Source organism: Nicotiana tomentosiformis, chromosome 2 (genome assembly GCF_000390325.3).
Source record: "Nicotiana tomentosiformis chromosome 2, ASM39032v3, whole genome shotgun sequence".
Lineage (NCBI taxonomy): Eukaryota > Viridiplantae > Streptophyta > Magnoliopsida > Solanales > Solanaceae > Nicotiana > Nicotiana tomentosiformis.
Genome location: NC_090813.1, coordinates 19834162 through 19906250, shown reverse-complemented (window position 1 = coordinate 19906250; position 72089 = coordinate 19834162). Strand labels below are relative to the sequence as shown.

The following is a 72089-nucleotide window of genomic DNA, read 5'->3' as shown; positions in this document are numbered from 1 at the left end:
ACCTTACTTGAGGGAATAGAACCCTTAAATTATTTGTTATGTGAATTGCATATGAACGATGTATAGGCGAGGTGACGAGTGTCTATACGTCGTCAAATTAATTGTTTGCCTGCTTACTTGAAAAATCATAAATTATTTTAAATAATAAATTAATTATTATAATAATTGTTTCTCTCATATTCTTTGTCAAATATTAATTCTTGAATTCCTTCATTAATTGTTACATGTTATTTGAATTATGTGCCTTAATTGTTATTTGACATTTTAACATAATAAATATTAAACTACATATTTTCTCTCTGATTTCCATAATAATTTGCTATTTGCCTTTGTTTGTTTCATAATTATAGTATGCTTGTTGTCTTATAATTTTATATTAATTGTTGCATTTATTGGGGAAATTTCTTCTATAAGAATTGGTAAATGAATATCTTGGAGGAGCGAGTTGCACGCCGCAACAGAGTTGACTATAATGAATATATTGGAGGATCGGGTTACACGCCGCAATAAACTTATTAAAAGTCCATATTGGAGGATCGACTTGCACACCGCAACAGCCTTGATTAAAATGAATATATTGGAAGCGGGTTGCACGCCGCAACAGAAGCGAATGTGAATATATTGTGAGAGTGGGTTGCATGTTGCAACAGAATTGAATGTGAATATATTGTGAGAGCGAGATGCACGCTGCAACAGAATTGATGGAAATGATAATTGGTTATAACTGCTGAGTTGGCTTCAATTATTATAAATGAGTTACCTGATTTATTTCTATTATTGTTGTTGTTACTAATATTGCGTACAGGTAATGTAAGTGACCCGCCTTATCCTCGTCACTACTTCGTCGAGGTTAGGCTCAACACTTATCAGTACATGGGATTGGTTGTACTAATACTACACTCTGCACTTCTTGTGCAGATTTTGGAGTTGGTCCCAACGGCGGACCATAGACTTGCACGGCGTTCGCAGTTCTGAAGTCCCTGTCTACTTTACTTTAGTTGTGTGTTTGTTTTCAGACAGCTTTGTTTTATTCAAACCTTTATTTGTATTTATTCTAGAAGCTCGTGCACTTATGACACCAATTCTGGGATGGTATTTAGACACCGTTATTTTTATGGATTATTTCACTATATTTCAAACTCTGCTTCCGCTTTTGTTTCCTTGATTATTAATAATTTAAAAATTGTTTAAAAATTGGTTAATATGATTCTAACGTTGGCTTGCCTAGCAAGTGAAATGCTAGGTGCCATCACGGTCTGAAGGAGGGAATTTTGAGTCCTGACAGTTAGTATCAGATCACTAGGTTACATAGGTCTCACGAGTCACGAGCAAGCTTAATAGAGTCTGAAGGATCGGTACGGGGACGTCTGTACTTATCTCTCAGAGGCTATGAAGTTTAGGAACAATATCACTTCTTTCTTATTCTGTCGTGCGATTTTATTCTATCATCGATGATTGAACCATTCTACTTTTATTCTCTCGCAGATGGTGAGAACACGTAATACCTCTACCGATGGACATGGACCAGAACCCCCGACGGCAACTATGGCCAGGGGTAGAGGTCGAGGCCGAGGTCATGCTAGAGGCCGAGGCTGAGGTCGATGTAGAGCTCAGTCCAGAGCTCGAGCAGCTGCACCTGTTGATGAACCTCAGGTGGACCTTCAGGAGGAGGTTCCAGTTCAGAATGTACCAGTTGGACCAGTTCAGGTCCCGGAAGGATTCATAGCCACTCTAGTACTTCAGGTCGCTCTAGTCCGTTTGGTAAGTCTTATGGAGGGCGTGATCCAAAATGGTACATTTCCAGTGGCACTAACTGTCTCACAGGCTGGGGAAGGAGCACAAACTCCCACTACTCCTGCTACGGAGCAGATGGCTCCCCAGAATCAGGGTCCAGCAGCCCCGCCAGTTGGGGTAGTTCAACCAGTTGTTACGGCACAGATCGGTGATAGGCCCGCCATGTCTTTTGAGGCCTTATTGAGACTGGATAAGTTCACTAAGATCTTTCCAGTTCACTTCAGTGGTACACCTTCTGAGGACCCACATGATTATCTTGAACGCTGCCACGAGGTGTTGCGGAACATGGGTATAGTTGAGACCAATGGGGTTGATTTTGCTGTATTTTAGATGACGGGTTCTGCCAAGAGGTGGTGGAGATATTATACATTGACCCGACCAGTCAGATCGCCTGCACTTACCTGGGAGCAGCTCTCTCAGCTATTTCTGGAAAAGTTCCTCCCTATCACACTAAGAGAGGAATTTTGCAAGCAATTTGAGCATCTACAATAGGGCAGTATGACTGTTGCTCAGTATGAGTCCCATTTTGTGGATTTGGCCCGTCATGCTCTCCTTTTACTACCTACGGAGGGAGAGGGAGTGAGGAGGTTCATTGAGGAGGAGGTTCATTGAGGGACTCACTCACCCTATCAGACTTCAGATGGCCAAGGAGACCGGAAGTGAGATTTATTTTCAGGCGACTGCTAATGTCGCAAGGAGGATCGAGATGGTTCTTACACAGGAGAGAGGGCATAGGTCCGATAAGAGGCCTCGTCAGTTCGGTGGTTTCAGTGGTGCCTCGTCTGGAGGCAGGGGTAATTTTGGTAGGGTTCATCCTCCCAGACCGTTTCATTCAGCACTTCATGCATCTCCCGATGCTTCAGGGAGTCACGGTCCTATTATGCCTTACTCTGGGCAGCCGACATTCAGTGCACATTCAGCTCCTATCAGTGCTTCACAACTCCAGAGTTACTACAGTGGTTATCCGGCCCATTTAGGTCAGCTTCAGCTTCAGCATCCACGACATCATGATGGGTGTTATGAATGTGGAAACATTGGTCACATCAGGAGGTATTGCCCTAGATTTACGAGTAATAGATCTCGGCAAGATTCTCGTGCCATCATACCAACACCGGTTGCTTCACCGCCTGCTCAGCCAGCTAGAGGTAGGGGTCAGGTAGCTAGAGGTGGAGGTCGGGCCATTAGAGGTGGAGGTCAGACCATTAGAGGTGGAGGCCAGCCAGTAAGAGGCCGTCCTAGGGATGCAGTTCAGAGTGGTGGGGCCCAACCCCGATTTTATGCTTTTCCAGCTAGGCTTGAGGCCGAGTCATCTGATGTTGTGATCACATGTATTATTCCAGTTTGCCATAGAAATGCTTCAGTTCTATTTGATCCAGGATTTACCTATTCCTATGTGTCCTCCTATTTTGCTTCATATTTGGTTGTGCCTTGTGATTCTCTGAGTGCTTCTGTGTGTGTATCTACACCGATGGGAGACTCTGTTATAGTAGATCATGTCTATCGTTCGTGTGTGGTTACTATTGGTAATCTTGAAACTAGTGTGGATCTTCTACTTCTTGATATGGTAGATTTTGATGTCATCTTGGGTATGGATTGGCTGTCCCCTTATCATGCTATATGGATTGTCATGCCAAGTCAGTGACCCTAGCTATGCCGGGGTTACCTCGGTTAGAGTGGAAAGGAACTCCTGGTCATTCTGCCAGCAGGGTTATTTCTTATATGAAAGCTCGGTGTATGGTAGAGAAAGAGTGTCTAGCCTATTTGGCTTATATTCGTGATCCCAGTGTGGATGTCCCTTCTATGGACTCAGTACTAGTTGTTCGTGAATTTCCAGAAGTATTTCCTACAGATCTAGTGGGGATGCCACCCGACAGAGATATTGACTTTTGTATTGATTTGGCTCCGGGCACTCAGCCCATTTCTATTCCACCATACTGTATGACCCCGCCAGAATTGAAAGAATTGAAAGAGCAGTTACAAGACTTTCTTGATCAGGGATTCATTAGACCCAGTGTCTCGCCCTAGGGTGTACCAGTATTATTTGTAAAGAAGAAATATGGCTCTATGCGGATGTGTATAGACTATCGGCAGTTGAACAAGGCCAGTATCAAAAACAAATATCCGCTGCCAAGAATTGATGACTTATTTGATCAGCTTCAGGGTGCCAAGGTATTTTCGAAGATCGATTTGAGGTCTGGTTACCATCAGTTGAAGATTATGGCATCTGATGTCCCTAAAACAGCTTTTCGGACTCGGTGTGGGCATTACAAATTCCTAGTGATGTCATTTGGGTTGACCAATGCCCCAACAACATTTATGGATTTGATGAATTAGGTGTTCAAGCCTTATTTGGTTTCTTTTGTGGTTGTATTCATTGATGATATCTTGATTTACTCCAGCAGTCGAGAAGACCATGAGCAGCATCTTCGAAGTGTGCTTCACACCTTGAAGAATAATCAGTTATATGCCAAGTTTTTAAAATGTGAGTTTTGGTTAGACTCAATTGCCTTTTTGGGGCATGTTGTATCGGCAGAAGGCATAAAAGTGGATCCTAAGAAGATTGAGGCTGTTCAGAATTGGCCTAGACCTACTTTAGTTACAGAGATCCAGAGTTTCCTGGGTTTAGCAGGTTATTATCATCGGTTCGTGGAAGGGTTTTCATCTATAGCAAACCCATTGACCAGATTGACTCAGAAAGGTGTCCCATTCAGATGGTGATGAGCTTTCAGAAGCTCAAGACCGCTTTGACTACGACGCAAGTATTGGTATTATCCATAGGTTCAGGATCGTATACGTATATTGTGACGCATCTCACATTGGGCTTGGTACAGTATTAATGCAAGATGGAAAGGTAATTGCATATGCGTCGCGAAAGTTGAAAGTTTACGAGAAGAATTATCATGTTCATGACTTAGAATTGGCAGCCATTGTTCATGCGCTGAAGATTTGGAGGCATTACCTCTATGGTGTCTCGTGTGAGGTATTTACTAATCATCGTAGCCTTCAGTATCTATTCAAACAAAAGAATCTTAATTTGAGGCAGAGAAGATGGTTGGAGTTGTTGAAAGACTATGATAGCACCATTTTGTATCACCCCGGAAAGGCCAATGTGGTGGCCGATGCTTTGAGTAAAAAAGCTGTGAGTATGGTAAGTCTTGCATATATTCCGACTGGTGAGAGGCCATTAGCTGCAGATGTTCAGACTTTGGCTAATTAGTTCGTGAGGTTAGATGTTTCAGAACCCAGTCGAGTTCTAGCTTGCACAGTCTCTCGGTCTTCTTTATATGAGCGCATCAGAGAGAGGCAGTATGGTGATCCTCATTTACTTGTCCTTAAGGACACGGTGCGACACGATGATGCCAAACAGGTTGTTGTAGGGGAAGATGGGGTTCTGCGAATACAGGGTCGTATTTGTGTGCCTAATGTGGATGGGCTTCGTGAATTAATTCTTGAAGAAGCACACAGTTTCAGGTATTCTATTCATCCAGGTACCGCCAAAATGTATCAAGATTTGCGGCAACATTATTGGTAGAGGAGAATGAAAAAGGATATAGTTGCACATGTAACTCAGTGTCTGAATTGTCAGCAAGTTAAGTACGAGCATCAGAGACCTGGTGGTTTGCTTCGGAAGTTAGAAATTCCTGAGTGAAAGTGGGAGCGTATCACTATGGATTTTTTTGTTGGGCTCCCACGGACTCAGAGAAAATTTGACGCAGTTTGGGTCATTGTGGACAGGTTGACCAAGTCAGCACATTTCATTCCAGTGGCAGTTACCTATTCTTCAGAGAGGTTAGCTGAAATTTACATTCGTGAGATTGTCCGCCTACACGTTGTACTGTGTCTATTATTTCAGATCGAGGTACACAGTTTACCTCATATTTCTGGAGGACTGTATGTGAGTTAGGCATGCGGGTGGAGTTGAGTACACCATTTCATCCACAGATAGACGGACAGTCAGAGCGCACTATTCAGATATTGGAAGATATGCTCCGCGTTTGTGTTATAGACTTTGGAGGTTCTTAGGATCATTTCTTGCCACTTGCGGAGTTTGCTTATAATAATAACTACCAGTCGAGCATTCAGATGGCTCCATATGAGGCATTATATGGAAGGCGATGCCGATCGCCAGTTGGTTGGTTTGAACCGGGAGAGGCTCGGTTGTTGGGTACCGATTTGGTACAGGATGCCTTGGATAAGGTCAGGATTATTCAGGATCGACTTTGCACAGCTCAGTCTAGGCAAAAGAGTTATGCCGACCGTAAAGTTCGTGATATTGCATTCATGGTTGGAGAAAGAATATTGCTCCGGGTTTCACCTATGAAAGGTGTAATGAGGTTCGGAAAGAAGGGCAAGTTGAACCCTAGGTATATCGGACCCTTTGAAATTCTTGAAAGGGTGGGTGAAGTAGCCTACAGGCTTGCATTACCACCTAGTTTATCAGCGGTTCATCCGGTGTTCCATGTGTCTATGCTCCGAAAATATCATGGTGATCCGTCCAATGTGTTAGATTTCAGCTCAGTCCAATTGGACAAAGATTTGACTTACGAGGAGGAGCCGTGGCTATTCTAGCCCGGCAGGTCTGACAGTTGAGGTCTAAGAGTTATCCTTCAGTTCGGGTGCAATGGAGAGGTCAGCCGGTAGAGGCATCTACCTGAGAGTCCGAGTCGGACATGAGGAGTAAATAATCACACCTTTTCTCCAGCTCAGGTACTTTTTCTAACTCCGTTCGAGGACGAACGTTTGTTTTAGAGGTGGAGAATGTGATGACCCAAAATATCATCTTTAAATTTAATAAGTAATTTTGTGTTCCAAGACAGTGAAAAGCACCATGTATCATTCCTCGACTTGCGTGTACAGTCCGTACAATTATCCAAAAAGTTTTTATGTGAAAAATAGATTAAAATGTGAAATAGAGCTTTAAAACTCAACTGAGTTGACTTTGGTCAACATTTTGAGCAAACGGATCCGGATTAGTATTTTGACAATTCCGGTAGGTCCATATCATGATTTGGGACTTGGGCGTATGCCCAGAATCGAATTTCGAGGTCCCTAGCCCAAGATATGAAATTTTGATGAAAAATTAAAAGCTTGAAAGCTTAATGGTTTTTAAGAAATTACTGATGTTAGATTTATTGACCTCGGGTTCGTATTTTGGTTCCGGATCCCGGTGTAGGTCCATTATAATATTTATGACTTGTCTGCCGAATTTGGTGAGAATCGGAGTGGCTTTGATGTGATTCAGACGTCCGGTTGTAAAAGTAAAGGTTTTAAAGTTTTCTTGAAAATGTTCTTTGATTTGGTGTCCGATTCGTAGTTCTAGGTGTTAGTTTGGCGATTTGATCGTGCGAGCAAGTTCGTATGATGTTTTAGGACTTGTGTGCAGGTTTGGTTTGGAGCCCCGAGGGCTCGGGTGAGTTTCGGATGGGCTACGGGACGATTTCGGACTTAGGAAATTTGGTTTTCTGCAGACTTCAGGCTTCTAGTGTGTTCTTCTTCGCGTTCGCGAAGGTACTCTCGCGAACGCGAAGAGCAAATTGGGACTGGCACATTTTGTGCTTCGCGTTCGCGATATAATGACCGCATTTGCGAAGGCTTGAGGTTCAAAGCTTCGCGTTCGCGAAGGGAAAGAGGCTGGCCAGGAAAAATTAGCCTTCGCGTTCGCGAAGGGCATCTCGCGTTCGCGAAGACCAAGCCAGGCAAGCATCGCGTTTGCAAAGTAGCTCTCGCGTTCACGAAGAGTAAAATTGGACAGCACAAATTTGTGCTTTGCGAACACGAGGCACTGACCGCGTTCGCGAATGGTAAAAATTCCAGAAACAGAACTTAAGTTCTGGAAATGGGGTTTCGACCCATTTTCAACTCTTTCCCATTTTTGAGCTCGGGTAAGGCGATTTTTGGGTGATTTTCACGAAAAATATTGGGGGTAAGTGTTCCTTATCCTATATTGTTTATATTTCACGATTTCATACTCATTTATATCATGAATCCGTGAATTTATAGAAGAAAAATCAGATTTTTATAAAATCTTCCAAAAACGAAAATTTAAGATTTGAAGGTCCATTTGACATCGGAACTGGATAATTTTTGTATGGTTGGACTCGTCTCGGAATGGGTGTTCAAATTTCGTAATTTTTTTCGGGATTTGAGATGTGGGTCCCACTGCCGAATATTTTAATGAATTTCGGATTTTTATCCGGAAAATTTGTAAATTCATATGGAATTAGTTCCTATGATTCGTATTGAGTATATCGAATTATTTGTGAATAGATTTGAAGCTTTTGGAAACAAATTTAAAAGGAAAAGCTGTGGTCGAGTAATTGATTGAAATTTGCAAAGCGAGGTAAGTGTCGTGGTTAACCTTGACTTGAGGGAATAGAACCCTTAAATTATTTGTTATGTGAATTGCATGTGAACGACGTATAGGCAAGGTGGCGAGTGTCTATACGTCGTCAAATTAATTGTTTGCTTGCCTACTTGAAAAATCATAAATTATTTTAAATAATGAATTAATTATTATAATAATTATTTCTCTCATATTCTTTGTCAAATATTAATTCTTGAATTCCTGCATTAATTGTTACATACTATTTGAATTATGTGCCTTAATTGTTATTTGACATTTAACATATTAAATATTAAACTGCATATTTTCTCTCTGATTTTCATAATAATTTGCTATTTGCCTTTGTTTGTTTCATAATTATTGTATGCTTGTTGTCTTATAATTTTATATTAATTATTGTATTTATTGAGAAAATTTCTTCTATAAGAATTGGTAAATGAATATGTTGGAGGAGCGGGTTGCACGCCGCAACAGAGTTGACTATAATGAATATATTGGAGGATCGGGTTGCACGCCGCAACAGACTTATTAAAAGTCCATATTGGAGGATCGGGTTGCACGCCACAACAGACTTATTAAAAGTCCATATTGGAGGATCGGGTTGCACGCCGCAACAGCCTTGATTAAAATGAATATATTGGGAGCGGGTTGCACGCCGCAACAGAACCGAATGTGAATATATTGTGAGAGCAGGTTGCACGCTGCAACAGAATTGAATGTGAATATATTGTGAGAGCGGGTTGCACGCTGCAATAGAATTGATGAAAATGATAATTGGTTATAACTGCTGAGTTGGCTTCAATTATTATAAATTAGTTACCTGATTTATTTCTATTATTGTTGTTGTTATTAATATTGCGTACAGGTAATGTAAGTGACCCACCTTAGCCTCGTTACTACTTCGTCGAGGTTAGGCTCAGCACTTACCAGTACATGGGGTCGGTTGTACTGATACTACACTCTGCACTTCTTGTGCAGATTTTGGAGTTGGTCCCAGTGGCGTACCATAGACTTGCTCGGATTTCAGCTACTCAGAGAAGACTGAGGTATAACTGTACGACGTTCGCAGTTCTGAAGTCCCCGTCTACTTTACTTTAGCTGTATATTTATTTCCAGACAGCTTTATTTTATTCAGACCTTTATTTGTATTTATTCTAGAAGCTCGTGCACTTGTGACACCAATTCTGGGATGGTATTTAGACACCGTTATTTTTATGAATTATTTCACTATATTTTAAACTTTTCTTCCGCTTTTATTTCCTTGATTATTAATAATTTAAAAATTATTTAAAAATTAGTTAATATTATTCTAATGTTGGCTTGCCTAGCAAGTAAAATATTAGGTACCATCACGGTCCGAAGGAGGGAATTTCGGATCGTGATAGTCTGACATGCAGTAAATACCTTAAAAAACTAAATCGACGGGACAACTATCACGTGTGTCATGGTTGAGCCCAATATAAACGTCAGCTTGTAATCTGATCGAACCGTTAAAAAGTCATATCGTTTCTCACCACATTCTTCCTAAGAAATGAGGGGACTGTTTGTATACGGTCGAAATAGATTTCGGCCTTCGTACTATCGATCAAGTTCGAAACATAATCGATCGAAACGAGACTTCAAGACGGGTTCCGAAGATGGTACAAATAAGCTTCGAGTCCGAGGGGCTGATATCATTATCGAGCCCGAATTCAAATCAAACTGTGATGCAAAGTGAAGTTATCGAGCTTATGATCCAGAGACCGACCAACATTGACCCCGAATTATTTCAAGGGTCCGAGTCAGAATCGAGCTCGAGCCAAGATCGAGAGCTCGAGTCAAGACCGAAAACTCAAGTCAATATCGAGCTCATAGACAGGAGCCGTTGCAATCCCACTAGAGGAGAGAATCTCTGCAGGAATTGTGAAAAAGCTGATTTATCATGGGTCTCCCACTATGTATTTTTAATTACACATAAAGTAAGACCCCTCTACTATAAAAGAGATGGTTATCATTTCTGTAGAGTTGTTCTTTCAAGCTTCTTAAATTGATTTCACTTGTTTAGTCCTAAATTTTATCTTCTTTGCAACCTTATCTATTTAGCATTCTTTTCGACCCATATTGAGTATTTCTATTTATCTCTATAATTTGCATTAAGTTACACCACATATCCTTAGAACTACGTATAAATTCAACTCTATCCGTTTTTCGGGTAAACAGAATGTTACACTTTAGGCTTGAAAATGTGATCTAAAACACTTTTTCAAATCTTGTTACCGCTTCATTGGCCTTTACCCTTTGCAGTTTGCACTTCGGGACTCAATAGTTTATACTATATAACAAAAGAAATTTATTTTTACTTTATTACATAATATAATTTCTCAAACTCTTTTTAAATATTTTAAATTATTAACTTTGCTGACTCATAGTACTTTTCACATTCAAATATATAAATTTTAATTCAAAAAACTTGAAGATTGTACGTAAATTCACACTAAAGATTAGGTTTGATCCTTATTGTATAAACCCCTAAGCATAAAATTGGAGGAAGAGTACTATACTTAACTATATTATCTCAATGGGAAAAATATGTACTTAGTTGACGGACAATTGAAGTTTGAGCATGAGAACTTAATTATTTGGAAGCAAGATGGGTTCAGTATTTGAGCGCGACGGGACCATTAGTATCTTTTAAGATGTCAATTACTAGTGACAAAATTTGGCACGAAACTCTTTGAAAATGTGATGCTTATGATAACTTAACATTAAACCAATTCAATATTATCGAATATCATTAATTTGATACTAATAACAAAAGTATATCATCCACTCATACTTGAACTCGACACGTTTTTATATTTTAAAAACAATCAATAATAGTATTATTGCTTATATTTGCAAGTAATTCATTCTTAAAATAACAAATTAAACATTTTAAAAATGTATCACTAATACTCTATGCAATTCATCTTTAATGTAATGGATAAGAATGCTCTTTCTACCATTGCAATCGTTAAATAAAATCAAAGTTATTTTACATCACCCACTTGTGATTTTCATCTCGAAGAATGGCACAGAAAATCGTCCAAGTTATTTTACATTTTACAATCTACAAAAGGTGAACTTTATTTTGGCCTATGACTTTGGCCTTATTCTGATTGTGTCTAGTATTACATAGTTGACTGACGGTCGAAGTTTGAGCATGAGAACTTAATTGTTTGGAAGCAACATGGATTCAGGAGTAGAGTGTGATGGGGCATTAGTATCTTTAAATATGTCAATTACTAGTGACAAAATTTGGTACGAAACTCTATGAAAATGTGATGCTTATGATAACTTAACATTAAACTAATTCAATATTATCGAATATCATTAATTTGGTACTAATGACAAATGTATATCATCCACTCATGAACTCGGCACGTTTTTATATTTTAAAAAGGAACAATAATAGTATTATTGCTTATATTTGCAAGTAATTCATTCTTAAAATAACAAAGTAAACATTTTTAAAAATGTATCACTAATGCTACTACGCAATTCATCTTTAATATAATGGATAAGAATGCTCTTTCTACCATTGCAATCGATAAGTAAAATCGAAGTTATTTTACATTACCCACTTGTGATTTTCATCTGGAAGAATGGCACCGAAAATCGTCCAAATTATTTTACATTTTACAATTTACAAAAGGTGAACTTTATTTTGGCCTATGATGACTTTGGCCTTACTCTGATTGTGTCTAGTATTACTTAGTTGACAGACAATCGAAGTTTGAGCATGAGAAATTAATTATTTGGAAGCAAGATGGATTCAGGATTTGAGCGTGACATGACCATTAGTATCTTTAAATATGTCAATTACTAGTGACAAAATTTGACACGGAACTCTTTGAAAACATGATTCTTATGATAACTTAACATTAAACCAAGTCAATATTATCGAATATTATTAATTTGGTACTAATAACAAAAGTACATCATCCACTCATACTCATACTTGAACTCGACACGTTTTTATATTTTAAAAATAATCAATAATATTATTATTGCTTATATTTGCAAGTAATTCATTCTTAAAATAACAAACTAAACATTTTTAAAAATGTATCACTAATACTACTACGCAATTCATCTTTAATGTAATGGCTAAGAATACTCTTTCTACCATTACAATCGTAAAATAAAACTAAAGTTATTTTACATCACCTACTTATGATTTTCATATGGAAGAATGGCACATAAAATCGTCCTATTTATTTTATATTGTACAATCTACAAAAGGTGAACTTTATTGGTCATTATGTGGATCCAACTCCACTCCTATTCCTGTAAAAACTAATACTATCTTTTTACTTCCCCGCCATACTTAATTCTTTAATTTACCTTTTCCAAATTTTTCTCCTTGTGGAATGGGAGATAAAACTTTTAAAGAAAGAGAAAGTTCAAAGCAAAAAGTGAGATTTAAACTTATTTCAAATTTCATGATTTCTAATTTTTTTCAACAAAAAAAAAAAGGAAAAGAAAAACAAGATCAAAAGGGTGTTCAAACTTTAAAAATATCAAAAACTTATTCAAATAAAATTAAGATCAATGGTATACAACAGTCGAGGAATTTAAGAAGAGTCTCAAATTCTCAGTCACCTTTGCCGAGTCGGAGTCGACGAATACATCTATTTTGTCGAAGTGATTTTTGCTCGAATATTTAGGGCCTGTGCGGAAGGGTTTGTAATTTTCTATTTCACATGAGCTGCGTTTTGGGCTCTTGATTTTGAGGGAGGGATTTGTACAAAAAAAAATAAAAAATTGACTATTATGTACCGAAATTGACTATTATGTACCGAAACTAAACTAATTCAGAAAGGATAAAAGAAAAAAAAAACTAGTTGACTACTAATGAAGTATAGTTTGATCCTTTGGGGGGTGGGGTGGGGGGGGTCGTCAAGGAAAATACTTAAGGTTCCTCACTATATATACAAATACAAATATATAATGATATATACATGATTTTTGCTAAGGCTAACGGATTCGGTGACCCGGTCCGCATGTGGAAGTGCATGAGAATGTGGAAGATAGGCAATGAACTTTGATAATTAGTGGTACAATCAATCATCTCTTCAAAATTTCCTGGGAACTAGAAAACCAAAGGGACATCAAAGTGCTGCATTCTACTATCAATATGTTTAGACTGCAAAAACAAGTGCAATAAGCATTATACGTTACGTACTTACATTGGCGGAAGCAGCTTTTAAGTGTCCCATTCCAATTTGTACAACCTACAGTAGTTAAGTTATGAATTCACAAAGTAGCTCTGAATTCTGATTCTCTTTTCTATACTAATCTAAATGAGCAAACCACCTAGCCCTAATATTTCAAGAGCCAAACCGAGCTTCTTTTCGGCTTGTAACCATTAGTTCGCACTCAAAACAAGAAATATTATTCCCCTTAATTCAGCTCATATCCTTGTGCGAGCTGTAATCAAAGCTAAAAACCTTTAGAATACGGTTACGAAAACGGACCTAACTACAAGAGAAAAACCTAAGCTAATCCAAATATTGATTATGCATTAGAGAACCTGAATATATGTTTGGAAGAGGAAATATAGCCATCACTTAGAGTACAATTGTATCATCTAACTGCAAGACCATCAAAGCTAGTGGTAGAATGAGAATCAGATATTAAAACAACGTTATTTTTAAACCACATTCTGTGTTTTCTTGGATCTATTCGCAACTTATGCTCATTTTTTATGGTATAGCTAGCTACATGACATGTTGTGGGATACAAAAACTGATCTGTTCTTGTGGGTGTTTCTCAAGATGTTAGTAGTACTCTCTCCGTTTCAGTTGATGTGAACATTTTTTTTTTTTTGGTTTGTTCCAAAAAGAATTACCCCTCTCTTAATTTGGAATGAATTTAATTACCTTAAACTTTCAGTTCTACCTTAACCGAGAAATTTATACCCACACAAATATATACCCTAGGATATTGAACATAATTTTTAACAGAATTATAGCCACACAAATATTATGACTTATTTAGGATCACAAATTTTAAAATATTCATTTCTTACTTAAACTTTGTACATAGTCAAATATGTTTACATAAATTGGAACGGAGTATATAGTATCTAATACTCCCTATGTCCCAGTTGATGTGACATACTTTTCTTTTTTAGTCTATCACATACTTTCTTATTTACAAATAATTTAACTTTAAACTTCTCATTTTACCTTTAATGAGAAATTTATAGCCACACAAATGTCTATGACTTGTTTTAGACCATAGGTTTCAAAACTATTCCGTTCTTTATTAAACTCATGCTCAATCAAATACCATCACATTAATTGAGACGGAAAGTATTTTCTTTTAATTACAAAGATTGAAATATCTACTAAAAGACTAGAATGCAGGTGTTTGCTTCACCTGCCAGTCTTGATTGGGAAGTCATTTCCTTTGGAAATTGATGTCAACCTGATGAAGTGATAACGTACTGGAATTGCTCTAGCTGTTAATATTAAACTACTCCATTTTCACTTGTTAATTGGTTTTGGGACATTTAGTTCTGGTTATAATGCGCCAGTCATTGTTTAGAGGAACCCTTTTCACTTATCTTATTGAATGTAGAGATCTTATTCATTTTTTATTTTACTAATGAACGTTCATAATTTTCAGAAATGCTGTTTGTTAATTCATAACAGCAAAATAGCTATTGTGGTCCAAAGAATTGATTACATTTCTGAAGAAACACTCTAAGATAGTCAAATTGTTCAAACAAAAGCTCATATTAGACCACGTAGTGAATGGAAGAGAATAAATGGGAACATTCCAAAAATGGAGTGGAATTGAGGAACAGAAGAGGCTGGGATAAGGGGCCAGCTATGAATACAGCAAATATGTTCTTATCATAGCAACTTAGCAATGAACATAATATCTATCCCAATTCCCAGGTGCATTGTACTAAGCTAATTTTTTTTTATATATCTGAACTTGTAAATGCCCCGTTTCTAGTGTGCTTACCATTCAAATTCTTTACTAGCCAATAAGGAAACATCTTTGGTGAACAGTACTTCAACAGTCATTTTCTACTTCATAACTTTCTGTGGTTGCTTCCTTAGCCACGGTTTGCATACACATTGTATGGTTGTATTTGTATACAATAAAATTCAAGAAACATAGCTCCAACACAAGTTCCTAATTATTCAAAGTGAGATATCAGTATTTCCATTAAATTATGTGTGTGAGGGAGGGTAGGGAGAATGGATAAGGTAGGTGAAATTTACCCACACTTGTGTTTACAAGACCAACGAATGTACACTTGTCTTTTTTTATTCACACATTCTAACTTAATCGTGCTTAAATAATATGTATTCGCAATTTAATTTGTAACCACTAAGATTTGATCTCTTGAAATTTTTGCATAAACACTGTGGGTGAGCGTTTATTAGGTGAGGACTAGAAAATGAGGGGTTTGGTTCAGTAGTAAAAGTGCAACCGCATGATGTGTTGGTTAAGTGCACATCACGAATTCGAATTATGCAACAAATGAAAGATTAATATTTAAGTAAAGAATAGTAGATGATGGACCCATTATCCATTGAAATTAGACATCATGCGCCCAACTTGCTTTCGAGAATTTCTAAGTGACAAGAAATAACAAACAAAAGAAGAAAGAAAAAGACAAAAAGAATTTATGAGAGAAATCAATTTTCATTACAAATGGTGTCAAAATGAAAATATAAAGTGGATAAAGTAGGAATGTTTACTGGCAAGTGGCAATCCATGTTACCCAAAACCCCTTCAACAGTGACATCTCTGGTGTGTCCCTTTGTGGGGAGGACAAATTGGATAACCCTAAAATGGCTTGTCAAAAGAGAAAATAAATAAGGCTGCCATAGTAGTCAGACACTATATATATGAGATTCCAATTCCGCTGAAAATGTCACCTAAAACTTTCTCAAAAGAGAAACAAGAACTTGAACTTTTTCAGCACATTAGAAGAATAAGAATGAACAAGAAAAGCCAAAAAACAAAAGCGATATGTGGGGGCTATTTTCCCAGGGTTAAGCAGATCATAAAGCTTTTTGACAATATGTTTCTCCACAACATCAGCAACTGGAAGAAAAGGAAAGCTCAAGTTACAACTATCATAAAGAAAGGGCACTTCTCGGTGCTCGCTCTCGGGGTGAATGCAGCGCCAAGGAAATTTTCGCTGGCGTTAGATTTTCTTTCTCATCCTGCTTTTATCAAGTTACTAGAAGAAGCAGAAAGAGAATTTGGATATTACCAGCAAGGTGTGATAGCCATACCATGTGAAGCTAGTGAGATCCAAAGACTTCTTTTACGCTGAGATCAACATATAATGCTGCAGTACATCAGAGTTTAAAAAAAAGTGCAACTAATGAAAAATAGTTTTCAAAAAAAGGTACACAACAGTTGTTGGTTTCAGGCAACCAAAATGTAAATATCATGACTATAGTGCACATTGATGTCTGTGAGTTTCTGTCACGTAGTTGTTTCAAATAAACGAAATGCAAACACTGGCTAATACTTGGATGAAGCCAAATCATCAAATCAAAATTTGCAAATTTAATCCTCAGCCATATTAGCTATAAATCGAAATAAGGCTGCCACACCCTGTTATTTCAGTAAGATGTGGTGGAAGCAAAATATTCATAGGAAAACGATATAGCTAACAGTAGATTACAGGAAATGAACACAGCTCTCTACCCTTCTGGCTTTACGAGAAAGAAGCTTGGTATTTCATGTGTTGTGACTGCACAGCTGAATTTAGCCAATCCAACGGCTTTGGCAGATTAGTTGCTTTGAGTTTTACAAATCAGCCAAGCAGCCAACTAAAGACAATCACTATAATTCTATATAAATAGCACAATGAAATTAAGCAGTGTATTCTGAATGGAGATAAGACTACAAAGTGTCTCAGCAACGAAATAAACAAAAGTAATCAGTCAGCCAAGAATGACGCTGCATAACCCTCAGGGTTGGCCTGGTGGCAATTGACTTGAGTCTTGGGGTTTGCTCCCTTTCAAGGTCTCAAGTTCGAAACCCACTGGGTGCAAACAATTTCTGAGGGTCATCGGACTGGGTAAAACCTGAATTAACCGTGGTGCACTTGCGGGAAACTCCTTGCCGAGGGCCTGTGCACCCCCGGGATTAGTCGGGGCTCAAAGAGACTTGGACACCCGGTGCAAATCAAAAAAAAAATGACGCTGCATCATGCTTTGTGAACAACATAAGAAAAGACCCTCATACGAAGTATTTACTAGGAAGCAAGTGGTGGCAGACAAGGCTGGAACAAGATTTTGCACAGGAAGAAAGTCTCTCATCTATAAAGAAAATAGTAAATAATACAAGTGTGGAACTACAATTTTAGGGCCTGAAAACAGCAGCAAAAAATTAACATGATTGACATTGTCTATTTCTGCCGTAGCATATATCAGATGGAGTTCATAGCTTCATCTATTCTTATTCCTTTAATTATTACACTCCCAGTTTTACTTCAAATTTGCATGGAAAAAAAGAATCCAGACGTCCACCTTCAAGAAATACAAGATCCCATCCTCAATAGTTTCCATTTAAAATCATACTTCCTCCTGTTTCATTTGTTTGTTAGGGTAAGGGAACAAATCAGTCAATGGAGGTTAAGCAACTAATGTCCAAAAATGCTTTGCGCTACATCAGACTTCGTCATAGACGTGGGCCATTCACAGGAAAGTATTCGACCGACTTTTTACCTAGCCTAATCAATTGCTGACCTTTTCTAACAGAATATATGGAACAACCCATCAAGCTAGCCATTCTATGAACTAATTTACAACTGGGTCAACTCCTGCTGGTTTTCAATAGATTGTCTAAGTATCAACTCTGCTCTCCTCTTCTTGTCATTTTTCTCTTCATCCCGCCTGAACCCAGATGCTGTTCTCCCAGAACCATTGTTCCGAAGTCTCAGATCTAAAGAATCGCACCAGACTTTCTTACCTGGTTTACACTCTAAACAGACAGCATTCCTCTGGTCAGGAGGATTTTCTTCCACACCATTTCCTGTTTCAGAAGGATCATCCTTCAATGTCTCAATTGCAGGAGAATAAATATCCGGCAAAGAAACATGGTTTTTGTCCGTTTCATTGGAAAGTTTAGCTGCGAGGGAAACTGCAGCCATGTCTTTTTCTCTAGCTTCTGAAGACACTGCAACAAATGCGTTTCCACTTGCATCAACACTTGATTCAATCCTAACATCATCTGGTTCATTGGAAGCTGATACCTCGGTTGAACCGTTGCACACCAATCGTTGCTGCAAATTCAACAAAGACCTTTCCGCCTTCCTTCGCTGCCTTGCTAACTTAACTTTATCAGCTCGGGGATCACAAGTTCTCTCGTTCCATGTAGAGGTGCGTACATAAGTATGCCGATCAGGAAATGCAGGCAGCCATAAAGGTATGTGCTTAAACGCTGTAGTTTCATTCATTTGTATAAAACTGGGCATCTTCCTTTTATCTTTAATCACTGGAAAACATGGAAGAGGTTGCGAAAATGGAATCTCTTGAGCAGATTTCACAAACTCAACAATCCCCTTAATAGTCCGAGAATCCAATCCACAATGTTTCACCTTTGATGCACCTGTGGACACACCCAAATCCCCTAATCCTTGTATTACATCAAAGACATTGACCTCTGTCCTCCCAACTAAAATAGCACAGAAAGTTGCAGTCTTGCCTAAGTCACAAAGATACTTAACCGTAATATCAGCAAATGATTCAAGAGCTGATTCATTAAAGCCCTCAAATCCAATATTTTCGCATATCTGTGCAGCTGCAGTTCTCGATATTGCTTGACCAAAATCATCAGTACTAGCTCTTTCTTTCCTATCATCATAAACTCTATTCTCTTTTTCTTTTTCACTTTCCGCTTTACCTCCATTGTTCATATTCAAATTCTAAAATCATTTAGGACCTTTTTCCTCAAAAACCTTACCCTTCAGCTCATCTTTGGCTTACTTATAAAACCACAGCATAAAAATTAAAAAAAAAAAAAAAAACCGGCCCGGTGCACTAAGCTCCCGCGATGCGCAGTGTCCGGGAAGGGCCGGACCACAATGGTCTATTGTACGCAGGCTTACCTACATTCCTGCAAGAGTCTGTTTCCACGGCTTGAATCCATGACCTCCTTCCTGGTCACATGACAGGGTGACCACGGACAAAATCCCTAAAACTCAAAATGAACAAATCACAAACGCACAATTCATGAACCCCTAAATACCAGGCTGCATTAGCGAGCAAAGGCAAAACTCTAGCGCATGTAAAAAAGTACACATATACACAGAGGTTACTCGAGGTTAGGTTTCTATGTGAATTTGTAATTGTGTACTTACAGCTAATTTTCAGCGACTGGGATTTGAGAATTCGCGCGCTTGACTAGTAAATTGATTTCCAAAAATGCACCAATTTTGGAAGAAAGAGATGTAATTGCTGCAAATGGGAAGAGGGTTTATGCACTAATTGTGATAAACCCTAACGAGGAAGATGATGAAAAGGAACTTTTGAATGGAGGAGTTGAAAATGAGAGCCCAGAACCTTTATTTATAGAAGTAAATTGATTTCAGTAGAAGTTCGAAAAAGGAAATTACAGTTTTGGTCATTTTAGTTATTGATGCATTTTGATTTGGTTCCTTGAAATTTTACTAACCATATTTAATCATGCATTAATTAAAAAAATTTCTTATACATAAAAAGTATGATAATTTAAATTATTTTTAGAATATATTACTCTCAATTTTGAAGTTATCGTCATATCATACTATATTATAAGCATGAAGATCAAAAGTTGAATGTGAAAGAATAATGACCCTATAATATTATCGGACTTCTATGCCCTTAAAAGTTATATTAATAATATCTTCAATATTAATAAACAAATGTGTAAGCTATAAAAAATAGTTTTATAATGTTAAATTTGACTTAGGATTGTCAAAGAATTTATTAATGTGCATATTCGAAATTCTTTACTTTATAAAGTTAAGCTTTTTAACTTCCTATGCGTATAATAATTTTTTTGAACTAATATTTATAATTCTTACTATATTTTATCTTCTTCTTCTATTTTTCTTAGCTTAAATTTTTAGATTGTTATGATTTCTAAGTGCATATTAAAAATATGTACTAATCAAATATCACAAATTAGAAACAAAATTTTCCACATGACATTTCCCTTAAATATTCTTTCTTTACCTTTTTAAATTCATAGCAAGTATTTCATTTTATTTTATTTGTTTACATATAAAGGGAGAGAACCACTTCACTTTCTTTTTCCACCAATAGTACCACTTTACTAATAAGAGGAAAAATTAAAAAGGGGATGTGAAATTTTAACGCTTATCTGACAATCGATAACTAAAATAGTTGTTTACGTGTTACATCAAAATAAGAGTTTGGCTGTGAATAAATTATAATAGTATTGATACTTTGTAAATACTTTAAGCATTTGATTATGGGTAATAGTATCAAGAACTCTAGCATCTTAAGTAACTTACAAGACATCTTTTTCACTCTTTAATCTGTTTTTTTTTCCTTGAGGCGTAGGTCCATTGGAAATAATTTTTCTACTTTATTGAATAGGTCTGGGTACACTTCAGGCTCTCTAGACTTCACTTTTGGAATTACACTGCGTATGTTATTGTTATTAAATCTGTTTTTTTCTCTTTAATTTGCTAAAGTAAATTAGTGGGCGTTTGGACATAAGAATTGTGAATTTTCGGAAAAAAGTAATTTTTTTCAAGTAAAAATGATAATTTGAAAACTAGAGTTGTGTTTGGACATGAATACAATTTGGAGCTGTTTTTGAGTTTTTATCAGCGATCTGAAGTGAAAATTTTGAAAAACTGATTTTTAGAGTTTTTTAAATTTTTGAAAAATTTCAAAATTCAACTTCAGTGAAATTTAAATTTTTAACACTGATTCCACAAAAAAAGTAAAATTTTCCAAAAAAATAAAAAAAATTATGGCCAAACCTAACCTTTCACTATGAGGTTTGAGGGAAAGGAAAAAAAAAAAAGAGGGGCAATACTGGTAGTAAAAAAATATTTTTATTCCTCACCAAACAATAAGCCAAGTTTTCGGTCACAAGAAAAAAGAAAAGTTAAAAAAGAATAGGAATAAATTGTAAAAATAGCAAGAACTAGTCAGTTTTCAGACTGATAATTCAAAAATAGCCACCATTTGCAAAGTCATTGAAAAATAGTCACTATTTTGCTGTAATACGGACCGGTCCAACATAATATACTGGAGATTGATGCACCTGTATATAAACTTCCAGCATATTATGTTGAAACTCCAATATGCGGAAAGTTGCCGCATAATATACTGGAGATTGGAATACATGTGTGTGAACTTCCAACATATTATGCTGGACCGGTATATTTTCAGTATAATATGATGGAATATTTTTCGAATTTTAAACAGTATTTTCGTTCAAATTTATCTTTACATGAAAAATGGTTAAATTTTGATTACTTTTGAACCGTGAGTATTTTTCAATTAACATCCATATAAATCTCACTATTTTTGAAATAAATTACTATACAATATTCTAGACAGAGGATACGTGCCCATTCCAATAGACACGAGAACACTAAAAATGGCCTCTCTTTTCCATCTTCCTTCATCTCTAACGTTTCGCAACATTTGTTACTCTCCTTCTATCCATCCCATCAAAGCATCACATTCCCATTTCCGAATTTCAGTCCGAAATGAAAACTCAGTACCCCAATTATCCAAATTTTCGGAATTTTCATCCAAGACTTTGAATTTCGTGCTCTCTGGCTCTTTAGTTCTTGCTCTCTCCTTCACAGGTTATTTATCTTCCCCTTAAATTTTATTGTTTGATAATTGCTTTAGACATTGTCTTTTAGTTTTTTTATAATTTGTTGCAAATGGGTTCTTACTAGTAATCTTAAAATTTCGACTTAATTTTGTCCTAATGATAGAACTGTAAATTTACTGCTCTGAATTTCTTTTGTAATGTTGCCGTTTTTTCGCTGTGCCATTTGTATTAAAAGCTTAGATGGGTTGGAAGGATTTGCAAAAGCAAGTTATGAGGCATTCAGAGTAAGCACTGAATTATCTGGTAGCTATAGCTAACTAGTAGATACATTGACATGTAGTATAAAAATTTCTAATTGTGACTGTCCCCGTTTTATATGATGTATAGATCTTCACGGAATTATTCATAACTCATCAAATTATTATTTTGAGACTAGTATGAAGATAATCTTTTTTTTATGACGGTGGTGTCTAAGCCTGCTTGCGTGTTATCCCATCCGGTACTTGCTACTTTCCACTAAGCATAAGTACCAGATAACTCTGTCCACCAAGGCTTAGGCAGATGAGAATAAATCACCTAGTGTTCTTTGCCTTTTGTAGGATTTGAACGTTAGACCTCATGGTTCTCCTCCCAATTGATTGATCACTAGTCCATATCTTTGGGTGCTCCATTTTGTAGATATGCTTATGTGACTTTCCGAAAGTATAGCCAATGCCAAATCGAGGATAAAGGAGGAGGTTGCCTTAGGTTCATGGTCAGCATAGACTTAATGTATCTATGATGGATACTCTATAGGATTCATATTGTCAACTCCAGCTAGGCATAGTTGATTGATCCATAAATCCCTGGTCACGAAAATTTTGTTTTATTTCTTCCTTTCTTGCGGACAAGAGTGGGTTGTTCTAGTGGTGAGCACCCTCCACTTCCAACCAAGAGGTTACCCCAAGAGCAAGGTGGGGACTTCTTGGAGGGAGGGAGCCGAGAGTCTATCGAAAACAACCTCTCTACCCTAGGGTAGGGTTAAGGCCTGCGTACAAACTACTATCCCCAGACCCCACTAGTGAGATTATACTGGGTTGTTGTTGTTGTCTTCCTTTCTTGCGGGGGTTGGGTTGGTGGTGAGAGGTTTTGGCTTTTCCAAGTTTCCTTGTCTTAGCAATCCTGTAACCTGCGTCTAACATTTGATGTGATTTCTGATCTTTCATAGCTTGCTTTTCTTTTGCAAGATGCAATATCCTGTTAATTTTCGATTGTAGAGAACGCAGATTACTGGCTTCAACAGCCAATATCCAAAACTCTTAAGTAGAGACCTGAAATTATCCTATCAAGCTCATCTTTCCATGCTTAGTTACCCCTATACATAAGCCATATTGCAGGCGATGCCAGATTTTCCCGGGATGGGGCAGAGGAATCTTGGATAGATACATGCCTATGATGAAATTTCCAAAGTAGTCCTCCAGGTTAGCAACACAACAGAACCACTTGTAGGCTTTCTGAAATGACACTGAATTATGTTAGTGAACTTGATTTATAGTGTTGAAATGAAACAAGCACTTGAACTTATTCTGGAATCATCTTACTTCATAACTTTCCATAGATTAAGTGCTATCTTACATCCTTAAGCTTCTAGCCTCCTACAAGCTAAACGTTAACAATTGGAATCTTGATATCTTCTATCACGTCAATGGATGTTAACCTAATTAAATTATTCATAACTTCTCAGTTGGTGTTTTAATTATTATTTGCATCACAGTGATTTGGCTGTTGTTCTTATGCTCCATAGTTCGCCACTTATATATCAACTTTTTCTTCATCTAGAGAAAATGTTACTCTCTTGAGCTTCTTGGATACTCTTTTCATTTACGAAGGGGAAATGAATAATTTTCTGATTCAGTAGGAAATGTACTTCAGGATTTCTTGGATATGTTCTAACTTTTAGGAAATATGTGCATTGATACCTCTACACTTATTTTCTTGGACTAGTTTTTCGCACGTGCGTTGCACGTGTATATCCAGTTATGTAAAATAATATTAATATTATTAAAATAACTTTGAGTAAATGAATGATGTCTGACCTTATCATAGGATCGTACACCATTTTATAAAAATAATATCAATTAATAAAACAAAATTTTGAGTAAGTTCTGACCTTCTCAGAGATGACATTGCAACCTAGCTAATAAATATTTTGCAGCATCAAATTAAAATGTATAACACGGACATTGTTCTCCATCACAAACTTCAAGCTTTAAGCAATATTGAAGACAATGTAGATAAACAGTCCATATATTTAAATTAACTTACGTTTAAAAAACTCGATAAGCTTAGTTTGCTTGACATCGTCCAAGTCCTGAAATGGAAAGAAAGGAGATGGAGTTCGCTTATGGACTTTTAGACATAGTATTGTGTTTATGCTCTTTGAGTATATATAAAACTATTACCGATTTTCTTTTGAGGTGGGAGTGGGGGGAAGTGGAGATAAGGCTATACCTAAAGAAAACATACATTCAATGACTACAACAATGTTCTTGCCATACGTGTTATTCTGCATCATTCATCCTAGTTTTCCAAATTTGACAACATGATTTTTGATTTAAGTAGGAGTCGGTAAATATACACCATTACTACGTCGAGATGCGGCAATACAATTTTTTTTTTTTTTGATATCAAATTCCAAAGATACTTATCATAGACTTATTTTTCTTTTTCCTTTCTCACAAGACTTTGCAACGTAATAATCAAAGTGTCTGCCATCTGAATGGTAACTCAGAATCATATTGTTGCTAAGTATAATGCCCAAAATATTAATATTTTATTTTTCTCTTTAGAAGACATGAATGAAGTGCATATAAAAGGTATTTCAATCTTTAAATATTTGAGATCGATCAGCACATAACCAACATTTATTCCAACATTTGTAGAAACAAGATTCCAAAAATCACAAGTGACATATTAATTAATAATGAGGAAAGTAAAGAAAGTAGATTTTGCTGTTTTCTTATTCTATCATCACCTTGGGATTGAGATTTTTCTACGAAATTGTTTGATGACAAAACACATTATACTGTGCGTGCTACAAATTGAAAGCTTTTATGTCTACCTCAACAAATGGTTCCGTCTTCATTTCTGGAAAATCTGTAAGGGGTCCTGGAATAAACTGCGACAAAAATTTAAAATCGTGGACCATTTATTCCAATTTTGAAAAATTCGTAGGTGTATTTGTTGCTTTCATGCACTGCCAAAATTGAAATTGACATGTGCTTGGTAAAATCATCTCAATGTTCCCACAAATTGGTTTGTTTGACAGTCAAATCCATAATGGAGGGGAAGACGGTGTTACTTCATTGAGTTGAGAGAAAATATTGACATCATTAAGTCTAGACTCATTGCAAATTTCATGGGAGATTGCTCCGACAAATTGTAACAGGCGGATATAAATTGTATTGGCCACTTTTTGTAGTCATGGTCGGTTGTGAATAACCAATCTTTTGTGTGTCGGTGTCAAACATTTACACAACCGTCTTCTCATAATGGTGCCATTTTCATTTTACCAAACGACATCTTGCTTTCTCGGCATAATAAGTCGGAAATTTAATTATCAAAAAAAGGTAGGAATATTTAAGTTATTTAAAGGGGTATTTAAGTCTTTTAACTTTTTCATTTTGGAGTTCCCACTTTTATAATAATATAGATTAGAATGTTGAGTAGAAATTAAACCAACCTTTGTAGGAGTTGGTATTGCCGAAGCAAAGGTCGGAGTTAACAAGCCGGAATTGCTTCCTAAGGAGTTTACTCCCGTTATTGATGTTGCTGGCTTCCTCTCAGATGGTCAGGTATGATATGTGGTCCCTTTATTTTAGAGAAATTTCATGTAGCTTATGCTCCTCATTATACTTCCTTGCCTTGCCTTTTCTCTAGTTTGTTTTCTCTGCTAAAAGACTTTGGATGTGCGGTTTCAAAATTTGCCCTTCTAATGTCTGAATTTTAAATCCACAAGCAAGTAGAAGTTTGCTTTCTTGTTGCATTCTCTTTGATTCTGGATCTCACTTTTGGAAAATACAGTTTAGTTGTTCTTCTGCGTTTTATTTTTATTTTGTCTTTCGGGGTATGCTAGTTTCATAAGGAAACAGATAAGGCTGACTGCCAATGTAGTTTCTTCACATTGGTGCATCTCTGTTTAGGAGCTTTTAATATAGTGGCTTAAGGTTTAGTTTATATAAGGAGCATACTATCTTATCCTATGCGTACTAATGTTTGCTTGAACTACAAGAACTTCTTTTTGATACGAAGAAAAAGAATTTCTCATGATTTATTACTAGTCTGCAGGAGAAAAGACTTGCAGAAGAGATCACGGATATAGAAAAGGTTACTGGTTTTAAGCTGAGAGTTTTAGCTCAGAACTATCCTGATACACCTGGTACATATGTTGCTATTGGTGTCCAATTTATCTTCCAACTTGATTAATTTTTGCTAGATGTGTAATATGACGTTTAAATGCTATATTCACAGGATTAGCTATCAAAGATTTTTGGCAAGTGGACGACAGGACTATAGTTTTTGTTGCTGATCCTACCTTTGGTAATACGGCAGAAATTCTTCTTTTTTCAGATTACAATTGTTCTGTTGGCTTATCTTTCGGTGCTTTCTGTATTTGTTCAGGCAACATACTAAATTTCAATGTTGGAGCTACTGTGGATCTTGACATTCCACGTAGCTTCTGGAGCCGTTTGGCCGGGCAATACGGGAACATGTTTTATTGGAAAGAAAAGGTAAAACTGTTAATTTTTCTTTTCCCTTAGAGTTGAATTTAGATTTTGAAGGCGTCTTGTATGAATCTGATGTGTGAAACAGGGCGAAGATGCGTCTATTGAAGCTGCTGTTATGGCAATATCAACCTGCTTGAGAGAACCAGTTGGTCCGAATAATTGCTCGGAGGTAAAGTAATATCTGCGTGACACTGCAGAGCTTGTTCCATATTTGCTTTGATCTCTGTACATTATATTTCCTGATAAGATGTACATCAAAAGATAAATGAACAATGCAGTGTCATACAATGTACTTTTCACTGCCATTGTAAGGACAAAAAAAGGATGAGAGAAGCGATAGGCCATTTATTTTTTGGAATTCAAACTTGTAAAACTGGCTCATTGATTACATCCTCCTGATGGAGAATTGCATTCTATTTGAAAGAAATTTCATAGTGGTGGTCTCTCTTCGAAGGCTTTTAAAGATGAAAACTACAGATAGTGTTTCCTCTGAGAATAGACTCAATATTTAGAACATACTCAATACTTAAACAATTATGAGTCATTATAACTCCTAAAGTTTTCTCTTTTGCTTCTTGCTGAGAGATGTGGAGGCATTGGAGTGAAACAATGATAGGCTGTTATTTGTTTTTCTTTTTAACTTTACTTTGAATTCGAAGCAGTAACATTCCTCTTAAATTAAGAACGAAATAAAAGTATAGCTCTTTCAGCTTAAAATGCAAATTGTCGTTTGACCTTTGAAATTGAGACCTCATGATTTTCACCCACTTCATTGACTACTACTACACACCGCTGGGTGCATTTTATATGATTATATTTGTCACGATCCAAAATCCTGTCATAGGTGTCGTGATGACGCCTAGTCTCTAGGTAAACCGGTTATGTACAACAGTTAAACCAGTTAAACATGATAATATGAAGCATGAATTAATATAAATGAGAAGTTTAAAGGTGATACATGCCAACACGGCGATAATCACTACAAATCCCCAAGACTAGGTAGTACAGAGTCATAAGCTCTATTGACATACACTAGAATTTCTAAATACAATACTGTTTTGAAATAAAGATAAACAACAGTAAAGATAATATACGAAGGTGACTCCGAGGCCTGTGAACACCAAGCAGGTATACCTTGAAGTCTCCAGCTGCGCAGACACCACTCTCAAACCAACACGATCAAAAGTACTTGGATCTGAACAAAAATGTGCAGAAGCGTAGCATGAGTACATCACAGCGGTACCCAGTAAGTATCAAGACTAACCTCGATTGAGTACTGACGAGGTAAGTCAAAACACCCACTAGACAATAACCCGTGTAAGCATATAAATCTAAAGCTAACAGTGGAAAGAACATCAATATAAGGCTAACAATGGAATAGTGAAAACATCAAATGGCAACAAGAAATAACCAGGTACTAAAACGGCAAAGTAATCGGAACATAGTTAAAATGTGAATGAAATCAATTAGGAAAAACAAATGCCAATTCAAGTAATCAAGCCTTTCCAACGCATGATGCACAACAAGAATCACTCTGAGGCACCGCACCCCCTGTTCACAAATCATAGGCCCAATCACGAATCTGGCACACATGACACCTCGTGCACACATTATCAATCACCTTCGCACGGCAAAGTCCACGCGCTATGCCAAATAAAATGTTCGAGTGATTTATTTAAATACAATAAAGCATAATGACAATCTTTAATAAAGTAAAACGTCAAATGAGATAATGAGTTTATTTTAGAATAGTATCAATAGAGTAAAGCGTAAAATAAAGTATAATTTATACAAAATAGGGTATCAAATAAGTTTAGTTTAGAAGTCAATAAGGTAAAGTAAAATAACGTTTTTAAATAAAGTAAAGCATCAGATAAGTTAGCGAATTTAATATAGAATTAGCTAAAGTAAAGCGTGATAACAATTTTAAGTAAAGTAAAACATCAAATATGGTAATGAGTTTAATTTGAGATCGAATCAATTAAACTAAAATATGATAACCATCTAAAAATAGTAAAATACCGAGTGAGATGACGAGTTTTATCTTAAGAGCCACATAAAGTAAAGCATGTTAATAACTCTTCTATTTAAAATCCATTATGTTACCAACACCTCAACAGAATATGAGATAATGACTACATGCAAGTAAATTCATCTTGACAATCAATTCACCAAGTAACAACGGAGGCACAGATTGGCACATTAAAGTAACACGGCAAATCACGTAGAATGCATGACTCACACAAGTGGTCACAATTGTTCCAACACAAGAATAACAATAAATAACCAAATACAATCAAATACAAGTGACATGATTTAAGGAAAAACAATAACTAATTCAATCAATAAAACTGTTCCAAATAGGAGTATTCGTCCGTCGGTACGGTATTTAGACATTTCCGTTCGGTATTTTCGGTTTCGATTTCTTAAAATGCTATACCATTACCATACTTAATTAAATTCGGTACGGTTTTGTTTTCTCCTTTCGATTTCGGTTTATTCGGTTCAGTAATTTCGGTTTGAATATTAACTAGTGCATAGAGTTATAAACTGTAATATTCTTAACTAAAGTAATCAAAAGTACAAAACTGAAAACGTTTGTTGACAAAAGTTTTGTCCAAAACTAGCAAATATCAACCCATAAAGAGAAAACTGTATATAAAAAACTAAATTTGATCATTAGAAATGTCCTGTTACTTGCTTAGAGTTAACTGATGAAGTTAAAGATTAAAGAAAAGTAAAATTTTAGATTTTTTTATATGTATGTTATAATTAATAATATGTGTATTGTGTAATATAATATATATTTTGGTACCGTATCGGTAATTTAATATTTTATTTTAAAATACCAAATACTAATTTTTTAAAAACTTAAACCAAATACCATAACCGATTACTAAAATATCAAATACCAAAATTTTCGGTTCCAGTACGGTAATTCAGTATTTACCAAATTATGCACAGCCCTAGTTCCAAACATAATATGTACAATCAGAATCACAACCGAGGTACCACACCTCAAAATCACATCTCACAAGTTGTTACACCTCTTTTTTCCCGATGGATATGGGAGTTTGTCGAATTAAAGTGACATAATTCGAAATGGGATTATTTATTTATTCAGAGTCGCTACTTGGAATAATTATAATGGTATCCCAAGTCACCGGTTCATTTTAAATCCCAAATCGAGGAAATTTGACTCTATTTTACGGTTCGCGAACACAGAAGATCGGGTAAGAAATTCTGTTAATTCGGGAGAAGGTGTGAGGCACTCCCGAGTTCCGTGGTTTTAGCATGGTCGCTTAACTATTAATAATTGGCCTAATCATCTAATTTATTATATATTTAAAACCTATTGTGCATTTTTACTCTTTCACCGCTTTTAATATTTATGAAATTTGTTTGAACAAGTCACGATATCGCACGCTCGTTTGTTTTTGTACACATTGCGAATCGCGCCACGTGAAACGCACCCGCGATTCACAACATGTTAATTTTCATTATTATTTGAAGTTGAGGTCAAGTCGCGTAAAACGCGCACTTGAATGAGGATTTATGTATCGTGACCATGCCACGAGAACCGTACCCATAGTCACGATGATTTATTATTAATCGCGCCTAAAGCAAGTTACGATATTCGATAATTGATTAATTTCTTAAGGTTTGAGATGATTGTAAGGCAAGGAAAGATGGGCCAACTATATTATTTATTACTCTGGGCCTGGCAAGACTAAATTTTTTCGGCCTAGTTCTATTAAAAGAAAGATCCAAACTCTATTCTGATTCCATTCGACCAAATGGCCCATTTGAATTATCCTAGCGCACCCTACGTTCCAAATTCATTCGCAGCAATTCACATTAAATTTGTCATTCTTAACATACTGACTCAGGCTAAAATGGTGCAAACATTATGGCATGTTTCTCAAAAACACACAAAACTTCATTCACTTAAGCCTTTGAATTCACAAACAGAATACCAAACTTATGCATTATGAAGGATTAAGATTCAAGTCATATTTCTTCTTCTCAAGAATTAGCAAACAAAACAAACATCTGACACACATTCTCAGAGATGTAAACAAACAAAGCAGTTGAAAACTTTTAGCTAGGTCAATCACAATAAAATATCAACTAAAATCATAATATAAAGAGAAAAATGACCTTTGTATAGATGGAAACTTCTTCAATTACATGAGCAAAGGAAACTCCCGAATTCTTGCACCAAAGGAACCACAAATCGAAACCCGCTCCGGAAGCCTCGAACTCGACTCCAAAAAAACTCGACTAAACGTGGGTGGTCTTACCCAGTTGAAACGAAGCTTTGCTTATCGACAAATATGATGCGATGAGGACTATTTTTGGGGTGGTTTGGTGCTGCGTTCCAGCTAGTTTTGGGTGGTTGTTTCAGCTGGTTTTCGGGCCGATTTTTATGGTTTTTTGGGGCTGTTTTTGGCGGTTATAGGCAGCTGATTTGCGACTATTTTTGGCTGCATTTTTGGCCCACTTTTGCTCCGGTTTGGGACTAGAATTTGGCTGATTTTTCGGCTGGGTTTTGGAGTGATTTTGGGGATGTTTCAGGTCAGTTTTTGACAGCTTTCTTCAGCAATTTTGCAGCTGTTTTCGCTGCTCTTTGGGGCTGAATTTTGAGGTGTTTTATGGGGTATTTTGGAGGTGGAGATGAAGCTGGGTTTGGAGGTCCTTTTTGCTGGTGGTTTGTGGATAACTTTAATGGAGTTTTACATGAGTTTTGGGGCTGTTTTGAGCTCGTATTTTTGCTGTTTTGGGTGACGTTTTGGACTGAATCCGAGCTGTTGGTTTTTGAGGCTATTTGTGGTGTATTTTGCTGGTGATTCAACTGCATTTTATGGCTGAATTTTAGAAATGAACAGTGATTTTTATGGTGAAGCTAAGTGAGGAAGATGAAGTATTCTTGTATAAAAAAAATGGTGAAGAAGAATGAAGCTGCTAGGTTTTTGTTTGGCCTCCAGCTCCCCCTTTTCGTTTCTGTGTGCGTGTGTTATTTAGTTGAGAGAGTGACAAAGATGAGAGAATCCATTAAGAGTGAATGGAAAGAATTCTTTTCAGAGAGAAATCGGACCCCTCCCTAAAGTGTGTGTATCCCTCTTTATGGTAGGAGAAAGGGCTTAGGGTTAAGGGATTGGGCTAGGAGAAAATGGGTTTTTGGCTATTGGGTTCAGGTTTTGCCCAATTTGGGTCATGATTTGGACATTTGAACAAAGCAAGACTCTAGGATAACTAGTCCAAATTAAATCTTCTTTTATTTTTGTGATTTTCAATTTTATCAAATAAAATTTATAAAAACATGAAATACAAGATAAAATATCAAGATTAATCTTAAAAACTATTTAAATACTGATAGTGATAAAAAATCTAAATATGGTAAAAAATTAGGTGCTCACAGCATGCCCCTCTTTGCTTGAAAATATGAAGAGTTTTCAGGCAAAGACAAGGTGAGCCGTATGGCTAATTTTTGACCATACCATTATTCAAAAAGGAAGAAACAAAGAAAAAGGAAGAGAGTGCAACCGAGTTCTGATTTTGGACAGTCTACATATCCCGGTGATAAGGGAATCAGGTCGCGTTTAGTTCAAGGAGAATGATGGAATGATGAGTTGGAGAGTTGAGTAAGGTTCCGTCGAGGCTCCGGTCTGTGGTCCTGTTATTACATCAAAATCTAAAGGAACTAAACAAGCCTATCAGCTATGAGTTACAAGATTCCTATCTATAAGTCTTCTGAAGCTTGATATTGAGTCTTGAATGGTTCTTCATGCAGACTTTTTATTTGAACCTTGATGCTTGCTAGCTGCAGGTGCTAGTTCATTCTTCTACGGCTTCTTCTGATAAAAACGGGGAATGCAGTGCTCGTGACTTCAGCCATGTCTTGAGTAGTTCACATCTTTCATCTGCTTATGTATTTTGGATTCACTTTTTTTTTCTTTTCTTTATTTTGGATTGAGACTTCTTTTTTTGTCATCTCGAACCCCGTGCCTCGAGGTAAAAACCTTATTCTTCAGGTAACTCGTGCTACTTCCGATTTGAATTGAAAACAAAACTGGAGGTTGCCCCTATTCTTCAGGCAGGATCCTACTGTCTTGAAAATTAAAATAACTCTGAAATGAATTCCCTCGTTCTCCAGGTGGGTGCTTGCAATCTAACAAACAAAACGAACAAGATTTTCTGGCCCAGTTTGCACTAGGAAGATTTGTGAGTTGTTAGCAAAACTATAAATCACATATGTTATTGATGAAGGATGCAATGATGAGAGTGACATTAAAGACTCGACTAGGATGTACGTCTCCTGTGGGATTGAGGTTAAGGAAAACTATAAACTGAGCTTGAACTAAACTAAAAATTGACCATATTCTCCAGGCGGGACCCCTGAACTTTAAGAAAAACTAAAGACTAACAACTTAAAGAAACTAAAACTGACCCTATTCTCTAGGAGGGACCCCTGAACTTAAGGAAAACTAAAGATTAACGACTTAAGGAAACTAAAAACCAACCCTATTCTCTAGATGGGACCCCTGAACTAAAGGAATGCTAAAGATTAAAAACTTAAGAAAACTAAAAACTGACCCTATTCTCTAGGCGGGACCCCTGACATTAAGGAAAACTAAAGATTAACGGCTTAAAGAAACTAAAAACTGACCCTATTCTCTAGGCGGAACCCCTAAAGGAATACTAAAGATTAACAACTTAAGGAAACTAAAACTGACCCTATTTTCCAGGCGGGACCAACCCCTGAAGATTCATTAGACTAAGACTTCTATCCTAGGAGAAAATTCATCAAACTAGATTTTCTTATCTTAGGAGAATGATTCATCAGATTAAGACTTTGTATCCTAGGAGAAAATTCATCAGACCAGGTTGTTATATCTTATGAGAAAGATTCATCAGACTAAGACGTTTATCATAAGAGAAAATTCATCAGACTATATTTTTTTTGTTATCTTAGGAGAAAGATTCATCAGACTAAGATTTCTATCATAGGAGAAAGATTCATCAGACTAGATTTTCTTATATTAGGAGAAAAATTCACCAGACTAAGACTTCTATCCTAGGAGAAAGATTCATCAGACTAGGTTCTCTTATCTTAGGAGAAAGATTCATCAGACTAAGATTTTTATCCTAGGAGAAAATTCATCAGACTAAGTTTTCTTATCTTAGGAGAAAGATTCATTAGACCAAGACTTCTATCCTAGGAGAAAATTCATCAGACTAGGGTTTATTTTATCTTAGGAGAAAAATTCATCAGACTAAGTCTTCTATACTAGAAGAACGATTCATCAGACTAGGTTCTCTTATCTTAGGAGAAAAAATGTAAAGAGCAATGGCAAAATTTTATGCACACTAGCAAGACAGATAAAGGCAAAGATTTGAGAAACTTCCCTTTGTCGGCTCTTCTCTTCTTTTCATTTTCTTTTCTTTTCTTCTTCTTTTTTTTTGAACCACTTTCCTTACACTGCTTTGTTCCTGTTTCAAACAAAAAAAAAATTGTCTGTTTTAAAAGTGGTGGTCGGTTTGTGGCCTTGCGTCTTGGGCATCTTGGCTTTGTGATCTTCCAGCCTTTGGAAGACCGACTGTATTGGTAGTTGGTTGCACTGCTGGAAGACTCTGTTGTTGCTTTCAAGGGACTTTTACTTTCTGTATCAACCCTGATTGTTTCGCTCCCAATACCATTGGTGTTTTGTGGCTCAATCAGCCTTGTCTCAAAAAGAGATTTCTTTTCTTAGATAACCTTTTCTGATATCTTGAATGGCCTTTTGCTTTTGAAGCAATTTGTCTGTCAGAGAGAATCACGACTGGTAAGTGCCTTTTGCATGATGTGCACACTTCATAGTCCTTGTTCAGTACTACAGAGAGTCCCTGATTAACTTTGAGGTTATCTTTGCTTGCTTTAGCCAAGTAGGCTGATAAAAGTCTTTTGGGGGAAGCCTTTGCATGAATCCTCAAGGCATGTAGACTATAGCAACTGAGGTGTTGGCCAAATTTAATTTGTGCAACTGAAAAGCTGGTAGCAGATTTTGAAATCCTTTCTTGCTTGTTTTGATGAGGACTGACTCAAAGCAAAAGGACATAAATGATGCGAAGAAATAATATTAACAAGAAATGCCCCTGTCAGGAAGAACAGACGGAATAACTAGCCTTAATGATCATGACATGCATTTGGACTTAACGAACTGATCTATCAAACTAATCAAATCTTCCCCTTTTACCATTCTTATGACCTTTGAAGTCAGGTTTGTTCGTATCAATCCTTTGCGTCAGCTTTACGACTCACTTTCTACTAGTGGTGCCCCGATGGGTTTTCACCAACAAGTCTCTCTCATTTCTTTATCTCTACTTACCGTCTTTACAGTGCCCGTGAAGGTTTCACTAGTAAGACTCTTATTTTTCTTTTCTTTTTCTTTTGCTCTCTTGTGTGAGCAACTTGACAGTGTTCTATGTCACGTGACAACCGTCGCTCATTGCATGCTTCACTTGACATTCTTGAAGGCATATAAGGAGGTCTTTATTTGGAAGGTTTTTGGATAGGGCTGAAAGAAAGGACGGCGTGGAGGCTCAAAGTAGACTCAAAATGAGGGGTTGTACACTTACAACTCTTGGAATCAACTCTTTCAAAAAAAAAAAACTAAAACAAACTCATGCCCCAGTTTTAGATACTGGATTTTTTTTTTTTTGAATTCTTATTTGGTTGGACCGAACTGTGTAAGGCTGCCTACGTATCATATTTTAAAGGAATCAGGTCAAACGTAGTTCAAACATCTGACCTAACTATTTTTTTTTCATCCTTCTTTCTGTCTCTTTTTATTTTTCTTCTTTTCTTGTTTTTTTTTTCAAAACAAGTTGCCTCAGCTTTTATTTTCTGGGGGCATGGACCATTGACTGATCTTTTTTTTTACTTGAACTTTCTAAGAGTTGCCCTAGTTTGTACTCTTGGGAATGAACTTTCCTATTCATTTTTTATTTCATTTATTTTTTGACTTTTGACTCTAAACTTGATTCCAAAAGAGGGTGGTCAAAGAAAATAACACAGGCTCAAAAGGGGTAACGAAGGGTATAAAGTGTTTGGATACCAGAAAAAGGGCCTCCCAGCCTCGAGAATGCCAAACATAGTATCCTTTCATGATCACAACATTGATGAACATGTCTGTCTTCTTGGTGTGTCGTGGTCAAAAGATACTTTCCATCCATTAATGTCAAAATTTTCACTAAACTTCAATTAATTAACCCGATCTTTATAATGATTTGAAGGTAAATATCATTAACCTCACGGGTATGACTATTCTAGTTCCACATGAATTTTACCCGGGCTTAATTCCAAGGTATTTCAACTCTTTTTCATCCTCAGAAGTGTCTTTTTCTCAGTTATCCAATTCAAGCTTAAATCAATTTTCTAAGATCTGGCCAAAAATTCCGCATGCATGTCATGTCACTAAAACTAGTGGCGAAAGAATTAAGCATAGAATGACACAAAGGGACAAATTGTATTTCATTAAATAAAGGACGGAAGGATTTGACAATAAGACAAACAAACTAAAATCTAGGTTACAACCCCGGATAATCTAGATAACAGAAAAGATGACAAAACAAGCTACCAAGACTCCTCCGTGTCTAAAAGAGGAGTGACTTTCCAATTGCTAAGCGACATCTTAGCCACAAATTTGCACATCAGCACTCCTACGGCATTCAACCATTTTGATTGCTTTGGATTCAACACTCAAATTTTGACTTTTGATCAAACCGCTCCCCATATTGGCTATCGGATTTTAGGACTTACAGCATGGGAACTTTCACAGTAACTTTTTTTTTTTCCAAAGGACTTGGACGAATTCTCATGTCTCCCTATCATCACAGATCATCCAAGCAGAGCATGACATGTCGCTCAAAATTGGTAGAAGTCAGCCAACATTTGTCTTCATTTTTATCACCAACTTGTCTCTACTTGCCTTTTGGTGACCTTAGTTGGATCAACAATAGTGGTTCTTGCTCTTTTTGAGGGATCCTGGACTCGCCATTGCAAACCAACAAACCGACCACCTTTAACCAGGTTTTATTTCAAAACAACAAACATGTTAGAATGAACACTCTCTTTTTTTCTTTTTTTTCTCTTTTCTTTTTTTTTTGTTTGTTTTTTTTTTTTGCACTCTTTTTTTTTTAAATCAATCGATCGAACCTGCTGTGGGTTGCCTACGTATCATGTGGGAACATGAATCAGATTTTGCGTAGTTCGGGAAAATCAGAAATGAACTAAATAAACTAACTCTTTTTTTCTTTTCTTTTTTGAATTTTGATTTTTTTTTTAAATATCCGAAAGTAAGACTTATAAAGAAGAAAGAAAATATTTTTGGATTTTGATTCATTTCTTCTTCTTTTTTAAAGAATTTTTGAAAAGAAAGACTTCTAAAGAAGAAAGAAAATATTTTTTTTTTTGAATTTTGACTTTTGTTTTTCTGGAATTTCGAAAGAAAAACTTTTAAAGAAGAAAGAAAATATTTTTGGATTTTTGGAATTTTATTTTGAATTTATGAAAGAAATACTTCTAAAGAAAAAGAAAATATTTTTGAATCATGAATTTTCTTTTCAATTTTCGAAAGAAGAATGAAAATATTTTTGGATTTTGAGAAGAAATTAAAAAGAAAATGATTTTTGTATTTTTTAAAAAAATTGAGGTCTAAAAGAAAGACTTTCTAAAGAAGGAAGTAAAGGAAAATATTTTTAATTTTTTTTTTTAAAAAAATTATGGGCCGGAACCGATGAGGTTTGCCTACGTATCTCACATCTGGTGATAATCACACCCGCATAGTTCAGTCAGTTTTGACACAACAAGAAAAAATATGACTTTTGAAAACATCGGCTTATTTTGAAATGACCTTTCTTTTTTCATTTTTTCCAAAATTTCGGTAGAGTTTCAGGATTTTTCAAATAACTGGATTTTCAGAACCAGGTAAATTTCTCTCTCCTACCTCACTGTTGATTTTTCTTGATTTTTCTACCCTATTAGAAGCCGGTGAACATGCAAGCCGAAACAAATAAATGCACAAGTAGCACGTAAAATGCATCAGGGTGGTCTTTTAAATTGGGTACACCTGTTCTAGACAGACCCAACCCCTGTGTTGAGTCCCCAAAGTCAAATGCACGTGATGCAAACAAACGTACCTACTCGGGATCCGGCATGAGGTTATGTCATTCTAGGTTTGAATCCTGGGGTGTGTTGTTCTAGACCTGGCTTACCCGAACGGACAACTCGAGCTGAGATGGGGCAACGTACCGGGAACCAAAAGGCCATCCGGCTTTGTAACTGATCCGATCCTCGTTCTAAATTAGGGTATGACACTAACAGAAAAGAAGACATGCCAGTGTGCGCTTCCCATAAGATTTAGAAGACTCAGAGAGAAGAAGGGTTTCGTAATAATTTTATATACAGTTAAAACAATATCAAAGCGGTAAAGAGAGGCATTTAACACATTAGGCTCAAACAAGTAATATCAGACAATCACAAGTAGCCAAGTATAATAGTCATCTAAGATCGAATTCTGAACCCTGAACTAGAGATTCTGGGTTCTTTTCCCCTGCAGAGTCGCCAGAGCTGTCACACCTCCTTTTTCCCTAAGGATAGGGGATATGGAGTTTTTTTCAATTAAAGTGACATAATTCGAAATGAGATTATTTATTTATTCAGAGTCACCACTTGAAATAATTATGATGGTGTCCCAAGTCACCGGTTCATTTTAAATCTCAAATCGAGGAAATTTGACCCTATTTTATGGTCTGCAAACACAGAAGACGGGGTAAGGAATTCTGTTAACCCAGGAGAAGGTGTGAGGCCCTCTCGAGTTCCGTGATTTTAGCAAGGTCGCTTAAATATTAATTATTGGCCTAATCATCTAATTTATTACATATTTAAAACCTATTATGCATTTTTACTCTTTCATCGCTTTTAATATTTATGCAATTTGGTTGAACAAGTCACGATGTCGCGCGCTCGTTTGTTTGTTACACATTGCGAATCCCGCCACGTGAAACGCACCCGCGATTTATAACATATTAATTTTCATTATTATTTAAAGTTGAGGTCAAATCACGTGAAATGCGCACTTGAATGGGGATTTATGTATCGTGATCATGCCACGGGAACCGTACCCATAGTCACGATGATTTATTATTAATCGCGCCTAAAGCAAGCTACGATGTTCGATAATTGATTAATTTCTTAAGGTTTGAGATGATTGTAAGGCAAGGAAAGATGGGCCAACTATATTATTTATTACTCTGGGCCTGGCAAGACTAAATCTTTTCGGCCTAGTTCTGTTAGAAGAAAGATCCAAACTCTATTCTGATTCCAGTCGACCAAATGGCCCATTTGAATTATCCTAGCTCACCCCACATTTCAAATTCATTCGCAGCAATTCATATTAAATTTGCCATTCTTAACATACTGACTCAGGCTAAAATGGTACAAACATAATGGCATGTTTCTCAAAAAACATAAAACTTCATTCACTTAAGCCTTTGAATTCACAAACAGAATACCATATTTCTTCTTCTCAAGAATTAGCAAACAAAACAAACATCCAACACACGTTCTCAGAGATGTAAACAAACAAAGCAGTTGAAAACTTTTAGCTAGGCCAATCACAGTTAAATATCAACTAAAACCATAATATAAAGAAAAAAATGACTTTTGTATAGATGGAAACTTCTTCAATTACATGAGCAAAGGAAACTCCTGAATTCTCGCACCAAAGGAACCACAAATCGAAACCCGCTCCGGAAGCCTCGAACTCGACTCCAAAAAAACTCGACTAAACGTGGGTGATCTTACCCAGTTGAAACGAAGCTCTGCTTATCGACAAATATGATGCGATGAGGACTATAGTTGAGAGAGTGACAAAGATGAGAGAATCCATTAAAAGTGAATGGAAAGAATTCTTTTCAGAGAGAAACGGACCCCTCCCTAAAGTGTGTGTATTCCTCTTTAAGGTAGGAGAAGGGGCTTAGGGTTAAGGGATTGGGCTAGGAGAAAATAGGCTTTTGGCTATTGGGTTTAGGTTTTGCCCAATTTGGGTCATGATTTGGACATTTGAACAAAGCAAGACTCTAGGAGAACTAGTCCAAATTAAATCTTCTTTTTTATTTTGTGATTTTTAATTTTATCAAATAAAACCTATAAAAAGGTGAAATACAAGCTAAATTATCAAGATTAATCTTAAAAACTATTTAAATACTGAAAGTGATAAAAAACCTATATGTGGTAAAAAATTAGGTGCTCAGATAAGTCATAATCACAATCTTCATTTCGTCGTCTGAGCCTTGCATTTACTTTAAAAATATTTTTTCCGAAATAGCTACACGCGCGCGTATAAATCCTGCCTTATCTCACCGCATGCACATCAACCCCGATCCTTATACCGTCTCATGCGCATCAATGTCACAACACAATAATCAACTCGCACCACACGTGCCCATATGCCATAACATTGCCAAAATCAACAATACCAATATTACCACAATACATAGCCCACGACTCAACTACAATGTTTACAAGAATCTCAATAATAACAAAACGAATGAGAAACAACTCAACAAAAAAGGATGTCCTAATAAACAACACTTCATCCACAATGTGTTAATGGATATCAACTACAACCTCAATAACTCAACCATGAAGGCATTCTCGTGAAATGACAACTTCTAATTCAAGTACGTAACATAATTTTAACAATGAAAGAGATGGCATGAAATAACAACTACGACTAAATGCATGGGAATAACTGAACAACAGAAAAAATAGCATGTAACAACAACTACTAATAAATGCATATAAAGAAAAACTCGACAATGGAAACTAGAACATGTATTAGTAACTTCAATTAAAACATGTAAGAATAAACTTGACAACGAAAGATAGAACAATCAATAACACTTCAATTATATGCTTATATGTAACCTAAGAGTATAAACCGGTTAATTTTCACAAATAAGCTCGTGTACACACTCGTCACCTCATGTACATGTCTTTCACATAATCAAATAGTATAATCAAACCCAATCCTAAGGGGTAGTTCCTCCCCCTCCCCCCTCCCCCCCACAAAGTTAGGCAAGATGCTTACCTTAATTAGTCCATTTCATCACTCAAAAATAGCATTTCATTTAAAATTCATCTCCGCTCGGCTCAAATCTATCCAAAAACGACTTAATATTAACAAACAATGCAAGAAAAACCAATTTCGATTAATAAAGTTGAGATCTTTAACTAAAATAAAAAAGTCAAGTCAAAAGTCAACCCCGGGATCGCACCCTAGAACCCGACCAAACTCACAAATTCCGAACACTCGTTTCGATACGAGTCCAACCATACTAAAATTATCTAATTCCTATCTCAAATCAACCTTCAAATCCTCAATTTATGTTTTAGAAAAAATATTTACAAAAATTTTCAATATCTCCAATTCACATCACTAATTAAATGATAAAAACAAGGATGGAATTATGAAATATAACCAAATCTGAGTCAAAAACACTTACCCCAATCCAATTCATAAAAATTTCCTCCAAAATTGTCTAAAATCGAGCTCTCTAACTCAAAATATGATAAAAATGGACAAACCCTCGAACTATATACAATCCACCAGTGAATCCGCTTTTGCGGTTACTTAGTCGCATCTGCAGCAGCCGCTTCTGCGGTAAAAGTCTCGCATCTACGAGTTCCCAGCAACTGCCGACCAACCCCATATGCGGTCTACAATGCGCTTTTGCGCTTCTGCTTTTGCGGAACTTCACCGCAAGTGCGATTTCGCTTCTGCAATCGGATGACCGCATCTGCGGTCCCTGCCTTCTCCAATCAATTTTCGCACCTGCGCTCGATGCGGCCCCTTATCTGCAGGTGCAAAGGCATCAGTACTCAGAATCTTCAGTAATTCAACAAGATTCAAAAATGGTTCGCAACTTATCCGAAATACACCCGGGGCCCCCGGGACCCCGTCCAAACATACCAACCAATCCCAAAACACGACATGGACCTGTTCGAGACCTCAAATCACATATAACAACATCAAAACTATGAATCGCACCTCAATTCAAGCCTAATGAACTAATGAACATTTCCAAATTCAATACTTACGCCGAACAAGCCTAAATAACTCCGAATGACCTTAAATTTTGCATGCAAGTCCCATATGACACAACAGATCTAAACCAACTCCCGAAATGACAACCCGAGCGCGATATCAATGAATTCAACCCTCGGTCAAATCTATCAACCTTCTAACCTTCAACTTTCCAACTTTCGTCAATTCAAGCCAAAACAACTTACGGACCTCCAAATTCACATCTGGACATACGCTTAAGTCCAAAATCACCATCCGAACTAACAGAACCATCAAAATTTCGATCTGAGATCAAATACGCAAAGGTTAAACTTGGTCAATTCTTCCAACTTAAAGCTTCTAAAATGAGAGTTATTCTTCCAAATCAATCCCGAACCGCTAAAAAATCGAAACCAACCATACACGCAAGTCATAATACATAATATGAAGCTTAACAAGACCTTAAATCATCGAACTGAATGCAAAAGCTCAAAACGACCGGTCGAGTCGTTACATTATTTCTGTACAAATAGTTATTTTTTCCCATATGTCTAAGCCTTAGTGGGCAAAGTTACCTAGTACATGTTGCTGGTGGGAGGTACAAGTATCCGGTGAAATTAGTTGAACGGTTATCAAAATATAATCATATAAAATACTAGTAACTTGAAAGTTAACAAGGGAGTGGATCTCTTTGATCCCATTCATGTTATGAGTGCTCCCTCCTCGGACGAAGGAACTCGGAGAGGATAGGTCGTTTACGAATTGCAATAAGAACATGTCTATGCATGATAATATTGATTTAATCTTAATTATGATTTTATAGCTTCATGTTACTATTTCAATCTACAAGGTTTCCAATTCATTATTATGTTTTTTCTCCCATTTGCATGATAATCTTTTGAATGAGATGGCGACCTACACACTACTACTATATTACTTTTGTCCGTTAAAATTTCACTTGCTTCAAAGTCAAGCTTAGATAGAAGAATCTGATAAGTCCACTAGTCCATCAATAAAAATTGATAAAAAGCTCTAGTGAGGAAATCAAAATCCATTGAATAATATCGGCTCAAAAAAGAAAGATCTTTGCCTTGTCCACTTGGAGGAGTTGGCTACACATTCTTCTCTCCAGGCTTCCTATAACTAAACACCTTTTGGAGTGTCTTCTTGCCGTATGTACTGTGAAACTCAAGATTTAGTGGCTAGTCATGGTTGTCAAGTTGACGAAACTATATAAATGAATAATTGCTCTCGAGTGTTAGTAAGTGTATTATATGCATTTTTATTAATTTATGCAGTCACTTGTTGCTCCCAAACGCACACGCAAATATACATGATCGTACGAGTAATAAAATGATAAGTCAAGTGTCGAACTCACAGAGACTTGTGTTAACTACCCACTAGTTTCACCAAAATTATTATTCAGTCAAGTCAATCAGAGTTCAAAAGTGTAATTATACTAAGCAGTAATTCTAACAAGTAACTAATTTATCAAGCAGCAAAATAGTTGTTGTGTATTCAGTAAAGACGAATATTCCAGGGTTGTGATCGATTCACCAATCCTATTGTGCTCTAATTAACTCTCCCTTTCATACAATTCACTCATAGTTGCTAATTAATCGAACAATTGCTCCCGTAGTATTCTCTCGAATTCCTACTCGCCTATTTAAAATAGATTAAAGCCTATATTCCTATGGAATCAATCTATTAAGAACACATTAAGATTACGATATTTAATGAAGCACGGTAACTAGGTATATTCCTATCCTAACCACAAGTCCGCCCCTACTCAGAGTTAAGATCATGCTCTCTTCAATTCTTCTCTAATCTAGATGTAGCTTTCCCAAGCATAGAATAGATAGTAAATAGAACCTAACTGTTGGCCAGACAATTAAGCAATTAATCACATAATTGAAGAAACAATCATATATTAGTGAATTGTAATCAAGGTTAAGTCAACTTTAAACAACAATATTCATGGCTAGATCACAACCCCAGAACTATGGATTTTAGCCACTCATGGTAATATCAAAACAAATTCACAAGTGTTGAATAATTGAGAATACTAAGAAAAGATGAAGAAAACTGAGATATCCTCGCTCCCGGATGTTCCTCGTGTGTATTTTTCCTTCAAAGTGGTGTCTCCCCTCCCAAAATAGGCTTAGTCTTGCGTTTATACGCGTTGGGTAGGTCTTGGACCGAAATAACCTTGTCCCGGGCGAAGTAGGAGAGATTTTCCATCACCAGCGCTCAGGGTAATGTGGGGCGCTAGCCCTAGCACTGGCTAATTTTCGATTCTGTAAAGTGCGCCACAAATAGCATCCCACGCTACCTGTGGCGCTATAAATGGACCTTTTCCAATTTTTCTCCTTTTTGGCTCTAATCTCGCACCTTTCGCCCCATATTGCCTCCGGATGATTTCTACACATAAAAACACTACGAATTAGCATAAATCATTACATTTCACATCCAAAATCTACGAAACTCGAGTAAAATGAAAGGCGATATACATATAAATATATATACTTTAAGCTAAATATCAATACCCTACACTTAGACTCTTGCTCGTCCTAGAGCAATGGGACTATCAACTACACCCCAACAACGTACACATCTCAACTATAGAGGAACACTTCAATTTTAACCATACATACTACCCTTGACTATGATAGATACCGGCAATCAAGCACGAACATACAAATTTCACATTCTTCCTGTTTTAAACATGCCCAAGTATAAACATTTCAATTCAATCAATTCAAACAACAATCTGTCACCACCCTTCCTCAAGAGCCGACTCATTACCACTAAGCACCCTCAACTCGCGCACTCACCCAACAAAAGAAGTTTACAACATTATCAATCCTTCATAAGATCATGTGCCCTCACCAACAAACAAAAGAGTGAATATAGAATAGTTCACACATTCAAGTATGCCTTTGAACATAATTTAAGGACATCACACAATTTGAACAAGAAAATCGCTCACTCTCACAAAGAATTCATGTGCATCCTATGGTCGTATCATAAGCAGTGTACATATCTGGTAATCTAAGTTAGTCAAATCTAGGATCAATTAGGACTTTAAGGTTGTAATGTAGGCTAAGGGACGAGTAGGATACATTTAGGAATAGTGACTAACCCTCTTAAGAATTTTAATACACTACACTCAAAAATCGAGCACATCTTCTTCTCAACCAATTCACTCGCCATAAACCATATATAACATAGCCCTCTTTTCAATTAAGCATTTCTATACTCCCACTAGAAAGAATTAGTAAGATTAGGAGGTGTGTGTTTCTCTACATTAATTTAAATATTATTTTTCTTTCTTGCAATTTTTTCTACTCTTTCTCTTTTTTGTTTCTTTCTTTCTACACACCCTCCATACATTAAGGTTCGTCGGCTAGTGACCCTTTTTCCACAACTTTAGTGCACCAAAGTGCCCTTCCATGGCTCCACTCGAAAGGTACTCCCCAATCTCTCACCTTACGTCTTTTAACGACTAAGTGCTTTAGGAGGTAAAGGTTCAACAATCTCAAATTAAAAATAAAATAGGGATACAACTTGTAATGAGCGTGCCAAATAAAAGGTCTATAGGCTCAAAGAGGCTAGCAACGGAAAATTTTATTTTTAAGTGACAAGCACATCTATGATCAAGCAAGAAATGCCTACGTAATCTCCTAGACTAGCACAACTTAATGATTTCGCTTCGAGATACTACCTAACAATCCTAAAAAAAAAAATTATTTTTAATCGGACTTCTTTCTCAAGAAAATTATCCAAAATATCCATCGTCAGGAAAAGTCCGAGCTTTTTCTGATTTTTTTTTTCTTTTTTCTATTTTTGTATTTTTTAATCTAAAACTAAACTAAGTCTACTACGGGTTCCTAAAAAAACCAATAAAAGAAACAGATTTAGACAATTTACATCACAAAAAGTAGTTCCCCCACCCCACACTTAGCATATGAATAGTCCCCGATGCATGTAAGAATGTAAAGCAAAGTAGGGTGAAAAGAAAAACTCCCTACTAGTCAGATTCCTCCTCCTCAGAATGCCTGCCAACCGCAACTCCGGGCTCATCATCATCATCGACTCCTAGGGGCACCAAAGCCATGGGCCCTGTGACTTCATCACCAATCTCATCCTCAATGTCGAAGCCTTTGTGAGTGTTCTCATCCTCTGACGGGTGAACGGGAATGCTAGGTACAGTTCCCAACATCTCTTTGGAAGAACTAGACAAATCATTGCGTAGATGCATACGCTCCTCGTTCGATACACCCATCCTGCTCATTATAACATTTAAGGAGTTATAGAGATACCTGTTGAAGTTCTCGTCCCTCTCATTCCGTGCCGCCTGGCTAAGCTTAGACGTTGTCTCCAATAAAGATGTGATGTCCATCAACCCCTTAGGATCCTATACAACCTCCTCATAACCGGGGTATTCAGGCACCTACCGGAAAGGCACTACGTGAGCAAGTTGCCAAAGAAGAATCTCTTGCCTTTTCGCCCAAAGCACGTGCGGGCCATCTCGCCTAGCATGATCTAACCCACATTGATGGTTCGCCCAGTCATCAGAAAAAATATCACACACACTCGAACTGGAATGCATTCACTGTTGTGCTCAACTGGCATGAGTCTGGCCTGCACGAAATTTTTCACACCTTGGCGGTCTTGTTGAAATCGAAGTGGATCATCTCAAGATGGGCATCCCCCTTAGTACTGGACCACTTGGAATTCGAATCGACTCCATAAAGAGTGTGATGTATCGCCTGGTAGCTTGGGCATTTGACAAATTTTTGTAGCCTTCATGGGTTAGGGCTATCAACTCCAAACAATTCACATAATGACCGCCTATCCATTGGAACCTCCTTTCCACGAACCCAAGACGTGAACAAGTCCGCATTCCAATTGGCATACAGTTCTTGCACCATGCTAAAATTTGCATGGCCGGGGCACTCTAGGAATTTATCCATATTCATTTCTCGCAACCGGGCAAGCACATCCGGGAAGTTCTTTTCCAAAGTTTTCACATTAATACCCATCTCGGAGACATACCGCCCGTATGGCACGAAGTCCCTATGCCATTGGATGGCATCATCACGAACTAGATAACGAGGCCTCGGTCCCAATGGTGCCTTCTTTGATCCGTCAGTAACTTGTTTCCCTTTCGTTTTCCTAGATGATCCTTCCCCTTGCTTGTGCTTTTTAGGAGTGGGAGCAGTGGTTGAGCACTTCCCTACTACCTTGCCTTTGTTCGTACTATCACGAGCCATAACAACCTACAACACAAATAATCATGAATGTGAGAATGAATAAAGAAATCCTCCTACGGTTATCGTATGAGTCAAAGATGACACCACACTTAAAACCGAAGGCTCAATGTACTATACTTATAATTGTGGTTTAAAATGCACAAGTGTTTCACCACAAGGCAATGGGTACTCAAGAATTCCCCATGACGCACAATTTTAATCCATTAACTATGCCACACAAATCAAGTGGTCGATCATGGCGAAGTGATTTAGCCATAATGTAAGCAAGTAGCACATGGTCCGTAATTTCTACCACTAATGCACTACACTAGCTACTTCTAACAAAGTGTTACAATATACATACTACAAGATACATCTTGTGGACGACATGTGAAACTTAAAGCCAAGCTCTGAATTATGTAAAACCACCCCCAAACACCCCACACTTAGCCCGATATCACATACAACTATACTCGATTACTCAGACTTCACCAGTGCATGATGGTAGGCTATAATCCCGTATTTTAGTCGCTTATTGCACTCTAATTCACTGTACTTTATTTGTGTTTGAGCTTTAAATGATAGTGTTTTATACTTATTGTGTGTTTTATGCCTTTTAGGAGTAATTCCGAGTGATGTATATGTTGTGGAGCTAATTCGAGCTATTTGGAGCTTTGAAGTATAGGTAAAAGCCCAAGGAATTAAGCCGGGGTCGTGTTCGGGGGTTGAGGACCAAGTCTGGACGTCAAAAATCGAAGTTGGATCCGTACTCTGAGAAATTCCCACTGCCGCGGCGCGTGGGGCGCCATGCTTGTACAAATTTCTTCTGTTTGTCAGAATTTAGATCTCTGGATTTCCCCACTAATGCTCTGCATGGAGCGTCGCCCCATGCAATGCGCCTTTGCAATTTTTACAGAGTGAAAATCCTATTTCGGCTAGGAGAAGGTGGCTTCATCTGGGCCTGACCATACTTGGTATAAATACATGGAAAACGTTATTTTCTTGACTTTTGACACATATTCAACCAAAGGAGGCTAAGGAGGAGTTGGAAGAACACAAGCACATGGATTTTATCATTCCTTCCCTACTCTAGACCCGAGTTTGGATTGAATTTATGTTTTCCTATACTTTAATTTTATTTGTGATGAATTGCTCCATATATATGGAGTAGTTCTCTTTAGGGTTTGATGGATTTAGTGTATTGATGATTGTTTGTGGATTATAACTCCAGTTTTATGTATTGAATCATTTTGGATTATTTAATTGTTGCATCTATATTCACTAGTTCATGTAATTGAGAGAGGCATAACTTGTGATATCTTTGCATTATATTATTGGTTGAGTTCATAGATTCTTCTACGTAATCGAAAGAGGCTAGTTGAATCATTGATTAAACCTAATTAGGAGAATAATCGAAAGAGATTTTCCTAAAGACCAATCCATTACACATTCTTGCATATCTTCACGTGCTTAATTTTGTTCATCTTGTGAGGTTAAAACTTAATCGAGAGAGGAGTTTTTGCTGAACGTTTGAACTAATAATTGAGTTAATTCGAGAGACTCAGTTGAACATTAGAAGTAAATTAGCTAAATTTAGATCCTGAACAATTATCTTGTACCTATCCTATCAAAACCCTATCTTCTCCCAGTGATAACCTTATTTGCTTATTCCTTGTCTCGATAGTCACTAGTCAATAACTTTAGATTCTTAGTAAATTTTAGTTATTAATCATATAAATCTCAATTGTTGATTCTCTTGGATAGCAACCAAGCTAGAAACTACGAGAATAATGTTAAAATCCAATCATTGTGGATACGATATTATACTATACTATATTTGATTAGCGTGCAAAATTTAAGTGTGTATTTTGCGCTCGTCAAATTTTGGCGCCGTTGCCGGAGATTGGCAATCAACAGTGTTTGAAATAGTTTGTACAGCTAATTCAAGAATTTTGCCTTTTCTTTTATTTTATTTTTCTTTTTTTACGGTTGGTGTTCTTTGACTGTACGCAGATTACAAGTTAAGATTGGTTCATGACTCGAACTTCTGCGAAGGAAGTGCTACCATACTAGCCAGAAATTGAAAAATAAATGCGACAACTGTGGAAGGAAAGAAATCTCACCGAAAAATCAGAAAAGGTTGGGCAATCCTCAAGCAAAGAACTTATGGCTGGAAACGGTGATGATAGTGTAGATTTGGCTGCAAGAGAGGCAGCCCAACAACGAGAAAAATCTGCACAAAATTCTAAGCAAGCAGCTATTAGAGATGCACAGATTATCTACGAAGAAGAGAGGGGTCGGAGAATTACTGAAAATCAACCCTTGGCTGAAGATCAGTTTGGAAATATAGCTCCCAGGCCTGGGAGACCACTTGGTGATTATGCTAAACCGGTCTACAATCAAGGTTTATCAAGTGTTAGACCACCTCCAATTGTAGAAAAAGCAAGGGTTGCTTCAAACCGTTCAAAATTGTTGTGTTTTCAGAGGGAAGCCAAACGAAGATCCATACACACATCTAATGGACTTCGAGGAGATTATGAACACCTTTCTAAATAATGGTGTGTCACGAGATGCAGTGTACTTAAGGGCATTCCCCTTCACACTCAAGGATGATGCAAAGAAGTGGATTCAAAGCTTACCCACGGGATCGATTAGAACATGGGAGGGGATGACCAGAAAATTCCTTGATAAATAGTTCTCCTCAGCTAAAACGGTCAAGTTTAGAAGAAAAATCGATTTGAATCATGGGAGAGGTTTGAGGAGATTGTTCAAAAGTGTCAACATAGCGGAATTGAACTCTGGATGTAACACCAGGACTTTTGGGATGGATTGACACCGGCCTCACGTAGAACATTAAGCAATACAGCTGGAGGCCCATTGATGAAGAAGACTCCAGAAGAGATAGTTACAATTCTTGATGAGTAATATGAAGATGCAAATTAGTGGCCCTCTGAGAGTGCTGAAAGAAGAAGATCAACTGGTGTTCACCAAGTTGATGCTACTACTTATATGCAGGTAGAACTTGATGCTATGGCTAAATAAATACGAAAGCTGACCTAGCCTCGATACAAAATGAGCCTCACGCAGCTTGTGATATATGTGGAAGAGGACACCCTACTCATGAGTGTCAAGCCTCAACTGAGGAAGTGAAACTACAATTTCAACGAAATGGGTCAGAGGCACCCCAATTTTTCATGGAGTTCACCTGGAGGTACTACGAATGCTTGGTCATAAAATAACTCTAGACCCTAGAGACAAGGAGCTCCAGCATACAAAAATCAACAGAGGCAGCAATTTCAGCCTCAACCACCCATTCAGCCTGGTCTAGAGGATCTAATGAAGGCCTTCATTATCAAGACAGATGAGAGGCTGGATGCCCATAAAGCAGCTATCAAAGAGTTGGCACATCTTTTCAAAACCTTGAGAGAGACATGTTGGGCAGATTGCAATAATATTATTTGAGAGGGCTCCAGGAACTCTCCCCACTGATACTGAGAGAAATCCCAAAGAAACAGTGAATTCTGTAACTCTGAGTAGTGGGTGAGTGTTGAAAGATTCCACCCCGATCCAAATTAATGCGAAACTTGAAAAAGAAAGTGGGAGCAGTTGAAGAATGATGTTGAGAAAAAGAAGACGGGCTAGATAAAAGCTGAGAAAAAGAAGAAGGGAGAAACCTCGAGAAGGGAGGAACATGATGAGAGAGAGCATATGCCTGCTCTACCTTTCCCTCAAAATCTATATAGAGAAAAGCTGGACAAGTAGTTTGGGAGATTTCTGAATGTGCTGAAACAGGTTCATGTAAACTTACCATTCACAGAAGTGCTCTCACAAATGCCTGCTTATGCCAAATTTTTGAAAGAGATCCTTACAAAGAAGATGATGATAAAAGAGACCTCAGTGGTGAAGCTCACAGAGCATTGCAACGCGATATAGCAAACCAAACTCCCACAAAAGTGTGGAGATCTAGGGAGTTTTACTATACCTTACTCATTAGGAACTATCAATTTTGATAAATCTTTATGTGATTCTGGTGCTTCAATTAACTTAATGCCTCTATCTATTTACAGGAAATTGGAGAAGGAGATTGGAGAGATAAGGTCGGTGCCAATATCTTTGCAGCCGGCAGACCAAACGACTATAATACCCGAGGGGATAGTGGAAGATGTCTTAGTTCGGGTGGATAAGTTCGTATTTCCTGTTCATTTTATTTTTTGAATATGGAGGAGAACAAAGAGATCCCTCTCATCCTAGGAAGACCATTCTTAGTGACGAGTAGAGAAATATTGGATATACACGAGAGGAAACTCATGCTTAGAGTGGGTGAGGAGATAATGACTTTTGAGATGAATTTAGAAAAGGGGTGCAAAAAGGAAAACTAGCTGTAAGTGTTGAATGGAAAGTGAAGGGCCCGAAAGAGAAGGCTGCGGTGAGCGAGAAAGATAAGTGTGAGGTGTATTCTAAGAAGTCTGAGAAGAAGTAGTATGCATGGATGTGTGCATTAGTTCGGGCGCGGGGAATGGAGCCCGACTTCGACTCAGACCCCGACTAGATGTTCAGGGAAGTTTCCTTTACCTTATGCTTTTTAATTGTGTGTCATGGGGACATGCCACAACTTAAAATATGGGGTGGGGGATATGTTGTATGTATGCATGTATATTAGTTTTAGTTTTTTGTTTTGTTATGGCTAATTTTTGATTTAGTAAAGTGCACCACAAGTAGCGCCCCACGCGGCCTGTGGCGCTACAAATGGCCCTTTTCCAAATTTTCTCCTTTTTGGCTCTAATCTCGCACCTTTCGCCCCATATTGCTTCCAGATGATACCTACACATAAATATACTATGAATTAGCATAAATCATTATATTTCACATCCGAAATCTATGAAACTCAAGTAAAATGCAAGGCGAAATACATATAAATATATATACTTTAAGCTAAATATCAACACCCTATACTTAGACTGTTGCTCGTCCTCTAGCAATGAGACTATCAATTACACCCCAACCACGTACACATCTCAACTAGAGAGGAGCACTTCAATTTTAACCATATGCACTACCCTTGACTATGATCGATACCGGCAATCAAGCACGAACATACAAATTTCACATTCTTCCCGTTTTAAACATGCCCAAGTATAAACATTTAAATTCAATCAATTGAAACAACCAATCTGTCACCAAACTTCCTCGAGATCCGACTCGTTACCACTAAGCACCCTCAACTCGCGCACTCACCCAACAAAAGAAGTTTACAACATTACCAATCCTCCATAAGATCATGTGCCCTCACCAACAAACAAAAGAGTGAATATAGAATAGTCCACATATTCAAGTATGCCTTTGAACAAAATTTAAGGCCATCACACAATTCGAACAAGAAAATCGCTCACTCTCACAAAGAATTCATGTGCATCCCACGGTCGTACCATAAGCTTGCCCGTAGTGTACATCTATGGTAATCTAGGCTAGTCAAATCTAGGATCAATTATGACTTTAAGGTTGGAATGTAGGCTAAGGGGCTGGTAGGATACATTTAGGAATAGTGACTAACCCTCCTAAGCACATTAATACACTACCCTAAAAAATCGAGCACATCTTCTTCTCAACCAAATCACTGGCCATAAACCATATATAACATAGCCCTCTTTTCAATTAAGAACTTCTATACTCCCACTAGCACGAATTAGTAAGATTAGGAGGTGTGTGTTTCTCTACATTAATTGAACTATGATTTTTCTTTCTAGCAATTTTTTCTTCTCTTTCTCTTTTTTTTCTTTCTACACACCCTCGATGGCTCAACTCGAAAGCTACTCCCCAATCTCTCACCCTACTTCTTTTAGCGACTTAATGCCTTAAGAGGTAAAGGTTCAACAATCTCATATTAAGAACAAATTGGGATACAACTTGTAATGTGCGTGCCAAAGAAAAGGTCTATAGGCTCAAAGATTCTAGCAATGAAAAATTTTATTTTTAAGTGACAAGCACATCTATGATCAAGCAAGAAACGCCTACGTCATCTCCTAGACTAGCACAACTTAAAGATTTCACTTCGAGATTCTACCTAACTATCCTAAAAAAATCTTTTTGATATTTTTAATCGGACTTTAATCCCTAAAAAAAAACATCCAAAAGATCCATCGTCGGGAAAAGTTTGAGTTTTGTCTGATTTGTTTTTTCTTCTTTCAATTTTTGTATTTTTTTTCTAAAACTAGACTAAGTCTACTAGAGGTTCCTAAAAAACTAATAAAAAGAAAGACTTATACAATTTACATCACAAGAAGTAGTTCCCCCATCCCACACTTAGCATATGTATAGTTCATGATGCATGTAAGAATGTAAACCAAAGTTGGATTAAAAGAAAAACTCCCTGCTAGTCGGATTCCTCCTCCTCAGAATGCTCGCCAGCCGCAGCTTCGGGCTCATCATCATCATCAACTCCCAGGGGCACCAAAGCCATGGGCCCCATGACTTCATCACCAATCTCATCCTCAGTGTCGGAGCCTTTATGAGTGTTTTCATCCTCTGACGGGTGAACGGGAATGTCAGGTGCAATTTCCAACATCTCTTTGGAAGAACTAGACAAATCATTGCGTAGATGCATACGCTCCTCGTTCGATACACCCATCCTGCTCATGATCACATTTAAGGAGTTACAGAGATACCTGTTGAAGTTCTCATCCCTCCCATTCTGTGCTGCCTCGCTAAGTTTAGACGCAGTCTCCAACAAAGATGTGATGTCCATCAACCCCTTAGGATCCTCAACAACCTCGTCATAACCGGGGTATTCAGGCACCTCCCGGGAAAGCATGTACTACGTTAGCAAGTTGCCAAAGAAGAATCTCTTGATTTTCCTCCCAAATCGCGTGCGGGCCATCTCCCCTAGCATGATCTCACCAACATTGATGGGTCGCCCAATCATCAGAAAAATATCACACACACTCGAGCTCGAGTGCATTCACTGTTGTGCTCAACTGGCATGAGTCTAGCCTGGACGAAATTTTACCACTCTTTGGCGGTCTTGTTGAAATCGAAGTGGATCATCTCAAGATGAGCATCGCCTTTAGTACTGGTCCACTAGGCATTCGAATCGACGCCACAAAGAGTGTGACGTATCGCCTGGTAGCTTGGGCATTTTGTGGGTTAGGGCTATCAACTCCCAAAATTTCATATAAGGACCGCCTATCCATTGGCACCTCCTTTCCATGTACCCATGATGTGAACAAGTCCGCATTCCAATTGGCATACAATTCTCACACTATGCTCAAACTTGCATGGCCAGGGCACTCTAGGAATTTATCCATATTTATTTCTCACAACCGGGCAAGCACGTCGGGGAAGTTCTTTTCCAAAGTTTTCACGTTAATACCCATCTCAGAGACATACCACCCGTATGGCACGAAGTCCCATGCCATTGGATGGCATCATCACGAATTAGATCCAAATGAGGCCTCGGTCCCAATGGTGCCTTCTTCGATCCTCGGCAACTTGTTTCCCTTTCGCTTGCCTAAATGATCCTTCCCCTTGCTTGAGCTTTTTAGGAGCGAGAGCAGTGGTTGAGGACTTCCCTACTCCCTTGCCTTTGTTCGCACTATCACGATCCATAGCAACCTACAACAAAAATAATCATGAATGTGAGAATGAATCAAGAAATCCGCCTAAGGTTATCTTATAAGTCAAAGATGACCCCACACTTAAAACCGAAGGCTTAATGTACTATACTCACAATTGTGGTTTAATATGCACAAGTGTTTCACCACAAGGCAATGGGTACTCAAGACTTTCCCATGCCGTACAATTATAGTCTACTAACTATGCCACACAAATCAAGTGGTCGATCATGGCGAAGTGATTTAGCCTTAATTCAAGCAAGTAGTACATGGTCCGTAATCTCTACCACCAATGCACTACACTATCTACTTCTAACAAAGTGTTACAACATACATACTACAAGATACATGGTGGGGACGACATGTGCACCTTAAAGCGATGCTCCGAATTATGTAAAACTACCCTCAGACACCCCACACTTAGCCCGATATCACATACAACTACACTCGGTTACTCAGACTTCACTGGTGCATAAAGTACTCATTCAAACATTTTATCAAACCACATTGTGGGCATGAAATGTGTGCAACTTAGTTCAACAATGGTGGAACATGGCGGCACTCCCAAATTTCAACGAAGTAGATGGAATTCTAGTTTACTACTCCGTATATAATACAACAACCAAGTTATCAAAACCATGTTTGTTCCACATTCGGGCCACCCACCATAGAACAAGTTCTAAAAAGCAACTTGTGGGAGAATTTGGGGATTGGGGAGTTTGGGAGGGGGGATGTTTATTATTATTTACCAAATAAAAGAAAAAGAAGAGGAAGGGAAACATACCTGGAGGATTTAGGATGAGAGCAAGAGAACAAGTCGAAAACATGAGAGAACGAGAGAGAGAGAGAGTTTTGCGGCAGATAGCTTGAAAGAGAGAGATAGATAGAGAGAGAGAGAGAGAGAGAGAGAGAGAGAGAGAGAGAGAGAGAGAGAGAGAGAGAGAGAGTTACGAGTGAGAGGGAAGGGTTAGAGTTATGTTAAGTTTGTTTTTGTTTTACTGGAGATGGGTTCGGTGATTGGGTATGGGTTATAATGTGAGGGTAGAGGGTATATGGGTCGGGTTTTATGGGTATGGGTATTAATACAATACAACAAAACAAACAAAACAAAACAAAAAATATATAATACTTATCTGCCCCTAGCCCAGCGCTCCACGCTAGGCCTGGCGCTGGGGGAATTGAAAACACTGTAAAGTGCGCCCTAGGTAGCCCTGGGCACTGGCCTGGGTGTTGTTCTGCCGATTTATTTATTTTTTTATTTTTGTATGAAATCCCCGATCCACCCGAGCACTTTATATATCCAATTTACATACCCCACATCATTCTACCTATAATTTCTATGTCTACAAAGAAAACAAAAACTCTAGTCTACTCTAACTAAAAAACGAAATTAAAAAGCTATGCTATGAAAGCAATAAAAGTTGGGTTGCCTCCCAACAAGCACCTGATTTAACGTTGCGGCATGATGTAGGGCCTCGCTCACTCATCAGCGAGTACTACTTTGGTCTTCTCACGATCAATGATTCCTCCTGAATAGTGCTTGACTCTTTGCCAATTCACTAAAAAGTTTCTTTCACCATTTAAAGCGCGGAACTCAATTGCACCATAAAGAGTGACTCTCACCACCTCAAATGGACCTGACCACCTTAACTTCCCAAGAAACAACTTGAGCCTAGAATTGAACAATAGTACCTTTTGGCCAGGTTTGAAGTTACGTGGCTTGATAAGCTTGTCATGTCATCCTTTTGTTTTCTCCTTGTAGAGCTTAGAATTTTCATAAGCGTGCAGCCTCAACTCACCTAACTCATTCAACTGCAAGAGCCTCTTCTTGCTCGCATCTTCAAAGTCCATATTCAACCTTTTAATTGCCCAATACGCCTTGTGTTCAAGTTCAACAGGCAAATGACATGCCTTCCCATAAACAAGCTTATACGGCGACACCCCAATTGGTGTTTTGTATGCAGTTCTATATGCCCACTAGGCATCATCTAACTTTGCAGCCCAATCTTTCCTATTCACACTCACTGTCTTCTCTAATATTTGCTTTATTTCACTATTTGACACCTCAGCTTGTCCACTTGTTTGCGGATGATATGTTGTGGCAACTCTGTGGCGGACCCCATATTTAGCTAGAAGGTTATTCAACAACCGATTACAAAAATGTATCCCTTCATCACTAATCAAGGCGCGTGGAGTCCCAAACCTCGAGAATATGTTCTTCTTCACAAAAGTAGCTACCGCTTTGGAATCATTGGTTCGCAATGCAATCGCCTCTACCCATTTTGACATGTAGTCAACTGCTAGCAAGATATATTTGTTCCTTTGGACAATGGGAACGGTCCCATAAAGTCTATCCCCCACATATTAAAAATCTCTAACTCCGGGATGTTATTCAAAGGCATCTCATGCCTCTTAGTGATTGTCCCTGTTCTTTGACATTGGTCACACTTCTTCACAAATGCATGGGTATCCTTGAATAATATTGTCCAAAAGAACCCAGATTGTAACACCTTTGTAGCTGTCCCATCGCCTCCATGATGGCCCCCATAAGGCGAGGCATGGCAATCATACAACACTAATTTCACCTCTTTTTCTGGAATGCACATCCTCATCAAATGATCAACACATTTTTTGTACAAGAATGGCTCATCTCACCAGTAGAAGTTTACATCATGTAGAAACCTCTTTCTAGCTTCAGATTCAATTTCAGGAGGAAGTACCCCACTCACAAGATAATTCACAAAGTCCGCGTACCATGAGGAAGGGCCTTGGGTGATAGCAAAACGTTGCTCATCTGGAAATGCCTCCTTCATTTGTCCACCTTCCTCGACGTGCTCATGATTTTTCAGCATTGATAGATGGTCGGCTACTTGGTTTTCTGTGCTCTTCCGATCTCGTGTTTTTACATCAAATTCCTACAACAACAAAACCCGGTGCATCAATCTAGCCTTGGATTTATTTTTTGTAAATAGATACCTGATTGCTGCATGATCGGTATGGACTATGACTTTTGTTCTCACCAAGTATGCCCAAAATTTCTCAAAGGCCCACACAATGGCCAACAACTCCTTTTCAGTGGTAGTGTAATTAAGTTGTGCATCATTAATAGTCTTACTCGCATAGTAAATAAAGTAAAACATCTTGTCCTTCCTCTGGCCTAGCACTGCCCCAATAGCATGGTTACATGTATCGCACATAATGTCAAATGGTAAGGACCAATCCGGTGCTGCAATAAATGGGGCAGCCACTAACTTCTTTTTGAGCTCCTCGAATGCCTTCAGACAGGCTTCATCAAAATTGTAGGTTACATCCTTTTCAAGCAACCTCCACAAAGGAGTAGCAATTTTTAAAAAATCCTAAATAAAGTGTCTATAAAACCTCGCGTGTCCCAAGAAACTTCGGACACCCTTCACTAAGGTTGGCAAGTGGGCCGGTCTAGGCTCGGGACCGGCCCGGGACCGCGGGCCAAACGGACCAAACGGACCAGGACCGTTTGGCCCGGTTTTAGCAGGCCTGGTCCGATCTCGTGGGCCGGTCCTATGATTTGGGCCAGTCAGGCCCGGGACAAATAGTCCCAACGGCTATTTTTTTTATAAAAAAAAAATAGCCGTTGGGCTGTCAAAAATAGCCGTTGGCTATTTATAAAATAGCCATTTAACCCTCTCCCTCCCCTCCAACTTTATTTTAATCCCAAACTTTTTATAATTACACTTTTTCCCTATTTTCAACTATAAATACCCCATCATTATTTTATTTTTTCTTACAAAATCATCAATCTATCACAATCTCTCTCTAATTTACTTCTATAATTGCTACTATTGCTTACTTTATTGTTACAATTTGTGAAATAATTGTGAAGTTGGTGAATTGAAGTCTTCAACGATAATCAATTTCCAACAAGTTGTTCGTCAATTCGGTAAACTCGTTCCAACTCTTAAGTTTTAATATTATAATTTTTTTTGTTTTATTTACTTTGCTTGATTAATTAAGATGGTTTGTTCCTTAAAAAATATGTTTAGTAAAAATAAGGGAAAATCGAAGAGTGGTGAATCTAGTGGCCAATTTGTTCCTCCCCCACTTCCCCCGGCTTCCCGACCCAAACCTGTTACCCGTTCTATACCTCCTATTCTTGATAGCGATAATAATTTATTACAATTTACCGAGAGTTAATTTTGCCATAATATTGCATCCGATGAACAATTAAACCATGAATATATGAATGCTCTTTATGGTAATCCAACTATTGATGAAAATGATGATGAAGAAATAGATTTTGATGAAACGCAACTGGATGAAGATACACCCACTAGTCCTGCTCCTGAAGTTAACCCAACTAATAATAATCCAGATGATCCCCCGTCTGACCCTCCTGTTAGTGCCCCTACTTTTTCTAGACAACCTTCTAAACGGGCAGAAACATCTCTTGTTTGGCAATTTTTTACTCAACTAAAAGAAAACAATAGGGCTAAGTGTAAAACTTGTGGCAAAGAGTTAGTTTTTCAATATGTTGGAAGTCCGGATGTTGGAAGTCGGGGGGGACGGGAAGTTTGACTAGACACATATTGCTACACCCTCAAGATAAAGCTAGATATTTTCGTATGAAAGATTTGGCTGAGGGGACAAGTGCACCTAGTCAGGCTGACCTTAGTACCGGGTCAAATCAATTTCAACCGGGAATTAACACTGTTACCGGTGGTATTTTATATTATGATCCAAAAAAAGATCGGGAAGAATTGGCAAAAATGGTTACTGTTATGTGCTTACCCTATAATTTTTCTTCTAACCCCCACTTTGTGCATTATATTAGAAAAGTTTATAATCATACTTATAAAGGTTTTCCTCGCACAACCGTAAAGAGTGATATTTATAAATATAAACATGAATATGAACAATATTTGCGCTATTTATTTACTCATATAAATTATCGTCTTGCTATTACAACTGATATTGGTAGAAGTGGTAATGACTGTTATTACCTTACTGTTACCAGTCATTGGATTGATGAGCATTGGATAATGCAAAAGCGCATTATTACTTATAGAATAATTAATTCACGTCATACAGGGCAGTTTATTTCTAGCACGATTGCGGATATTTGTAGATATTTTTGCATTAGTGATAAAATAATATCAGTTTCAATGGATAATGCTACTAGTAACACAAATGTTGTAGCCTTGCTTACCACTACACTAAGTCTTGTATTTAGTAATATTTTTCATGTTAGATGTATTTGTCATATTTACCATTTAATTGTGGGTGATGGTATACGAATTTTAAATGTTGAAATTGAAAAGGTTAAAATGGCTCTTAATTGGCTTTTTTATTCAAACCGTAGAAGTAGACTTAGAGAATATTTTAAAAGATGCGATGAATTTGGCCTAAGAGAAAGAAAGGTTCCTAAACCTTGTCCAACTAGATGAAATTACATGTATGAAAATTTAGTTGTTGCATATGAATATAGAAACGCCATAAACTCAACGTTTAATGCTCATGTAAGTGATGATGATGAGCACCTTACGGATTGGGCTAATGTTAAAATGCTTGTAGATTTTTTAGAAAAATTCCATATTGCTACAAATAAATTTTCTGGGCAATATTATCCTACTATTTCTAACTGTTTAGTTTATATTGCAGAACTTACAAATTTGTTTGATTATTTTTCAGAGGGTGGGGAAATTTATCAACTTGCTATTGATTCCATGAGAAAAAAGTTTAAAAAATATTTTTTCCCTATTCCCCCTATTTATGGTATTGCTGCATTGTTAAATCCTACTATGAAATTAGGAGGTCCTCAATTTTGGTATGAAACTGTTTATAATGGTTTAGCACTTGAAGATGAGGAGTTGTCTAAACTTCCGGACGCAATAGCCTCAATTAAAATAAATGTTCAAACTATTTATAATGCTTATCAAGTTGCATTAGATCATGCTAGACCAAATGTTCTAACTCCTTCTTCTTCTAGTTCTCAATCATCTAAAAGAACTGCGGGAGTAAGAGCACTTAGTGCTTGGGCAGGGTTCAGGGGTTCTCAAGGTTCTAGTACTAGTGATTTTTCACAACTAAATGAGCTTGAAGTTTATTTGTCACAGGGAATTGAGGAAGTGAATCCCGACGGCTCCTTTAATATTTTGGAATGGTGGAAGGACAAAGAAAAATATTTTCCGATTCTTTCAAGGATGACCCGAGATATTTTAACTATTCAAGCTTCAACAGTGGCATCAGAGAGCGCTTTCAGTTAAGCAAGACTTCAACTCGATGATTATAGAGCGTCTATGAGGGAGAGCTTGGAAAAATCAGTACTTTTCAGAGATTGGATCCGTTCGGAAAGAAAAAATTTTGGACTTGCTGAATCACAACCAGTGATAGACGAAGCTTACGAAGAAATGCAAGCTGAACTTGCGGAGGATGATGCTTCGCCTGAAAGCGCTGATGACCAAGTTTCATTTCCGCCACCACCAACGGAAATTCCTCCGGACCTTGAAGGATTTATGAAATTTGTAAGAGATACCATATAAATTAATATGTAACTTGTATTTTGGCACATCTTGATTAGTTTCTTTTTCTTCTCAATGGTGATATTAGCACCTTGTTGTGCTCATTCCATAGGGGGAGGAAGACTAAGAAAGATATTGTCATGATTTTTAATGCTATAATAAAAATATAACGCATTGATTTGAATATCTCTTTACAATATTTTTGCCTTTTTATATATCTTAAGCTATACATATAGTATAATATAGTATAGTATAATATATATATATATATATATATATATATATATATATATATATATATAAGCTTATATTTATACTATACTATAGTCTATACTATATATACATCTCATAAGATATATAAGCTATATTCGATATACATATATATATAAGCTTATATATATACTATACTATACTATATATACATCTTAAGATATACTATATATACATAGTATACTAGATATATATAGAGTATATAGTATAGTAGATATACATGTATATATAGTATATCTTAAGATGTATATATAGTATATAAATCGAATATAACTTATATATAGTAAGTTGTATATATATTATATTATAGTATAGTATAGTATATATATAAGCTTATATATATATATATATATATATATATATGTATATCGAATATATCGAATATAGCTTATATATCTTAAGTTGTATATATAGTATATACTATACTATACTATAATATATATACATCTTACTATATATATTATATATATCTTAAGATGTATATATAGTATATCTTAAGATGTATACTATCGAATATGACTTATATACTATGTATATATAGTATAGTGTGTGTATATATATATCTTAAGATGTATATATAGTATATAAATCGAATATAGCTTATATATCTTAAGATGTATATATAGTATAGTATAGTATATATATAAGCTTATATATATATATATATATGTATATCGAGTATATCGAATATACTATGTATATATAGTATAGAGTGTGTGTGTGTGTGTGTGTGTGTGTGTGTGTGTGTGTGTGTGTGTATATCTTAAGATGTATATATATACTATAATATACTATATATATACTATAATATATATACATAGTTTATAAGTCATATTCGATAGTATACATCATAAGATATACTAATATACTATATATACATCTTACTATATATATATATATATATATATAAGCTTAAGTATATACTATACTATATATTCGGTATATTCAATATATATACATATCTTAAGATGTATATATAGTAAATCGAATTATATTATATATATAAGCTATCGAATATAGCTTATATATCTTAAGATGTATATATATCTTAAGATCTACTATACTATACTATATATATATATAGTATATCTTAAGATGTATATATAGTATATTTTAAGATGTATACTATGTATATATAATATAGTATATATATATATATATATATATATATTTTAAGATGTATATATATATATAATATAATATAGTATATATATATTTTAAGATGTATATATAGTATATAAATCGAATATAGCTTATATATCTTTATTACCATTTTTTTTCTCTAACTTCTATTAAAAAAAAATTAAAAATAGAAAGTATCTGTGTGGGCCCGCTTAGGCCCGTTTAGGCCCACTTAGGCCCGGGACCGGCCCACTTAACCCGGGACCGTTAGTTCGTGGTCCCGGTCCCGAGCCGGTTCCAGCAATAAGCCCGCGAAGCCCGGGACCGTTTAGGACCGGACCGCATAGGACCGGCCCACTTAGGACCGGGCCCGCGAAGCCCACTTAGGACCGGGTCCGGCCCACTTGCCACCCTTACCCTTCACTGAAACGGTTGGAGGTAATTTTTCAACCACCTCCACCTTCGCCTTATCAACTTCAATGTCGCTCCTTGACACTCTATGGCCCAACACGATGCCTTCTTGTGCCATAAAATGACACTTTTCCCAATTTAGCACTAGATTTGTTTCTTCACAACGAGCCAACACCTTGCTCAAATTCTTCAAACAATCATCATAAGAAGACCCATAGACTGAAAAGTCATCCATGAAGACTTCTACAAATATTTCTACCATATCAGTGAAAATAACCATCATGCACCTCTGGAAATTGGCCTGCGCATTACAAAGTCCAAACGACATTCGCTTGAAAGCGAAAGTACTATAAGGATATATAAAAGTGGTCTTCTCCTGATCCTCTGGGCATATGACAATCTGGTTGTACCCCGAAAAACCATCAAGGAAGCAATAATATTTATGCCCCGCCAATCTGTCCAACATTTGGTCAATGAATGAAAGTGGGAAGTGGTCCTTGCGGGTTGCTTTGTTGAACCTTCTGTAATCAATGCAAACTCTCCACCCCATCACGGTGCGAGTAGGAATTAGCTTATTTTTTTCATTCTCTACAACAGTCATCCCCTCCTTTTAGGCACACATTGCACTGGGCTTACCCAGTTGCTGTCAGGGATAAGGAAGATGATACCTGTATCAAGCCACTTAATTACTTCTTTTTTCACGGCCTCTTTCATAATGGGATTTGATCTCCTTTGTTGCTCAACAATGGGGTGGTGTCCATCTTCTAGAAAGATTTTATGCATGGAAAATAATGGACTGATTCCTTGATGTCAGCAATTGTCCACCCAATAGCCTTTTTATGCTCACGAAGCACTATGAGCAATTTTTCTTCCTGCACATCGGTCAAGCTGGATAAGATAATCATTGGTAATGTCTCAGAGTTTCCAAATAAGCATAGAGCAGATACGCTGGAAGGGGCTTAAGCTCTAGCTTTGGAGCTTCTTCAATAAATGGCTTAGGAGGGGTCAGAGTTGGCTGGCAACCTGAGTGCTTTATACACATTGAATACCTCCACCCGATCACCCACTCTCATCGTCATCTTTCCTTCGCACACATCAATAATAGCTCAGCTCGTGGCTAAGAATGGATGCCCCAAAATAAATGGGATTTCTTGATCAGGCTCAAAGTCCAAGATAATGAAATCAACAGGGAATATGAAATAACCCACTTGAACTATAACATCTCCAATCACTCCTTCAGGATGACCAAGGGATCGATCATCCAACTGTAAAATCACCGTGGTTGGGCGCGGCTCACCCAACCCCAACTGTCTGAACACAGATACAACAACAATAACAACAACCCAGTATAATCCCACTAGTGGGGTCTGAGGAGGGTAGTTTGTACGCATACCTTACACCTACCCTGAGGTAGAGAGGCTGTTTCCGATAGACCCTCGGCTTCCTCCCTCCAAGAATTTCCCACCTTGCTCATGGGATGACTCGAACTCATAACCTCTTGGTTGGAGGTGGAGGGTGCTTACCACTAGAGCAACCCACTCTTGTCTGAACACAGATAGCGGCATCAAATTGATGCTCGCCCCATGATCACACAAAGCTCGCTCGACTGCGTGCTTACCAATCGAGATTTGGATAGTGAAACTACCACGATCCTTTAATTTCTAAGCTAGCATGCTTTGAATTATCGAGCTACATTCTTCAGTGAGTGCCACAGTCTCAAACTCTGTTAACCTCCTCTTATTCGCCACAATATCCTTGATGTATTTGGCATCTTTGGGCACTTCTTGCAAGATGTCTACCAGCGGAATATTAATTTATACCTGCTTCAAAATATTAAGAAACTTTTTATAAGCGACATTATCCTTCACTTTGTGCATTCTTCGAGGGAACGGAGGTGGTGGCTTTGCAACTAATGGTGGGGGTTGCTTAGCCACCGCCTCTTCAACTGGCTTTTCTGACTCCTTTGCTTTTTCTGATTCTGTTTCTATGGTGGCCGATTTCTTAGTAAAGGTCACTTGCTTTCTCTTTTTCGGTGGGACTTCTTCTAACTGTCTCCCATTCCTCAATGACAGAACATTAATAGATGCCTTAGGATTAGCCTCAGCATCGCTTGGATGAGCTCCAACTGATCGAGTATTTTGGGTACTGGCAAGTTGCCCCACTTGTCTCTCCAAATTTCAAATCGCTGTAGCGTGGGCTGCTGCCTGAGCCTGCTGATCAGCCACTAATTGCTTTAGCATCTCCTCAATGTGACTCGTCGGGTTTGTAGGTTATTCAATTTGAGGTGGTCTATATTTCCATTGAAGAGCTTGTGGCCTGTACTGATTCTCAGCACCTTGGTTTCCACCTTAAGAGAAGTTTGGGTGGTTCCTCGAGTTAGGATTGTTAGTATTTCCATACTGATTTGTCTGGACCTTATTTGCATTACTCACAAAATAGACAGACTCTGAATTAACTGGGCATAGGTTGCTCGTGTGACCCTCTCCACATACTTCACAAAATATTTGAACTTGTTATACTGGCTGAGCTTGTTGCTTGTTAATAACCAAGGTCATCTTATTGACTTGGTTGGCCAATGTGTCAACCTACACTAATAATGCATAGATGACATTTAACTCGATAACCCCCCACAGATATTTGCACTGTATGTTTGCCCATATCTCCTTGCCAATCAGGATTGCTTTTGGAGAATTTGTTCAATAATGCATATATCTCATCAAAGCGTTTCTCCAACACTTGACCTCCCGCTGCAACATCCACCACAATCTTTGTCTCAGGTTGTAGCCCTTCTATGAAAGTGTGAGCTAACACTTCATTTGTCTGATTGTGATGATGACAGTCTCTGATCATCCCCTTGAACCTTCCCAAGCTGAGTATAAAGACTCCCCCGATTTCTGTTTGAAGGTGACTATCTCACTTCTGATCTTTGCTGTTTTTCTTAAAGGAAAGAACCTTACCAAAAATTTCCTCCCCAAATCATTCCATGATGTTATAGAATTAGCTGGTTTCGCCTTCAACCACCGCTTTGCTTCACCCGACAGAGAAAATGGGAACAATATGAGCCTCATATAGTCTGGTGTGACTCCGTTAGTGATATAAGTATCACTAATCTCCAGGAATTTCAGGATATGCTATTGTGGATCCTCGTATGGAAGACCCATAAACTTCCCATTCGCATGTAGTAGCTGGATTATGCTTTGTTTCAGCTCAAAGTGCCCATTCGCATGCAGTTGCTTGATAAGTTAGTCATGCCATACTTTTGTTTTCTCCTTGTAGAGCTTAGAATTTTCATAATCGTGCAGCTTGAACTCATCTAACTCATTCAACTGCAAGATCCTCTTCTCGCTCGCGGCTTCAAAGTCCATATTCAACCTTTTTATTTCCCAATACGCCTTGTGTTCAAGTTCGACAGGAAAATGACATGCCTTCCCATAAACAAGGTTATGCGGCGACACCCTAATTGGTGTTTTGTATGCAGTTCTATATGCCTACAAGGCATCATCTAACTTTGCAGCCCAATCTTTCCTATTCACACTCATTGTATTCTCTAATATTTGCTTTATTTCTCTATTTGACACCTCAGCTTGTCCACTTGTTTGCGGATGATATGCTGTGGCAACTCTGTGGCGGACCCCATATTTAGCTAGAAGGTTATTCAACAACCGATTACAAAAATATGTCCCTTCATCACTAATCAAGGCGCGTGGAGTCCCAAACCTCGAGAATATGTTCTTCTTCACAAAAGTAGCTACCGCCTTGGAATCATTGGTTCGCAATGCGATCGCCTCTACCCATTTTGACACGTAGTCAACTGCTAGCAAGATATATTTGTTCCTCTGGACAATGGGAACGGTCCCATAAAGTCTATCCCCCACACATCAAAAATCTCTACCTCCAGGATGTTATTCAAAGGCATCTCATGCCTCTTAGTGATTGTCCCTGTTCTTCGACACTGGTCACACTTCTTCACAAATGCATGGGTATCCTTGAACAATGTTGGCCAAAAGAACCCAAATTGTAACACCTTTGCAGCTGTCCTATCGCCTCCATGATGGACCCCATAAGATGAGGCATGGCAATCATACAACACTAATTCCCCCTTTTTTTCTGGAATGCACCTCCTCATCAACTGATCAACATACTGTTTGTACAAGAATGACTCATCTCAGTAGTAGAAGTTTACATCATGTAGAAACCTCTTTCTAGCTTCAGATTCAATTTTAGGAGGAAGTACCCCACTCACAAGATAATTCACATAGTCCGCGTACCATGAGAGAGGGTCTTGGGTAATAGCAAAAAGTTTCTCATCAGGAAATGCCTCCTTCATTTGTCCACCTTCCTCGACGTGCTCATGATTTTCCAGCCTTGATAGATGGTCGGCTACTTGGTTTTCTGTGCCCTTCCGATCTCGTATTTCTACATCAAATTCCTACAACAATAAAACCTAGCGCATCAATCTAGCCTTGGGTTGTTTTTTGTAAATAGATACCCGATTCTTGCATGATCGGTATTTTATTCCCACCAAGTATGCCCAAAATTTCTCAAAGGCCTACACAATAGCCAACAACTCCTTTTCAGTGGTGGTGTAATTCAGCAGTGCATCATTAAGAGTCTTACTCGCATAGTAACTGGAGTAAAACATTCTTTCCTTCCTATGGCCTAACACTGCCCCAATAGCATGGTCACTTACATCGCACATAATTTCAAATGGTAAGGACCAATCCGGTGCTGCAATAATGGGGGCAACCACCAACTTCTTTTTGAGCTCCTCGAATGCCTTCATACAGGCTTCATCAAAATTGAAGGTTACATCTTTTTCAAGCAACCTACACAAAGGAAGATTAATTTTTGCAAAATCCTTAATAAAACGTCTATAGAACCCCGCGTGTCGCAAGAAACTTCAGACACCCTTCACTGCCACGTGTGGAGGTAATTTTTCAACCGCCTCCACCTTCGCTTTATCAACTTCAATGTCACTCCTTGACACTCTATGGCCCAACACGATGCCTTCTTGTACCATAAAATAACACTTTTCCCAATTTAGCACTAGATTTGTTTCTTCACAACGAGCCAACACCTTGCTCAAATTCTTCAAACAATCATCATAAGAAGACCCATAGATTGAAAAATCATCCATGAATACTTCTACAAATATTTCCATCATATCAGTGAAAATAACCATCATACACGTCTGGAAATTGGCCGACGCATTACAAAGTCCAAACGGCATTCACTTGAAAGCGAAAGTACCATAAGGACAAGTAAAAGTGGTTTTCTCCTGATCCGCTGGGCATATGACAATCTGGTTGTACCCCGAATAACCATCAAGGAAGCAATAATATTCATGCCCCGCCAATCTGTCCAACATTTGGTTAATGAATGAAAGTGGGAAATGGTCCTTGCGGGTTGCTTTGTTAAGCCTTCTGTAATCAATGCAAACTCTCCACCCCATCACAGCGCGAGTAGTAATTAACTCATTTTTTTCATTCTTTACAACAGTCATCCCCTCCTTTTAGGCACACATTGCACTGGGTTTACCCAGTTGCTGTCAGAGATAAGGAAGATGATACCTGCATCAAGCCACTTAATTACTTCTTTTTTCATGACCTCTTTCATAATGAGATTTAATATCCTTTGTTGCTCAACACTGGGGTGGTGTCCATCTTCTAGAAAGATTTTATGCATGGAAAATGATGGACTGATTCTTTTGATGTCAGTAATTGTCCACCCAATAGCCTTTTTATGCTCACGAAGCACTATGAGCAATTTTTCTTCCTGCACATCGGTCAAGCTGGATGAGATAATCACTGAAAATGTCTCAGAGTTCCCAAATAAGCATAGAGCAGATGCGCTGGAAAGGGCTTAAGCTCTAGCTTTAGAGCTTCTTCAATAAATGGCTTAGGAGGGGTCAGAGTTGGCTGGCAATCTGAGTGATTTATACATATTGAATACCTCCACCTGATCACCCACTCTCATCATCATCTTTCTTTCACACACATCAATAATAGCTCGGATCGTGGCTAAGAATGGATGCCCCAAAATAAATGGGACTTCCTGATCAAGCTCATAGTCCAAGATAATGAAATCAACAGGGAATATGAAAGAACCCACTTGAACTAATACATCTCCAATCACTCTTTCAGGATGAGCAAGGGAGCGATCATCCAACTGTAAAATTGCCATGGTTGGGAGCGGCTCATCCAACCCTAACTGTCTGAACACAGATAGCGGCATCAAATTGATGCTCGCCCCATGATCACACAAAGCTCGCTCGACTGTGTGCTTACCAATCGAGATTTGGATAGTGAAACTACCAGGATCCTACAATTTCTAAGCTAGCATGCTTTGAATTCTTGAGCTACATTCTTTAGTGAGTGCCACAGTCTCAAACTCTGTTAACCTCCTCTTATTCTCCACTATGTCCTTGATGTATTTGGCATCTTTGGGCACTTCTTGCAAGATGTCTACCAGCGGAATATTAATTTGTACCTGATTCAAAATATTAAGAAAATTTTTATAAGCGACATTATCCTTCACTTTGTGCAATCTTCGAGGGAACAGAGGTGGTGGCTTTTCAACTAATGGTGGGGGTTGCTTAGCCACCGCCTCTTCAACTAGCTTCTCTGATTCCTTTGCTTTTTCTGATTTTGTTTCTATGGTGGCCGGTTTCTTAATAAAGGTCACTTGCTTTCTCTTTTTCGGTGGGACTTCTTCTAACTGTCTCCCATTCCTCAATGACAGAACATTAATAGATGCCTTAGGATTAGCCTCAACGTCGCTTGGAAGAGCTCAAACTGATCGAGTATTTTGGGCACTGGCAAGTTGCCCCACTTGTCTCTCCAAATTTCGAATTGCTGTAGCGTGGGCTGCTGTCTGAGCCTGCTGATCAGCCACTAATTGCTTTAGAATCTCCTCAATGTGACTCGTCGGTTTTGTAGGTTATTCAATTTGAGGTGGTCTATATTTTCGTTGAAGAGCTTGTGGCCTGTACTGATTCTGAGCACCTTGGTTTCCACCTTAAGAGAAGTTTGGGTGGTTCCTCGAGTTAGGATTGTTAGTATTTCCATACTGATTTGTCTGGACCTTATTTGCATTACCCACAAAATAGACAGACTCTGAATTAACTGGGCATAAGTCGCTCGTGTGACCCTCTCCACATACTTCACAAAATATTTGAACTTGTTGTACTGGCTGAGCTTGTTGCTTGTTAATAACCAAGGTCATCTTATTGACTTGGTTGGCTAATGTGGCAACCTGCGCTAATAATGCAGAGACGACATTTAACTCGAGAACCCCCATAGATTTTTGCACTGTATGTCTGCCCATCTCTCCTTGCCAGTCAGGATTGCTTTTGGAGAATTTGTTCAATAATGCATATATCTCATCAAAGTTTTTCTCCAACACTTGACCTCCCACTGCAGCATCCACCACAATATTTGTCTCAGGTTGTAGCCCTTCTATGAAAGTGTGAGCTAACACTTCATTTGTATGATTGTGATGAGGACAGTCTCTGAGCATCCCCTTGAACCTCCCCAAGCTGAGTATAAAAACTCCCCCGATTTCTGTTTGAAGGCGACTATCTCACTTCTGATCTTTGCAGTTTTTCCTAACGGAAAGAACTTGCCAAAAATTACCTCGCCAGATCATTCCATGATGTTATAGAATTAGCTGGTTTCGCCTTCAACCACCGCTTTCCTTCACCTGACATAGAAAATGGGAACAGTGTGAGCCTCATATAGTCTGGAGTGACTCCGTTAGTGATATAAGTATCACTAATCTCCAGGAATTTTAGGATAAGCTATTGTGGATCCTCGTATGGAAGACCCATAAACTGACCATTCGCATGTAGTAGCTGGATCATGCTATGTTTCAGCTCAAAGTGCCCAGTAATTCTGGGCTTCACAATATTGGAGGTAACATTAGCAATGCTAGGCATCGCCACCTCCTGAACAGACATATGTTGCTCCTCTGCCATGTCCACAGAAAATTGAACAAGTGCTTGAAGATTATATGTGTCCCTTGCTTCCCTCTACCTCCTGTGAAATGTTCTCTTAGGTTCGGGGTCAAATCCTTGATGTCTATCCTGGCTTCTGACCCTTCGCATTCAATCAAAGTTCCTGAGAGTAGAGAAATCAATAAGAAACGTTAGACATGACAAAATAAATAACTAAAGTAAAAACTAGAAAGTAGCCAATATTCAAGTCCTCGGCAACGGCGCCAAAAACTTGTTGCTCCCAAACACACACGCAAGTATACATGGTCGTACAGGTAATAAAATAATAAGTTGAGTGTCGAACCCACATAGACTTGTGTTAACTACCCACTAGTTTCACAAAAATTATTATTTAGTCAAATCAATCAGAGTTCAAAAGTGTGATTATACTAAGCAGTAATTCTAACAAGTAACTAATTTATCAAGCAGCAAAATAGTTATTGTTTATTCAGTAAAGACGAATATTCCAGGGTTGTGATCAATTCACCAATCCTATTGTGCTCTAATTAACTCCCTCTTTCGTACAATTCACTCATGGTTGCTAATTAATCGAATAATTGCTCTCGTAGTATTCTCCCAAATTCCTACTCACCTATTCAAAATAGATTAACGCCTATATTCCTATGGAATCAATCTATTAAGAACGCATTAAGATTATGATATTTAATTAAGAACGGTGACTAGATATATTCTTATCCTAACTATAAATTCGACCCCCACTCAGAGTTAAGATCATGCTCTCTTCAATTCTTCTCTAATCTTGATGTAGCTCTCCCAAGCGGCATAACATAGATAGTAAATAGAACCTAACTGTTGGCCAGACAATTAAGCAATTAATCACAGAACTGAAGAAATAACTATATATTAGTGAATTATAATCAAAGTTAAGTCTACTTTAAACAACAATATTTATGGCTAAATGACTACCCCAGAACTATGGGTTTTAGCCACTCAAGATAATATCAAAACAAATTCACAAGTGTTGAATTATTGAGAATACTAAGAAAAGATGAAGAAAACTGAGATATCCTCGCTTCCGGATGTTCCTCGGTGTATTTTTCCTTCAAAGTGGCGTTTCCCTCCCAAAATAGGCTTAGTCTTGCTTTTAT

General features: G+C 37.6%; 2 protein-coding genes across 4 annotated transcripts; one reads left to right on the top strand and one right to left on the bottom strand.

Annotated features, from left to right (window-relative positions):
• Positions 1-15806: 15806 nt before the first annotated feature.
• LOC104085791 (transcription initiation factor TFIID subunit 8-like) lies at positions 15807-19676 on the bottom strand. Of its 3 annotated transcripts, none has more exons than XR_011413725.1 (2): positions 19506-19676; positions 15807-16481 (listed from the first exon to the last, which is right to left on the bottom strand). XR_011413725.1 is itself a non-coding variant. In XM_009589914.4 (2 exons), the coding sequence occupies exon 2, from the start codon at positions 19059-19061 to the stop codon at positions 17949-17951; it is 1113 nt and encodes a 370-aa protein (XP_009588209.1). In that variant the 5' UTR covers positions 19062-19339; positions 19506-19676; the 3' UTR covers positions 17438-17948. The 3 variants fall into 3 exon arrangements, 1 of the variants encoding a protein (XP_009588209.1); XR_011413726.1 differs by having other exon boundaries at positions 15807-16462; XM_009589914.4 differs by lacking the exon at positions 15807-16481 and adding an exon at positions 17438-19339.
• A 2045-nt stretch (positions 19677-21721) lies between these two features.
• On the top strand, positions 21722-27155 carry LOC104085792 (thylakoid lumenal 15.0 kDa protein 2, chloroplastic). Its single transcript, XM_009589915.4, has 6 exons — positions 21722-21980; positions 25682-25785; positions 26279-26369; positions 26462-26530; positions 26612-26721; positions 26804-27155. Exons 1-6 carry the CDS (start codon positions 21767-21769, stop codon positions 26894-26896), a joined length of 681 nt encoding a protein of 226 aa, XP_009588210.1. The 5' UTR covers positions 21722-21766; the 3' UTR covers positions 26897-27155.
• The last annotated feature ends 44934 nt before the right edge of the window (positions 27156-72089 follow it).

What these genes read in the sequence shown, in the direction of transcription:
- LOC104085791 (XM_009589914.4), bottom strand. Translation starts at nt 19,061, where the DNA reads ATGAACAATGGAGGTAAAGCGGAAAGTGAAAAAGAAAAAGAGAATAGA.
- LOC104085792 (XM_009589915.4), top strand. Translation starts at nt 21,767, where the DNA reads ATGGCCTCTCTTTTCCATCTTCCTTCATCTCTAACGTTTCGCAACATT. An exon ending in TCTTGCTCTCTCCTTCACAG is followed by an intron (nt 21,981 to 25,681) that starts GTTATTTATCTT and finishes CAACCTTTGTAG; the next exon opens with GAGTTGGTATTGCCGAAGCA. An exon ending in GAACTATCCTGATACACCTG is followed by an intron (nt 26,370 to 26,461) that starts GTACATATGTTG and finishes CTATATTCACAG; the next exon opens with GATTAGCTATCAAAGATTTT.